Raw genomic sequence first — 72089 nt, forward strand, 5'->3', positions numbered from 1 at the left:
CACTCTCATTTCATCAGTCCATAAAACCTTTGAAAAGTTAGTCTTAAGATATATATTTGGCCCAGTCTTTAAGTTTCATCTAATATTTCTTGTTCAAAGGTGGTCATTTTTCAGCCTTCGTTACCTTGGCCATGTCCCTGAGTATCGCACACCTTGTGCTTTTTGTTACTCCAGTAATGTTGCAGCTCTGAAATATGGCAAAACTGGTGGCAAATGACATCTTGTCAGCTTCACGCTTGATTTTCCTCAATTCATGGGCAGTTATTTTGCGCCTTTTTTGTCCAACACGCTTCTTGCGACCCTGTTGGCTATTTGCCATGAAACGCTTGATTGTTCGGTGATCACACTACAAAAGTTTGGCAATTTCAAGACTGCTGCATCCCTCTGCAAGACATCTCACAATTTTGGACTTTTCAGAGCCCGTCAAATCTCTCTTCTGACAAATTTTGCAAAAGGAAAGGAAGTTGCCAAATAATTAAGCACACCTTATATAGGGTTTTGATGTCATTAAGGTACCTTCACAATGAACAACTTAACAACGATAACGATAGCGATCCGTGACGTTGCAGCGTCCTGGATAGCGATATCGTTGAGTTTGACACGCAGCAGCGATCAGGATCCTGCTGTGACATCGTTGGTCGGAGCTAGAAGGCCAGCACCTTATTTCGTCGCTGGATCACCCGCTGACATCACTGAATCGGTGTGTGTGACGCGGATTCAGCGATGTCTTCACTGGTAACCAGGGTAAACATCGGGTTACTAAGCGCAGGGCCGCGCCTAGTATCCCGATATTTACCCTGGTTACCATTGTAAATGTAAAAAAACCCAAACACTACATACTTACATTCCGGTGTCTGTCGGGTCCCCCGGCGTCCGCTTTCCTGCACTGTGTCAGTGCCGGCTGGCCATAAAGCAGAGCACAGTGGTGACATCACCGCTCTGCTTTAGGGCCGGCGCTTACACAGTGCAGGGAAGCGGACGCCGGGGGACGCGACAGACACTGGAATGTAAGTATGTAGTGTTTGTTTTTTTTTACATTTACACTGGTAACCAGGGTAAACATCGGGTTACTAAGCGTGGCCCTGCGCTTAGTAACCCGATGTTTACCCTGGTTACCCGGGGACTTCAGCATCGTTGGTCACTGGAGAGCTGTCTGTGTGACAGCTCTCCAGCGACCACACAACGATGAAACAGCGACGCTGCAGCGATCGGCATCGTTGTCTATATCGCTGCAGCGTCGCTTAATGTGACGGTACCTTTAGACAACACCCCTCCTCATTACAGAGATGCAAATCATCTGATTTACTTAATTGGTAGTTGGCTCTCAAGCCTGAACAGCTTGGAGTAGGACATGTATAAAAAATATAATGTGATCAAAATACAACTTGCCTAATAATTCTGCACACAGTGTACTGTTTTCTTACGTATTGACTGCAAGGCCTGTCCTGCTACCAAGTCATATGCACCCGAATAAGCCTTTGAACCTAGGTACTGGATGGCCACAGGAAAACCCACTTAACATTATTCATTTTGTACTCCCATACTGTGTTCTTATGCATTATTCGCAAGGCCTGCCCTGCTACCAAGTCATATGAACCCTAAGAAGCCTTTGAACCCAGGTACTGGATGGCCACAGGAAAACCCATAGTGTTTCCTTATGCATTGAATTCAAGGGCCGCCTTGACCCAAATTTGCACGCACCCAATTTTCCTTTGGAAGAAACATGGAGGAGGGCCTCATAAAAAAACCCTGTCCCATTACAAAGGAGTCGGTCTCCTAGACTAGTAATGCCCATACACTGTGCATGGGCTGACAAACATTTCCCCGTGGGGGTACATTTTTTAAAATTCTGTTGTGGTGATCTTAGACACCCTTGCCAAAAAACAGACTGGTTGTAGCAGCATTGAACACGTTCACCCTGGTGTTCTAGTGGTGGTGGATGATGAGATGTGGAGGAAGGACTCATTAAAAAAAGGCCCAATTTAAAGGAGCGGGTCTCCTAGACTTGTAATGCCCATACACTAAGTGCATGGGCTGACAAACATTTCCCCATGGGGGGTACATTTTTTAAACATTTTTTATGGGGATCATAGACACCCTTGCCAAAAAATAGACCAGCTGTAGCAGCATAGAACACGTTCACCCTGGTGTTCTACTGGCAGTGGATGATGAGATGTCGAGGAAGGCCTCATTAAAAAATAGCCCCAATTTACCTCCAAGGGTGATTTGCACATTAATGACCAGACCAATTTTTATAATTCTGACCACTGTCCTTTAAGAGGTGATAACTCTGGAACGCTTCAACGGATCCTTGTGATTCTGACAATATTTTCTCGAGACACATTGTACTTCATGATAGTGGTAAAATTTATTTGATATTACTTGCATTTATTTGTGAAAAAACAGAAATTTGGCGAAAATTTTGAAAATTTTGCAATTTTCCAACTTTGAATTTTTATGCCCTTAAATCACAGGGATATGTTACACAAAATACTTAATAAGTAACATTTCCCACATGTCTACTTTACAGCAGCACAATTTTGGAACCAAAATTTTTTTTTGTTATGGCGTTATAAGGGTTAAAATTTGACCAGCGATTTCTCATTTTTAGAACACCAGTTTTTTTAGGGACCACATCACATTTGAAGTCACTTTGAGGGGTCTATATGATAGATAACACCAAAAGTTACACCATTCTAAAAACTGCACCAATCAAGGTGCTCAAAACCACATTTAAGAAGTTTATTAACCCTTCAGGTGCTTCACAGGAATTTTTTGAAAAAAAAAATACTTCAGATCTAGTGATGAGCGAATATACTTGTTACTCGAGATTTCCCGAGCATGCTCGGGTGGCCTCTGAGTATTTGTAAATGCTAGGAGATTTAGTTTTCATTGCCGTAGCTGAATGATTTACAGCTACTAGCCAGCATAAGTACATGTGGGGGTGTCCTGGTTGCTAGGGAATCCCTGCATGTAATAAAGCTGGCTAACAGATGTAAGTCATTCAGCTGCGGTGAAGAAAACTAAATCTCTGAGCACTAAAAAATACTCGGAGGACACCCGAGCGTGCCCGGGAAATCTCGAGTAATGAGTATATTTGCTCATCAATATTCAGATCCAATTTGTTTTATTTTACCAAGGGTAATAGGAGAAATTGCATTTGCAGAGCCCCTAATGTAGCTAAACAGTAGAAACCCATCACAAGTGACCCCATATTGGAAACTAGACCCTAAAGGAACTTATCTAGATGTGATGTGAGAACTTTGAACTCCCAAGTGTTTCACTAAAGTTTATAACTCAGAGTCGTGAAAATAAAAAATCTTTTTTTTCCACAAAAATATTTTTTTTAACACCCTAGTTTTGTATTTTCCCAAGGGGAACAGGAGAAATTGGACCCCAAACGTTGTCAAATTTGTCCTGAGTATGCTGATACCCAAGATGGGGGCGAAAACTACTGTTTTGACACACGTAGGGGCTTGGAAGGGAAGAAGTGGCGTTTTGGAATGCAGACTTTGATGGAATGGTCTGCGGGCATCACGTTGCATTTGCAGAGCCCCTGATGTACCAAAACAGTAGAAACCCCCACAAGTGACTCCATATTTGCAACTAGACCCCACAAGGAACTTATTTACATGTGTTGTGAGAACTTTGAACCCCCAAGTGTTTCACTAAAGTTTATAACGCAGAGCCATGAAAATAAAAAATATATTTTTTCCGACAAAAATGATTTTTTTAGCCCCCAAATTTTTATTTTCCCAAGGGTAACAGGAGAAATTGGACCACAAAAGTTGTTGTCCAATTTGTCCTGAGTATGTTGATACCATATATGTGGGGGTAAACCACTGTTTGGGCACATGGCAGAGCTCGGAAGGGAAGAAGAACCATTTTACTTTTTCAGCGCAGAATTGGATGGAATTGAGACTGGATGTCATGTTGTGTTTGCAGAGCCCCTGATGTGCCTTAACAGTGGAAAACCCCCAATTCTAACTCCAACCCTAACCCCCACACACACCTAACCCTAATCCAACCCCTAACCACACCCATAACCCGAACACACCCTTAACCCTAATCCCAACCATAACCATAACCACACCCGTAACCTGAACACACACCTAACCCTAATCCCAACCCCAACACACCCCTAACTCCAACACACCCCTAACCCTAATCCCAACTCTAACCATAACCCTAAGTATATCCTTGACCCTGACACACCCCTAACCCAACCATAAATGTAATCCAAACCCTAACCCCAGCTCTAGCCCCAACCCTAAGCCTAACTTTAGCCTCAACCCTAACCCTAACTTTAGCCCCAACCCTAACCTTAACTTGATCCTCCACCCTATCCCTAACTTTACCCCAACCCTAACCCTAACTTTAGTGCCAACCCTAACTTTAGCCCCAATCCTAACCTTAACTTTAGCCTCCACCCTAACCCTAATGGGAAATGGAAACAAATAAAAACATTATTTTATTATTTTTCCCTAACTAAGGCAGTGATAAAGGTAGGTTTGATTTACTATTCGTAGCGGGTTTTTACAACTGGTTTATGTTTGGCACCTGTCACACACTAAGACTAAGGCTGGTTTCACACTTGCGTTTTTTGCCGCTGCGTTTTAGCGCTAAAAAACGCATGCGTTTTTTTTCTATACTTAACATTAAAAACGCATGCGTTTTTTTGCATGCGTTTTGCCGCGTTTTGACAACGCATGCGTTTTTTTATGCTTGCGTTTTGTTGCAGAAATGCAACCTTTAGTAATTTTTAGCGGCGTTTTTTTGCCGCAAAAAAACGCATGCGTTTTTTCGCGGCAAAAAAACGTATTGCTGTCTATGTAAACACATGCGTTTTTAAGCACATGCGTTTGTTTGCGTTAAAAACGCATGCGTTTTTATAGAAAAAAACAAGAATACACACTTATAAGCCACCCCCCACCATCAAGGTGATAAAGGGATCCAAACCCTAACCCTAACCCTAACCCTACCCCTAACCCTACCCCTAACCCTAGGTATCCTAACCCTACCCCTAACCCTAACCCTACCCCTAACCCTACCCCTAACCCTACCCCTAACCCTAGGTATCCTAACCTTACCCCTACCCCTAACCCTACCCCTAACCCTAACCCTACCCCTAACCCTAGGGATCCTACCCCTACCCCTACCCCTAACCCTAGCTATTTCTATTTATAGTGGGTTTTCTTGTTGATTTTGATGATTGGCAGCTGTCACACACTTCTCAGCATGCGTTTCAAAAACGCAAACGCAGGAAAAAATGCATGTAAATGCGGCAAAACGCTGCATTTTTTTCTGTATGCAAAAACACGCGTTTACATGCATTTTTTCACCACATGCGTTTTTTTTAAAACGCTGCGTTTTTAAACGCAAATGTGAAACCAGCCTAAAAGACGCTTTTTATTGCAAAAAATAATTTTTGCGTCACCACTTTTTATAATTTTTCCATATTGTGGTCCACAGAGTCATGTGAGGTCTTGTTTTTTTCCGGGACGAGTTGACGTTTTTATTGATACCATTTTCTGGCACATGACATTTTTTGATCGCTTTTTATTCCGATTTTTGTTAGGCAGAATGAACAAAAATCAGCAATTCATGAATTTCTTTTGGGGGGTGTTTATACCATTCCGCGTTTGGTAAAGTTGATAAACAGTTTTATTCTTAAGGTCAGTACGATTACAGTTTATATTATATATTTATTTATATCATTTTTTATGTTTTTACACTTATAAAAACACAGTAAAAACTATTTTATATAAAAAATAATTATTTTTGCATCGCTTTTTTCTGTTGATGATGCTGTGTGGCAGCTCATTTTTTGCGGGACAACATGACGTTTTCAGCGGTACCATGTTTATTTATATCCGCCTTTTTGATCGCGTTTTATTCTTCTTTTTGTTCGGTGGTATGATGATAAAGCATTGTTTTTTGCCTCTTTTTTTTACGATGTTCACTGAAGGGGTTAATTAGTGTCACAGTTTTATAGGTCGGGTCGTTACGGACGCGGCGATACTAAATATGTGTATATTTTTTTTATTTACCTAAAGGAATTTATTAATTGGAATAATATTGTTTTTGTTTATTTAGGAATTTCTTTTAAAATATTTTTACAGTGTACAGTAATATGTTTTTTAAAAACTTTTTTACATTGTCCCAGGGTGGGACATCACTATGTAGTGTCAGATCGCTGATCTGACACTTTGCAGAGCACGGTGTCAGATCAGTGATCTGACAGGCAGTGCAAGAGGCTTGCAGGCGCCTGTTCTCAGCAGGGAGGAGACAGGATGAGGCCCTCAGAAGAACGCAATCACATCGTATTGTTCTATGGGTCACAGGGAAGCATGCAGGGAGCACCCTCCCTGCGTGATGCTTCCCTATGCCACCAAAAAGCTGCGATCTTGTTTGATCGCAGTTTTCCGAGGGTTAAAGTGCTGGGAGCAGTCCGTGACCACTCCTGGTACATAGTGCCAGATGTCAGCTTTGATAATCAGCTGACACCTGGCTGCGATCGGCTGTGCTCCCCCCATGAGCGCGGCTGATTGCATATGATGTACTCTCCCGTCTATAGTCATACGGGCCCAGGTCACCTCGATGGGATAGTACATCTAATGTCTGAAAGGGGTTAAAGGAGCTGGCCTCCTAGACTCGTAATGCCCATACACTAAGTGCATGGGCTGACAAACATTTCCCCCTGGGGGAGTAAAATTTTTTTGGTTTCAAATTAGTAATGGGCATCAAAAAAACACAATTGCACAAAAATGTAGGGACTTTTGCATCATGGAATACATTCACCCTGATGTTATAGTAGTTGTGGATGATGAGGATGAGGATAAGGAGAGGATAACACCAAATAGACAAAATCAGGAAGCGCATACCGATGTGTGGTTGCGAAGAAGTGCATGAGAATACACCTCCCCGAAAAAGAATAGTGTATTTGAGGTTATGTTTTGCTGTTTTTCTGTGGTGTACAGAATTCTTGACAAATCCAGCCCTTATTCATTTTTATAAGAGTCAGCCTGTCAGCATTTTCAGTTGACAGGCGGATGCGCTTATCAGTTATAATTCTGCAAGCGGCACTAAAAGCCCACTGTGACAGAACTCTAGCAGCAGGGCAGGCCAGGACCTCCAAGGAATAGAGAGCCACTTCATGGCACATGTCCAGCTTGGATACCGAATAATTAAAAGGCACAGAGGAATCACGGAGGATGTTTTGTACAGTCAGCAAGGTACTCCCTCAGCATCTTCCCTAACATTGAACTTTGCCATTGTTTCCCTGCCTGTGCTGGATTGTACTTCTGTCTCTCTCACCTGTACTTCTTAGTTATTTTAATAATGCGAGGGTCATGGGAAACGCAGTGCAACATAAAGTCAGCCATCCGTGCCAGACTGCTAACAAGCAAGACTTCCGTGTCTTCACCAACAGGACGACTGACCATGCTGTCCTCCTCCTCCCTGTCCTCAGGCCATACACGCTGAACAGACGGTATGACAGCTGTGCTTGTAGTACCGTCTATAGTGCATGAAAGTAGCTCCTGTTCTTCCTCCTCCTGTTCCTCATTGTCTACCAATCTACATTGGGACAACATGAGGCTGGGCTGTGTGTAATCACCCTATATGGTTCCTTGCTCCATGTCCTCGTCTTTCACCTTCAATGCAGCCTCTTTAATTGTGAGCAGAGAGGTTTTCAGAATGCAGAGAAGCGGGATGGTGACGCTAATTATGGCGTCATCACTGCTCACCATCTTGGTGTAGTCCTTAAAGTTTTGGAGGATGGTACATTTGTCTGACATTCATGTCCACTCCTGAGGTCTTATGTGTGGAGTCTGAACTAAATAACGATGGCCTTGTTGATGCTGGTAATCAACAACTGCCCTCTTCTGCTCATAATTCCTTTCCGACATATGCAGTGTATAGTTCCAACGCATGGGGACATTACACACCAGTCGGTGAGCTGGAGGCTGCAAATGCTACTGAAGCACGGTAAGGGCGGCTGAAGCTGTAGCTGACTTTCTAAAACGGGCAGACAGGTGGCATATTTTCACTAGCAGATCTGGCAGCTCCGGCTAGCTTTTGAGAAAATGTTGAATAACGAGGTTAAGCACATGGGCTAGGCAAGCTACGTGTGTGAGCTCACCTTGCCTCAGAGCCGCCGCCAGGTTCTGGCCATTTTCACACATGACCATGCCTGGCTGTAGGTTCAGCAGTGTCAGCAAAAAATCTGACTGCTCTTTCAGCACTGTCCACAACTCTTCAGCATTCTGCAGTTTGTCACCTAAGCAGATTAGCCTCAGCACAGCCTGTTGCCGCTTGGCTAAGGCGGTGCTGCAGTGCTTCCAGCTTCTGACTGATGTGCTCATTTCAGAGATGGAGGCTGAAGAGGAGGAGGTGCAGTAGCTGTAGACTGTGGGGGCAACCCTGATTGATGTAGGGACCACAATCCTCGGCGTCGGGAGGATGTGCTCCATCCCAAGCTCCGACTGGGTCCCTGCTTCCACTATGTTAACCGAGTGTGCCGTCAGTGACCTGTACCATCCCTGACCACAAGCACTTGTCCACGTGTCTGTTGGTAGGTGGACTTTCCCAGTAACAGTATTGTTGAGGGCACAGGTATTGTTGTGGGACACGTGCTGGTGTGATGACGATACAGCACACTGGGAGAAATAGTGGCGACTGGGGACTGAGTGCCTTGGCACAGCCACCGCCATCAGGCTGCGGAAAGCTTCAGTCTCAATGAGCCAAAAAGGCAATATTTTGAGTGCAAGCAGGCGAGAAATGTGAGAATTTAGCACTGTGGCCTGTGGGGCATTGGCTGCGTATTTCCGCTTGCGCTCCAATGACTGGGATATAGACAATTGAAGGCTGCGCTGGGACAAGGACATGGATGGGCTTGACGATGGTGCTAGTTAACTATGGGCAACAAAAGGTGCAGGACATGAGGCATCTTCGCATGCACCGTGGACTGGGAATTGGCTTGTATGCAAATCAGTGGAAGAAGCAGTGGTGTCACCTGCAGACAGTGGTCCTGGAGCTTGGGGTTTGGCCCACAAAGTCGGGTGCTTTGCTGCCATGTGCCTGATCATGCTGGGGGGGGGTCAGGCTGGTAGTTTTGCTATTCCTGCTGATGCGGGCATGGCAGGTGCTGCAAATAGCCTGTTTTGGGTTATCGTCAGAGTCTTTAAAAAATAATCAGACTCGGGAAGATCTAACAGTTGGAATGGCAACTTCCCTCATGTTGGTGTTACGGATGCATGCCTTCTGTCTGCGCCCATCACACTGCTTCTTCCTGCTTGTGCTATGCCTCCTTCCCCATATGTGCTGCTGTCCTCGCTCTGCACGTCCTCCTGCCAGGTTGGGTCAGTTACTATGTCATCCACCACTTCGTCTTCCACATCTGCACCCTGCTCATCCTCCTGACTTTCTGGCAATTGTGTCTCATCATTGTCCACCTCTTGTGACACTTTCCCACCATCGCCTTTGTGTGACTGTGGCTGCTCAAATCTTTGGGCATCGCTACATGCGATCTCATCAGGCCCCACTTCTAGTTGACTGGCCAAGAGTCCAGAATCTTTAAAGGGAAAAGTGAACAGCTCTTCAGAGTGTCCAAGTGTGGGATCAGTTGTCTCAGGGCACTTGGCATGGTAGGAGGAATCAAAGGAACGAGAACAAAAGAACCGAAATCATGCCCAATAATTTGCTGAATAGTGATATTTATTAAGGATATGGAACAACATAGGGTAGGGGGAATACAATACCAAAAAGAGTGCACTATGCCAGGGGATGAACAAAAACTGATTACAATATACTGTCGTAACACATAAAAGTGAATTGATTAAAGTATTTCATTAAAGGCAAATTCATGTCACTTATTAATTATTCCCAAATATAAATAAATTAGTGCCACAGTTGAAATCAGAATCAATGAAAGAGTGGTATAACAGGTATATCTATTAGTGCATAGATAGGTAAAGTGTTGGTGCAATCATGCTAGGGGCCTAGGCAGCCAATTCATAAGCAAGCAATAATGAAGTACATACAGTTATGTGCTGCTGACTAATAATGAGTCACATATGAGGCCGCATGATAGTTACCTGTTGTTTGTATGGGAGCTTTTCCCTGGATGCGCCCTACCCCATGGTAGGAGGAAGGAGGATCAGGGTGAATAATATGCAGTCCAGACTCACGGCTACTAAGACTTGACCATGTGGAAGACGTGGTGGTTAGGGTTGAGCGAAACAGATCGGACAAATTAAAAAATCGCCGACTTTCGGCAAAGTCGGGTTTGATGAAACCCGACCCGATCCTAGTGTGGGATCGGCCATGAGGTCGTCGATCTTCGCGCCAAAGTCGCGTTTCATATGACGCATTCAGCGCCATTTTTCAGCCAATGAAGGAGGACGCAGAGTGTGGGCAGCGTGATGACATAGGTCTCGGTCCCCACCATCTTAGAGAAGGGCATGACAGTGATTGGCTTGCTTTCTGCGGCGTCACAGGGGGTATAAAGGGGCGTGCACGCCGACCTCCATCTTACTTCTGCCGATCTTAGCATAGGGAGAGGTTGCTGCAGCTTCATCAGAAGGGATATAGTTAGGGAGGGAAGATTAACCCCCAAACCGCTTGTGCTCTAGCGATTTCCACTGTTCAACACCACCTTTTTTTTGCAGGGACAGTGGATGGTATATTTTTGTGCATCAGCTCTGTAGCTTATTAGGCTGCCTTATAAGGCTCCCTGATAGCTGCATTGCTGTTTGCACGCTGCTGTGCAAACCAACTGCTTTTTTAAAAGCAAAAATCCTGTTGCTCCTTTCTGCACAGTTATCTTGTTTATTTGTCCACACTTTTGTGTGCAGCAGTCCTTTGTATTGCTGCCATTCTTGTCCTGAGATCATTATAGGGAGATTGAAATTGTACTGCAGTCCTTGTATTTTTTCATATATCTTCCAGCCACTTTCTGCCACTTACATTGTGTTGTGTTATACACTGGGCTGCCTGAGTTTTGGTGCAGTCTCCCCCCCAAAAAAAGGGAGATTCAAATTGTCACAAAGTGGATATAATAATAATAATAATAATTTTATTTATATAGCGCCAACATATTCCACAGCGCTTTACAAATTATAGAGGGGACTTGTACAGACAATAGACATTACAGCATAACAGAAATCACAGTTCAAAACAGATACCAGGAGTAATGATGGCCCTGCTCGCAAGCTTACAAACTATGAGGAAAAGGGGAGACACAAGAGGTGGATGGTAACAATTGCTTTAGTTATTTGGACCAGCCATAGTGTAAGGCTCAGGTGTTCATGTAAAGCTGCATGAACCAGTTAACAGCCTAAGTATGTAGCAGTACGTCAGTTCTGTTAGTTTGTTGTATATCAGCCAGCCACTTTCTGCCACTTACATTGTGTTGTGTTATACACTGGGCCTGAGTTTTGGTGCAGTTTCCCCCCAAAAAAAGGGAGATTCAAATTGTCACAAAGTGGATATACGTCAGTTCTGTTAGTTTGTCGTATATCAGCCAGCCACGTTCTGCCACTTACATTGTGTTGTGTTATACACTGGGCCTGAGTTTTGGTGCAGTCTCCCCCCAAAAAAGGGAGATTTAAATTTTAAACAAGTTTATATACACCTTCTACCTTGTTTTACAGTACCATACAACGGTTGTTATTTTGGTTAGATTTTCCCAAAAATGAGGAAGTCTGGTGGAAGAGGCCATGGGCGGTCGTTGCCAGCTGGTACTTATGGTGGTGTTGGTGGTGGAGCATCTGGTGGTAGTGGGAAAAGCAAAATAGCACCTAAGGCTGGAGGTGTTGAGCCAGCGTCATCGTCTGGCTACACAAGGCCTCAAAGGCTCCCTTATCTTGGAGTAGGAAAACTGCTTTTAAAGCCGGAGCAGCAGGAAAAAGTTTTGGCTTTCCTTGCTGACTCAGCCTCTAGCTCTTTCGCCTCCTCTTCAGAAAGTTCAAAATATAAAAGCAGCGAGTCATCAGTGGATGCTCCCGGTCAGGAACAGGATGTTTCCTTGTGTCCTTCACCCAAACCAAAAGTGAAGGATGCGTCAGGTGACACTACAGGTTACACCATGGAGCTCTTTACACATACCGTGCCTGTGTTAGATAGGGAAATTGTTAACTGCCCATTACAAGATGAATCAGACATGGAGTGCACTGATGCACAGCCACAGCTAGATTATTATGCTGTTCCATTGACTCAGATCACTACATTGCCCTCGCAGTGTACTCAGCCAGAATCTGACCCTGATGGGACTATGGTGCCCCTTCCCGAACGCTATAGCACCTTACACGGTGACACAGAGGAAGGTGCACATGACATTGAAGAGGAGGTGATAGATGACCCAGTTGTTGACCCAGATTGGCAGCCATTGGGGGAAGAGGATGCCGCTGCCAGTAGCTCAGAAGCAGAGGAGGATGATCCGCAGCAGCCATCTACATCGCAACAGCTGTCATCTGGCAGGCCCGTATCAGGCCAAAAACTTGTGTCAAAAACAAAAACAGTTTTAGGACAGCGTGGCCCTCTGGTGAAAGTAGCACAGCGTGCAATGCCTGAAAAGGTATTCCGTGGTAGGAAGAGTGTAGTGTGGCAATTTTTTAACCAAGAAACGAATGATCAGTCAAAAGTTATCTGTAAGAAATGCTCAAAGACCTTTAGCAGAGGGAAGAATCTCCAAAATTTAAATGCAATGTGCATGCGTAGACATTTACCAGCATGCAATTGCAATCCTGGACTAACTACCAAACGTCACGTACCGTTTTGCACCTGCTCAGAATGAAGGTAGTCAGCAACGCTACATTGCTTCCCTCACTGTAAGCCCACCGGTTAGGACACCACCAGCAGCAAATGTGGAGGTATCGTCGCAAGGCCAAAGCAGTCAGGGACTCACAAGGTTTTTTGTAGGAAACACTGTATGTGGGCCAACATCAAGAATACCATCACCAACCCTCTCTCAATCTGCCATGTCCACCACCACCACCGCTAGTTCCACCATATGCAGCTCTCCAGTCCAGCTCACCCTACAAGAGACTCTCAATAGGAAAAGAAAGTACTCATCCTCTCATCCGCGTACACAGGGTTTGAATGCCCACATTGCTAGACTAATCTCGTTAGAGATGATGCCCTACTGGTTGGTTGAAAGCGAAGCTTTCAAAGACCTGATGGCCTACGCAGTACCATCCTATGACCTACCCAGTCGGCACTTCTTTGCAAGAAAAGCCATCTCAGCCCTCCACCAGCATGTCAAAGACCGCATTGTCCATGCAATGAGGCAATCAGTCAGTGGAAAGGTGCACCTCACAACAGATGCATGGACCAGTAGGCATGGCCAGGGACGTTACGTGTCCATCATGGCGCACTGGGTTAATGTGGTGAATGCAGGGTCCACAGGGGACAGCCATAGTGGGACAGTTCTGCCTAGCCCACGGTCTAGGAAAGAGTTGGCTGTAGGCGTTGCCACTCCTCCTCCTCCTCCTCCTCCAGAAGCAAAAGCTCGTCCACAGAGCGCAGTCGAACGACCACTCCATCCACAGCTGCCAGTGTTGCACACAATGTGTCCCATTATCGAACAGCTAGTGGTAAGTGTCAGCAGGCTGTGTTACAAATGAAGTGTTTGGGCGACAACAGACACACCGCGGAAGTACTGGCCGAGTACTTGCAGCAAGAAACTCAGCCATGGCTGGGCAGTGTACATCTTGAGGCAGGCAAGGTAGTCAGTGATAACGGAAGGAATTTTATGGCTGCCATAGCCCTTTCAGAACTGAAACACATACCTTGCTTGGCTCACACCTTGAACCTGGTGGTGCAGTGCTTCCTGAAAAATTATCTAGGGTTACCAGCCCTGCTCCTGAAGGTGCGAAGACCTTGCTCGCACATCCGCCGGTCACCTGGACACTCCAGCCGTATGCTGAACCATCAGCGATCGCTGAATCTTCCCCAGCCTCTGACTAATAATCAACGTTGCAACAAGGTGGAACTCCACACTGCACATGCTTCAGAGGCTGTGCGAACAGAGGTGTGCTGTAATTTATTTGTGGGAGGATACACATACACGGGCAGGCACTTGGATGGCAGACATGGAGTTGTCTGGTGTGCAGTGGTCGAAGCTACAAGACCTCTGTCAAGTCCTTCAGTGTTTTGAGGAATGCACATGGCTGGTAAGTACAGACAACGCCATCATAAGCATGAGCATCCCACTAATGCGTCTGCTGATGCAAAGTTTGACGCACATTAAGGAGCAGGCGTCTGCAGCCGAGGAGGAGGGAAGCCTTGATGACAGTCAGCCATTGTCTGCTCAGGGAATTCTGCTGGACGAGGTGGCAGACGAAGAGGAGGAGGAGGATGATGGGGATGAATATTTATGGGAGGAGGATGCTTCTCAGGGGGAAATAGAAACTGGTGGCGTTGCAAAGTCAGGTACAGGGTTTTTGCGGGACACAAGTGATCTTGATTTGCAAGAAAGTGCTCCTCAACCCAGCACAAGCAGGGAATTGACACCTGGAACATTGGCCCACATGGCTGAGTATGCCTTGCGTATCCTAAAAAGGGCCCCCCGCATTATCAAAATGATGACCGATGACTAGTGTTGAGCGATACTGTCCGATACTTGAAAGTATCGGTATCGGAAAGTATCGGCCGATACCGGCAAAGTATCGGATCCAATCCGATACCGATACCCGATACCAATACAAGTCAATGGGACTCAAGTATCGGACGGTATTCCTGATGGTTCCCAGGGTCTGAAGGAGAGGAAACTCTCCTTCAGGCCCTGGGAACCATATTAATGTGTAAAAGAAAGAATTAAAATAAAAAATATTGCTATACTCACCTCTCCGACGCAGCCTGCACCTTACCGAGGGAAGCGGCAGCGTTCTTTGTTTAAAATTTGCGCGTTTACTTGGTTACGTGAAGTCCCGGCTTGTGATTGGTCGCGGCGGCCATGTTGCCGGGACGCGGACCAATCACAGCAAGCCGTGACGTAATTTCAGGTCCTGCAGGATTTTAAAATTACGTCCCGGCGTTGTGATTGGTTGCGCCGCAGTCACATGGGCGACGCAACCAATCACAAGCCGTGACGTCACGGGAGGCTGGACACGCGCGTATTTTAAAATGCGCGCTTGTCCAGCCTCCCGTGACGTCACGGCTTGTGATTGGTTGCATCGCGGTCAACCAATCACAAGCCGGGAGGCTGGACGCGCGCATTTTAAAATGCGCGCTTGTCCAGCCTCCCGTGACGTCCCGACTTGTGATTGGTTGCATCGCGGTCAACCAATCACAAGCCGGGAGGCTGGACGCGCGCATTTTAAAATGTGCGCGTGTCCAGCCTCCCGTGACGTCCCGGCTTGTGATTGGTTACGTCGCCCATGTGACCACGACGCGCCCAATCACAACGCCGGAACGTAATTTTAAAATCCTGCAAGGACCTGAAATTACGTCACGGCTTGCTGTGATTGGTCCGCGTCCCGGCAACATGGCCGCCGCGACCAATCACAAGCCGGGACTTCACGTAACCAAGTAAACGCGCAAATTTTAAACAAACAACGCTGCCGGTTCCCTCGCTGAGGTCCGGGCTGCGTCGGAGAGGTGAGTATAGCAATATTTTTTATTTTAATTCTCTCTTTTACACATTATTACATTAATGTTGTTTCGATACCCGATACCCGATACCACAAAAGTATCGGATCTCAGTATCGGAATTCCGATACAGCAAGTATTGGCCGATACCCGATACTTGCAGTATCGGAATGCTCAACACTACCGATGACGATTACTGGTTGGCCTGCCTCCTGGATCCACGATATAAAGGAAAATTACAAAATATCATGCCACATGAGAACCTTGAGCAAATATATGCTACCAAACAAGCAACTCTTGTAGACTGTTTGGTTCAGGCATTCCCAGCACACAGCGGCCGTGAAAGTTCTCACACGAGCCATAGGGGGCAACATGGCAGAGGTGTTAGAGGTGCATAAATCCAAAGTGGCGTTGGACAGAGGGGTTTTATGACCAGGTTGTGGAGTGATTTCGCAATGACCGCTGACACGACAGGTACTGCTGCATCGATTCAAAGTGACAGGAGACAGCATTTTTCCAGTATGGTTACGAACTACTTTTCCTCCCTAATCAATGTTCTCCCTCACAGGTCATTCCCCTTTGATTACTGGGCATCTAAAATAGACACCTGGTCTGAATTGGCAGAATATGCATTACAGGAGCTTGCATGCCCTGCTGCTAGTGTGCTATCCGAAAAAGTCTTCAGTGCTGCTGGTTCAATACTGACCGAAAAAAGGACACGTCTGGCTACACGAAATGTCGATGATCTAACCTTCATTAAAATGAACCAATCATGGATTTCAAATTATTTGGCCCCACCTTCCCCTGCTGACACGTAGCTTGCCTGAAAAATGTCTTGCTTTTGGCCTCCTCTTACTGACTGCTTCAATTCCTCCATTTGCAGCTGCTAAATGTCCACCATAGGCCATTTTTATACCTCCCTAAATGGGCTGACTCCCACCTGGTGCAAGCACTCGTGCGAGTGCCGTTTGCCTGGACAGGTGGGTGTGCCCACTCTTGGGCGACGGCACTGGCACAGGGTCCCTCATAGTACAATGAAATGTCTCTGACGGTGGTGGTGCACAACCAACGTCAGACACACCGTCGTAATATGAGGGGCCTTGTGCCAGTACCACCGCCCACGAGAGACGGTTCCCCCCAGCTCGAACAGTGCTCTACCACTTGCAATACTTACCTCTCCCTGCTCCACCACTGTGTAGTCTGTGCTGTTAAATCCTTCAATGGCACTGCCAATACAAATTTGTTGAAATGATAGATGATAGTTAAAATATACAGGGGCCCTGGCCTCCATTTAGACCAGTTAATACTTTGCGCCTACTACCACTGTCTGCTACTCAGCAGAGGAGCCCACCCCTTTACCTAGCTATGCCACCTGTTTATTTATGAAAAATTTTTTGGCAGACACTTAGCCTACTTTATTATTAGGGCCTACTAACTGTGTCTGTCGCTCATTACAGTTGTCCTTCGCTGAACAAAGCAATGCCGCCAGTTTAGTCCTGTTACCAATTTTGAACTGCATTTAGCCTACTTACTTATTTGTGCCTACAAACTGTGTCTGCTGCTCATTACAGTTGTCCTCCGCTGAACAAAGCAATGCCGCCTGTTTAGTCCTGTTACCAATTTTGAACTGCATTTAGCCTACTTTATTCTTTGGGCCTATATCTGTGTTTCCTCCTCATCCTGCCCATTGCCCAGCCACTGCTAGATGAGTCTGCTGGTACATTGACCCAGACTACTACATTCCCCTTGCACTCTACACAGCCAGAATCTGACCCTGCTGAAAGTGAGGTTCCCCTTCCCGCATACTATACCACCTTACACGGGAACAAAGAGGAAGGTGCAGATGAAAGTGCAGGTTCCTTCATCAGGTGGGGGGGCATACTCGTTGGCGACGTCACTGGCACAGGGCCCCTCATAGTACGCAAAAGTGTATCTGCCGGTGGGAGGCGCCACCCGCCATCAAACACACTGCCGTACTATAAGGGGCCCTGTGCCAGTGCCAATGCCAACGAGTGGGCCCCCCTGCTTGCTCAGGATCACAGCACTTGCAAAGTTGAAATACTTACCTCTCCCTGCTCCACCGCCGTGACGTATTCCGTGTTTCCTGGGTCCACGAAAATCTTGAGCCAGCCATACCGCCCCACAACTTTAGCCAAATGACCCTCAGTTTTCAATGCCTAACTATTATTATAAAGTAAATTAAGATTGACAAGCTTCAGTAATAAGAATTGATGTTTTTGGCATTAAAATGGGCACTGTAGGTGTCTTCCTGTCCTCCACTCACTGCCGACTTTGATTCCCCATTGACTTGCATTGGGTTTCGTGTTTCAGTCGGCCCCTGACTTTACGCAATAATTAGCCGATTTCACCCGACCTGACTTTTGACAAAGTCGGGTTTCACGAAACCCGACTCGATCCTAAAAAGGTAAAAGTCGCTCAACTCTAGTGGTGGTGGTAATTGGAAGCATTATCCACTCTCCAACCAACAACCGTTTCACACTGCTCTGGCTTCAATAGTGGTGTGCTGTGGTCCCTTAGAAACTGGGACAGGAAGGTCGAGAGAGAAGATATGGGTCTAAGTTGTGTCCCACTTTCAGCTTGGCCACGGCCTCTTCCTCTGCATGCACCATCAGCATCAGGTCCACTTCCCCATCCCTTGCCCCTTGCCTTACCCAATTTAAATGGACTACTGAAATATTTTAAAAGTTCAATACAAATGGATTAATTTAGAGAAAACTTATATGTGATCAGTGTTCCGAAAAAAATCACACTTTTAATTCAATGGAATGTTGGTAATTTTTTTATTTTGTTTTCAACAAATTTTATTAATAACTTGGGTAAGACACACCAAAACCATTTCAAAGGAGCACTCAAATGCAACAATTTTTAAACCACAGATAGAGGAGGCATCTGAGAGAGAAACCACAATGTTCAATATGTGGCCTTTTTTTAGTATTTGAAAAGAAAATTACTGTCACGAAGTAGGTTAATACAACACCAAAAGTGGAATGTATGCCTATAAAGCAAGTATTTGGAGACCACAGATAGACCAGGTGTTAGACAGAGATAACATGCTGTTGTAATATGTGGCCTGGAGTTTTTTTAAAAAAATTTAACCACAAAATATTGTATAGACCTAGGGTAGCAGACAGACAAGAGATAGACCAGGCATCAGACTGAGATAACAGACTGTTTCAATATGTGGCCTGGAGTTTTTTAAATTTTTATTAACTCAAAATACTGTATAGACATAGGCTAGCAGACAGACAAAAAAGTGGAATGTATGCCTGAAAAGCAAGTGTTTGTAGACCACAGATAGACCAGGCGTAGAACGGAGATAACAGACTGTTTTAATATGTAGCCTGCAGTTTTTTTAAAAATTTTAATCACAAAATACTGTATAGACCAAGGGTAACAGACAGACAAGATATAGACCAGGCGTCAGACTGAGATAATAGACTGTTTCAATAGGTGGCCTGGAGTTTTTAAATTTTTATTAACTCAAAATACTGAATAGACATAGGCTAGCAGACAGACACAAAAGTGGAATGTATGACTGAAAAGCTAGTATTTGGAGACCACAGATAGAGTGGGCATCTGACTGAGATAACAGACTGTTTCAATATGTGACCTGGAGTTTTTTTTTACAGTTTTTTAACCACAAAATACTGTATACTGTACTCCTTATCTTTATTGTTAAGCTTTGATCTTGATTCACCACAAAATGACTGCTGCATTCCCTGCCTCTGCTTTTATACAAGTTATGATAGCCTAATTACTCCCTATGCTAAACTATGTGATAGCTGCAAGGCCATTTTAGGCGATTTGCACAAATTAAATCTGATTGTTCGAATCTACTGGCTTCAACTAATTACTAAAAATTTGCTTTGAGTTGAATTGCTCATCTTTACCAGGAATGCATTCTAAGTATATTAAACCTGCTTTTTAACACCTTATGACTAGAGATGAGCGGTGTTCGAGTCGAACTGTTTGCCAATTTCAAATTCAAGCTGTTTTGGGCAGTGTTCGAGTCGTTCAACGAACCGAAACAATTTGCTTAAAATTCGGCTGTTCGAGTCTCTGTTCGATAACTGTCCATTCACCAAAAGCCCAGCTTGTTTTGCACATTAAAACTGTTTATCATTGTTAATGGACTGTTTCAGTGTATAGCGGGCGGGGCGGGGCGGGGGATAGATCTGTGCTGAAATAACGCCGATCTCCTTTTTTTTTTTCTTTCCCACATTTACAGAGGGGCGGTGCAGTCTCTCAGCCTATCAGCAGTGCGCACACACACAGCAATGTGCATGTGATGCACACAAGCAAGGGCATGTGTCATTGGCTGTGTATGTCACATGTCCTTGCCCTATAAGAACCAGCCATTTGCCCAGTCGCCCCCATTTCCTCACTGCTGCAGCTTAGGCTAGGTTCACATTGTGTTAGGGCAATCCGTTAAGCGCATAGCGCTAGCGGATTGCGCTAACGCAATGTTTCTCTAGGGTCCGCGTTCGCCATCCCCGCTAGCACAGATCCACGATCTGCACTAGCGAGGAACGGACCTCGGGCGCACCTCGGATGCTGCAAGCAGCGTCCGAGGTCCGTCACAAAAGAACGGCACATCGCTAGCGCGTGCCGAAAATGTCATGCGCTAGCGATACGCTACAGGGAAAAATCACATTGCTGTCAATGGGTGCGCTAACGGACCCATTGCATGGCGTTAATTGCGACAATTTCGCCGTGCAAAGCAGTCCGTTAGCGTTAACCCATTAACGCAATGTGAACCTAGCCTTAGCGTTAGACGGCACTGCTGCTGCTGTGGGCGCTATACAGTCAAAGAGTCTTTTTTTGCCAGCAAATTTTCTGAGAGATAGGTTTAGGGAGTCGGGAGTTGGGACTAGTTGTAATGTCAGCCCTTTTCAGGGTAGGTTACAGCAGTTCATAGCACTGTTTGCCAGGCAAGTCTGAGCCAGTGCAGTGCAAGTGTTAGCCACAGCATTTTGTGTAATCTAGCTCAGCCAATCCTTTTGGGCTAGTAGCATTGTCTGATAGTCATCTGAGTAGCCTGCCTGTGAAGCTAGCTACACCGCCTGTGTATCTCAATTTTTACTGCATCTAACCCAGGAAATCATTTTGGGGTTTTGGGCTTAGTAGCACTGTCTGAACGTCAGCAGAGTAGCCCGCCTGTGAAACAAACTATACCGCCTGTGTATCTCAATTTTTACTGCATCTAATCCAGTTAATAGTTTTGGGGTTTTGGGCTTATTAGCAGTGTTTGCACATCAGCAGAGTAGCCCGCCTGTGAAACAAACTATTGCGCCTCTGTATCTCAATTTTTACTGCATCTAATCCAGTTAATAGTTTTGGGCCTAGGAGTAGTGTCTGCACGTCAGCAGAGTAGCCCGCCTGTGAAACAAACTATACCGCCTGTGTATCTCAATTTTTACTGCATCTAATCCAGTTAATAGTTTTGGGGTTTTGGGCTTAGTAGCAGTGTTTGCACGTCAGCAGAGTAGCCCGCCTGTGAAACTAACTACACCGCCTGTGTATCTCTATTTTCACTGCATCTAAACCAGTTAAATGTTTGGGCCTAGGAGCAGTGTCTGCACGTCAGCAGAGTAGCTCGCCTGTGAAACAAACTGTACCACATGTGTATCTCAATTTTTACTGCATCTAATCCAGTTAATAGTTTTTTTTTTTTTTGGCTTAGTAGCAGTGTTTGCACGTCAGCAGAGTAGCCCGCCTGTGAAACTAACTACACCGCCTGTGTATCTCTATTTTCACTGCATCTAATCCAGTCAACAGTTTGGGGCCTAGTACCACAGTTTGGCCACTCAGTTCTGCTCGGTTTTCATCCATCGGTTGTTGTGCCAACAACTACAGATACAGAGTTGCCAATTAGTTAAGCACTAAAATGAGTGGCAAAAGGCCTGCTGCTGGTGGAATGGGGAATAGGTGTGTTGGAAAGGGGAAAAAAGGTTGTGTCCATGGGGTAGGTGGTAAAGCAACAGTAACATCTGCAGAAGAAAGACCATCTTCCAGCCGAAGTAAGACGTCTACTTCTTTTCGTGGACAATCTGATATGATCCCTTTCTGACGACCATTGCTACAAGCATCGCCAAAAATTCCAGATGAGGCACAAAAACAGCAGGTGCTTGAACGGATATCAAGTGCTCATTCAAGTGGGCTCTCCTCCATGTCAACTTCAACATCACAACTACTCCAGTCCTCAGAGTTGTCACCCCAATCGCACTTGCTTACTCACAGCTCCCAAGTCTCCAGCTGCCCATCTGAGCATGGGGTAACACACATGGTTGAGTCTGTAGAGCTGTTTACGCATACTATAGCCTGGGAATCAGAGGTCTGCTCCAGAGCTTCTGTGAATCCAGACGAGGAAATGATCTGCACTGATGCCCAGAATCTTTGTGAGTCGGATCCAGGCCCAGATGAAGAAGGTTCTGAGCATAATGTAGACCCTTGTTCCCAAACTGTAACTCCTGTTGGTGGAGACAATGAGGAAGATGATGATGAGACTGAGATACCTGATTGGAACGAAAACTTGACTTTTCGGTCGGGGCAGGAAGAGGTTGGCTCTGAGGATGACGGGTGTGAGAACACACAGGATGATGATGATGAGGTTGTAGACCCCACTTACTGTCAACCCCCAGTCCGCCAGTCCATGAGTTCAGCAGAGGAGGTGGAGGAGGATGCTAGTGACGAGTCTGATGACGAGATAACGGTGCGCCTTCCTGGACAGAGACGGAGTACTGGAAGCACGTCATCAACTGCATCCTCAACCCCAACTGTGCCTCAGACCAGAAGTCATGGTGGCTCTTCAGGTCGCACGGGCTCTAAGCCTTGCATAGCCCGGGCATTTTTTGACATCGCAAAAGATGACCCAACTCATGTTGTCTGTAAGATTTGCCAACAAAATCTCAGTAGAGGCCAAAAAATCACAAGCTTGAGTACTTCATGCATGAACAGTCACATGGATATGAGGCATAAGTTGCAGTGGGAAGCTCACTGTGGTACAATGCGGCCTAGTGGGCCAGGTCAACCACCGTCTGCCCCATCAAGTGCATCCGCGTCCTCTTCATCCTCTGTGACTGTGGGGACAGCAGTCGCACTTGGTTTTGAATGCAGACCTTCCACCTCTTTACTCGCAATGATTGGCAGGTCGTCAGGACATTTGCAAGTGGAAACACCTGCTGGTGTTGAGCGCTCTCCGACATCGACACCACATTTTGATCAAGGCAACATAACATCTCCACCTGCACCTTCCTCACAGACCAGCAGTTTGCCTGGGACACCCTACTCAACTCCATCTAAGCACGGCAGCCAGCCCTCAGTCCCTCAGATGTGGACAAGTAAAAGACCATTTCCTCCTAGCCATGACAAAGCTAAGAGGTTGAATTTCTCCATCTGCAAGCTGTTGGCTACAGAAATGCTGCCTTTCTGCCTGGTAGACACAGAGGATTTTTGAGACCTTATGTCCGTCGCAGTGCCCCAGTACCAGATGCCCAGTCACCACTATTTCTCAAAGAAAGCTTTGCCTGCGCTACACCAGCATGTCTCACACAACATCACCGCTTCCTTGAGAAACTCTGTGTGTGACAGGGTGCATTTTACCACAGACACTTGGACGAGTAGACATGGACAGGGGCGTTACATGTCGGTTACTGGTCAATGGGTAACTACGGCGACATCAGAAGAAGGGGCTGCAGTCCAAGTCTTGCCATCCCCACGAGTTGCTCGTCGATCCTCTGCATCTAGAAGTTCCTCCACTGCTTCTGCCTCCTCAACCTCCTCTCGGTCCTCCACCTGCACGCAAAGCCTGTCTGTTAATGCCACCCGCGTTGTAACTGCGCTGAAGGAATCCTGCACACCTCCTCACTATGCTGTTACCAGGGCTCAATGGCATCAGGCAGTGTTTACATTGAAATGTCTGGGAAATGTGAGTCACACAGCTGAGGAGTTGTGGTCAGCTCTGGAGACCGAGTTCCATCAATGGTTGTCTCCACTCAACCTGCAGCCAGGGAAGGCTGTGTGCGACAATGCTGCAAACCTTGGTGCGGCCCTTCGCCGGGGCAATATCACACACGTGCCTTGTATGGCTCACGTTTTGAACCTGGTTGTCCAGCAATTTTTATCCCACTATCCCGGACTAGATGGGCTTCTGCAGAGGGCACGGTTGCTGTGTGCTCACTTCCGCCGTTTGCATCCCACAGCTCGATGACGTGCATCTCTACAGAAGTCGTTGCCAGTTCACCGGCTGAAATGCGATGTGCCCACACGGTGGAATTCAACTCTGCACATGTTGCAGCGACTGTGGCAGCACCGACGAGCCCTGGTGCAATACGTTATGACGTATAGCCTGGGCCAACGAGATCAAGAGGTGGGGCAAATCATGCTGCAGGAGTGGTATCAGATCAGGGACCTATGCACCCTTCTGCACAGTTTTGAAATAGCAACGAAGATGTTCAGTGCTGACAATGCCATTATCAGCATGACCATTCTGGTGATTTACATGCTGGAGCACACCTTACACAGTGTCCGGAGTCAGGTGGTGGAACAAGAGGAGGAGGAGGAGGAACAGGAGGAGTTGTATGCGGAAGGGATCATATCTCCAGTGTCAAGAAGGTTGGCAGCACCGAGGCGGCTGGCATTGGAGGCTGGGGGAGAGGGATTACCGAGGGCGCATGGTAGCAGCAAAACTGCTGAGGAAAGTGCAGGAGGTGAGGAAAAAGTGGAGGACGAACTGGCGCTGGGCATGGAAGACTCATCAGATGAGGGAGACCTTGATCAAATTTCTGTTGTGTGAGGTTGGGGGGAGAGGGTAGACGAAGGAAGCATGATTCTCAACTCACCACCACCAAGACAACAAGGACTTGGTCCTCCTGGATGCGCAAGACACATGAGTGCCTTCTTGCTGCACTACCTGCAACATGACCCTTGGATTGTCAGAATCCGAAGTAATGCCGACTACTGGGTTGCCACACTCTTAGATCCCCGGTACAAAAGCAAATTTGGCAAAATAATTCCTGCCATAGAAAGGGATTCACGCATGCAGGAGTATCAGCAGAGACTGTTACAGAATCTAACATCTGCTTTTCCACAAAACACCAGTGGTGCACGTAGTCAATCTCTGAGTTCTAACTTGCCAACTGTGGGACTATCGAGTCATCACTCTAACCGTAACAGTAACATCGTATCTGGTGGTAACAGCAATTTTTTCCAATCATTTCAAGATTTTTTTAGACCATCCTTTGCAAGGCCACAGGAGACAAGAAGTCTGACGCACAGCCAACGCCTAGAGAGGATGGTACAAGAGTATCTCCAAATTAACGTCGATGCCATAACTGTGGAACTGGACCCTTGCTCATTTTGGGCTTCCAATCTTGAAAAATGGCCAGAGCTCGCCACTCATGCCTTGGAGATCTTGTCGTGCCCCGCAGCCAGCGTTCTCTCTGAACGTGTGTTCAGCGCTGCTGGTGGTGTGCTGACACATAAGCGCACGCGGCTGTCCAGTGACAATGTAAACAGACAAACGTTCATCAAGATGAACAAATCCTGTATCCGCAAGGACTTTTCTACCCCTGTGTCATCTTGGGGAGACTAAAAGCTTGATGATTTTTGAAAATCACTTCACCAACCATTTTAAAAAACTCTGGCGAAATTGATGCCATTTAAGTGGTGTCTGTGGCCGAATTTTTTGAAAAAATGGAGACTCTTTTATTTATTCCCCTTGCTGAGTTTTACATGATGTTGCCATCGTCAATTCCAGGTGGGTGGGGTCATCTGCAGAGTTGTTTACTCATACTATGGCCTGGGATTCAGAGGTCTGCTCCAAAGCTTCAGTGTCTGCTAGTCAGCAGAGTAGCCCAGCCACCCACCGCCTGTTTACCTAAGTACTATTTTTAACGGCATCTGGCCCAGGAAATCGTTTTGGGCCTAGTAGAATTTGGTGCTACTCAGCAGCGTACCCCACCCATGAAGCAAGCTACACCGCCTGTTTACCTAAGTAATATTTTTAAACGGCATCTAGCCCAGGAAATCCTTTTGGGCCTAGTAGAATTTAGTTCTACTCAGAAGCGTACTCCACCCATGAAGCAAGCTACACCACCTGTTTACCTAAGTACCATTTTGTAACGGCATCTAGCCCTGGAAATCCTTTTGGGCCTAGTAGAATTTAGTGCTACTCAGCAGCGTACCCCACCCCTGAAGCAAGCTATACCGCCTGTTTACCTAACTACTATTTTGTAACGGCATCTGGCCCAGGAAATCATTTTGGGCCTGCTAGCAATTTCTGCTACTCAACAGCTCTCTCCTTCTCACAGGTGGACTACTGCATGTTTTCACACTGTGGCGAATCTTTTGGGCCCAGGCATAAGAAGTCGTCGAGGTAATGGATAATATGTGCCGCCTTACAAACGTCACGTCCATGACGACCCATTCGAGGAAGCAACTAAACGCCTCAAATAGTGAGCAGGATATGGAGCACCCCATGGGCAAACAGCGATCTATGTAGTATGCTCCTTCACAGAAGCAGCCCAATGGGAGGACACTATTCGGAGGCACAGGTAGTAACCGGAATGCCCCCTCAATGTCTGTTTTGGCCATTAGGGTGCCCCTTCCCAACTTCTTGACCTGCCTGATTGCCTCGTCAAAGGAGGTACAGTACATAGTACTGTACTTGGTTCCGCGTCGATGTTGTCGTTTACTGACCTGCCCCTTGGATATGACAAATGGTGGATTAGTCTGAATGTATTGGGTTCATTTTTTAGCACAACTCCCAACGGGGGTACCACCGCGTCTTCTAAGGAAAGTGTTCTGAATGGCCCCCCAGCCATTCTACCTAAAGATATTTATTTTTTAATATTTTTTGTCAAGACGTCTGGGTGTTGGTAGAGTGAGTTTAGATTTTTACTCCAGCCTTTCTTGATTTTAGAAGGGCATGACATGCCTATATCTGTGTCTCCTCGTCCTTTTACTCCTCCACCTCTTTTCTTTTCGCATGACTATATGTAGTTATGACTTTTCCATGTGTTTGTTGTGTCTTCTGAGCAGTTTGTCAGCTTTTGGACAACTTTTAAGGTGTTTTCTATGTGTTTTCCATGTGTTTGTATGTGTTTGTGTTTGCCTGCCATTGGTTTCAATGGGGTTCAAACGGTGTTCGACGAACAGTTCGTCGAACATTTCCCTGTTCGACTAACCGAACCCAAACACTAGGGAGGTGGCTCATCTCTACTTACGACTTTACATGTTAGTGTTATAATTGTGTTACAAGGACATTTCTTGCAAGAAGCTAGTTACGGTACTTTTAGTAGTAATTTTGGTTGTTCTTTAAACAGACGGACTTTTTAATATGCGGATTTGCCGGTGCCAGGTTGTCCTCTTTCATGCCAATGTTAATGTTAAGAGAGGTAGAATTTAAATGTATTGAAGTTTTTAAATGTCTCCTTGAGAAGTGCAATCATTGCAAGCTGGAACTGTGGCCCTTTATCAGGACATTAAACATTGATCAATTTCTGCACAGAATTCTTTTGACCTCCTTTTGTTAAACTTTCTCCAACGAGATTGCCAGACAGCATAGATGGTGCCCAGCCAGTGCTGCTTGACATGCTTCTCCGCAGCAGTAAGTCGCTAAGGAGTGTGGAAAAGCAAGACAGACACTAATGATTTCCTCAAGTCTGTGCCAGTATAACCTTGGTCCCCAGCTTCTTCCACCGGGGGAAGGAGAATGAGGGAAGCCTGTCACTTTCTCTCAGTCTCAGAAAAACACATTTTATTGATTAGACATCAAATGTGGATTTGTACAAGTGTGGTCACAGTAGCATAAATAACCCTTGTCCACATTCGCACATAAATTAGGGTAGTAATGTAGGGCAAGACAATGCTCAGTTATTACTGCCGTACTAATAACCGGTGAGAGGTGTTAAACATATTCAACAGACGCATCAAAGCTTTATATTGTATGGCATGAAAATTATCTAATAACGTTTTTTTCTTCATATTTCCATTTCAATGCCAAGCAATTTCCAAGATCTTTGTTTGCTGCCATTGGATGAAAACACTGTTTATATCCAGAAGCTAGCGTTACAGAACTCAGCTCATCCCTCATTTCATCTGAGAGGTAGAAAACTCTCCGCAAGCTAAAGAGAGACCAGCAGGGTAGATATTGGGGTCAAAGTTGTGACCAATCCCTCAAGCTAGAGGGACATGTAGGTCCATCTCACTACTACTGCATGGTTTAAGGTAGTTTGTGTCAGTGAGTTAATGTCTCCGTAAGTGATGGAGAACATGGGAGTTGTCTTTGTGAGAGGAAGGACGATGGGGAGTAGTATGTACGAGTCAATAGGGACCACAAGAGCATTTTATGAAAATTGGACCATGAATCACCACTTATGTAACAAATGGGGCATTCAGAGCACCTTTTTTTAGAGTTGAATAAAGGAGAGAAGACTATGTGAGAGTAAAGAGATCATGGAAGCAACCTTTGTAAAAGGGTGGCCATGGGAATCTGTATAACAGAGGACATGAGGAGTAGTCTGTGTAAAAGGGTGGCTCAGAAAGCAATCTGTGTAAGAGGTTGGAATAGAAAGCAGTTACTGAACCCAACCCAGTAAATAAAAGCTGATATTACTTTGTTTCATTGGTTGAAAAAAGACACAGGTCCATCAAGTTCAACTTTTCTTGACCAATTACATATTATCTAAATTATGCTATCTAGATTATTTATAACCCACAATGCCATTTGTTGTGAGAAAAGCATCCAGCCCTATTTTAAATGCTAATAACGCCATATACATACATCATTTAAATAGCAATATATAAAATATACAATTACTGAATATAACCCAGTATATCAAGGTCAATAATACCAATAATACAAACATAGGGAAAAAATATCAAACCATGATCATCATTACTAATTACCATTCTAATAGTAAACATAAACCTTTTTACTAAGGCTAATATTACCACCATACGGTTACCAAATAGTGGTAGATGCCTATTCCACACAGATGCCCTTCAGACCATGTAATTATATACAGTACAGATAAATCCAGTCACTCACAGGTGAGATTTTCCCTCTTTGGTGTCATACTTTTCTTCTCCATCTGGCCCCGACCGCCATAAAGACTTCTTCCCTGCACGTTTCATCTCTGTAGAATGTTGCGCACACTAATGTTTAGCTTTTTACTTTTCCAGCACCCTCCTCACCATTCCACCATCTATACAAACTACTTAGTGCTTTAATCATGCAAAGTGCCCCACACAGTAATAATGACCCCCCTGGTTCCCTACACTATAATAGTGATTCCTTTATGTTTTTCTCACAGTAATGTTGGCACTCAACAGTTGTAGTGCACTTTTTTTTGCCTCCACAGTAAGTGTCTTCAAACAGTAAAAGTTTTCCTTATGTACATCTATATGGTAAAAGTGTTTCCTTTCACATGATGATGATAATTTTTCTTGTTCCCCTTTACAGTAATAATAAGGCCCTTTTTGCCCCACAAAGCAAGTTTCCCCTTTTGAGCCCAACCATAAAATATTGTCCCTACATATTTATAGCCCTTACGTATGTCCCCACACGAGAATTACAGTATCCCCACACACCAATGACCCTATTTGCACCCCCTTATAAGTATATTAGTGCCTTTACAAAGTAATGTCTTTCATTTGTGTGCCCACAAAGGAGTAATAGCACCCTGATCCAGTAATGTCTCCCATTAGTACCCTCACACAAGAGTAATACACTCCTTTTAGAGTAGCTTCCATTTATGCCCCCCACAAAGTGTGTCCCCTTACTATGTCTCCCATTTGTGCTCCTACACAAGATTACTTATGCCGCCATACTGTAATGTCCTCATTTTGTTCACCCCTCACGCACAAACAATCTTACCCCCCTCTGTTCAATATCGATGATCAGTGGTGTTCTCTTCCACCTCACTCCTGTCCACTTCTTATAGCAGGCAGTACAATTAAGTTCCATCATTGTGATGCCCAACGTCTTTGGAGAGCACCCCTGATATCTTGCAGGCTGTGGGGCTAATGTAGCCAGTAGTCTGCCAAATTAAGAGACAATTAAGATGAAGAGACATTGGTTACTCGTCATGAGGACTAGTTTAAACCAGCAAATTTTGTGTTACAGTAACAGATTTCTCAATATCAATTTTATTTAATAAAATATCTAAAAACCTCTTACTTTAACATGCTAAATGAAAGAAATACTCTGGCAAGTATCCGAAATATATTATTTTATGTATGTATTTTATGTAAAGGAAATGAACAATGGCAATATATCTACTTTCCTGGCACAAGGCAAACATTGCATTAGAGACAAGAACATCTTTGATCTTTGGAGTTTAATTTCTAGGATTTCAATGGCCATTTTTCAGCTACAGTCATCAGTTTTACATCTTAAAACTCCCAAACATACAACAGTGGAGGTGCCTTGAAGTCATCTTTACTGGATGGATACTCGTCCGGATACAGAATGTTGAGTGTTATAGTGGATAATGTACACAGTATTCATCCTCAGCCTTCTCTAGTGGTGGCTACAGGCAGCCACATGATGTCTTTAAAAAGGGGTATGTTAGTATAGATAAATATTTAAACCCTATAAACTACATAGATGATGTACTCTCATGGACATAGTCTTATGTCTGGGGATGACCATTTACTTATTTTACTCACTTATAAAGTGCCATCATATTTCACAGCACTTTACAGATATTATTGGCACTGTCTCTATTGGGGCTCACAAAATAAATTCCCTATCAGTATATCTTTGAAGTGTGGGAGAAAACCAAGGAGCTGGGGCAGTTTTGCCTTGAGGAATGGCCAAATATCCCAGTGGCAAGATGTGGAAAGCTCATGAAGACTTATCCAAAGCAACTTGCAGCTGCAATTGCCGCAAAAGGAGGCTCTACAAAGTACTGACTTTAGCGGGGTGAATAGCTATGCATATTGGAGTCTCTCTAGTAGCCCCAGATGGATTTCAACCTACCTTAATACCCCTTTACTGCTAAAAGTTCTGACAAGAACCTGATCAGATATTGCTGCAGGAACCTATGTGCACTTTACTAGTAAGTGCAACTTTTGCTTGAGTAAAATTCAATAACTGGCATTTATTTTATAACTGTCCTGAAACACTAAGTTGTCTGGTTTGCATGAATCAGCAAGAACACAAGGATCTTTTTCGTCTGAGGGGGAAACACCAGAACATAGTAATTACACACAGGCTATGGAGAGATACAAGGACTGCTGCATAGGAAAAGTCTCATATCAAGTACGGGAAATATAACATTACATTATATGAGGCATAAGTATATTCTGGCTCCAATATTTAATAAATCTTTACACACTCATATTTCAAATTGTTGTGCTGACAGACATACATAATATCTAATCTCCAGCCAGCATTCCCCGAGAATGACATGCGCTGTGCAGAAAGTGTTAATAGTAGCGTGAGCCGCCATGTGGAAGAGCGGGTGTTTATCCTGTGCACTGAAGTGAAGTCAGGGTGCAGAGTGAACGCTGCCCCTGCTCAGTTTATATGGAAATGTCAAGATACATATTGCAGCTACAGACTGGAGCAATTAATGACCACTCATGGAAAATTCTTTCTCCTTCTCTGACAAGCCAGGGGCTCCCACTTCCCCGTCTTGCTAGATGTTTCTGGCAGTGAGTCTGCATGAAGGGCACTGACGATACTTCCTCCACCTTCACACATCCTCGCTGAGCGCTTGCTTGTCTCTGTGAATTAGGCTTACACTGCACAGGGGACGCGAGGGCCTTATTAGCCGGACCTGTTAAAAGAGCACAACCTGGAGTAGTCGCCTACCATATGCACAACTGCACTATGAGCTGAAAGATTAAAAGCCTTGGCAGTGGGAGAACAGCCAACATATAAAATATGGAAAGCGTTTGTGAACATCCTAATGTCTGCAGGACGGAGGCTTCACACAGACAGGAGCTCAGCCTGGAAACTACTTTCTGCATACAACTTTCTTCATGTTACGGGGAAAGGCGTGTGAAAGAATGAAAACACAGCACATCGAAAGCTGATGTTTGGCCTAGAATCATGTGGTCAGTGCAATTCTTCACGATTTTTTATCCTTGGGGATCATTCACACATATGAATTTTCCACATATGAGAAAAGCAGATCGATTATTCTAATCAGAATTTGATTAGAGTGTGGTCCAAGCGTCATTTGTTTTCCTCATATGTAGAGAACTAGACTTTCTACGCCTTCCCCATTCTGACAGTCCATGGAAACGTCATTCCAGTGTGGTCAAGGGTCCATTGACTTGTGTTGCTGATTTTGATTGTACTCTTGGATCAAAATTGAACATGTCTCCAAGATTTTCCACAGACCTCTCAGTCTCTGAAAAATCATGGACATGGGACTGGCCCCATAGACTATCACAAGTTCAAAACCCGAATAGCACTCATACGTGAAAATCTGATGTCTAAATGAGCCCTTAGCTAGAATAAATGATCCACTTACAGTATTGGTTAAAACAAAAAAAAATCATCAACGCAGAATATGCTTTGTGCCCCCTACCACTCCTTCTATACTTTTATGCCAGAAGAAATCAGATTGTCTTCTACCTATAAGTACTACACAAACGTATCAGAGATGATTTCCCATTATAACAAGGTAATAATTAGTGTAGATTATAAGCAACTGAACTTTCCTCATAGCTTCCAACTGTCTCAGACTTCAGCTCACTTCTCTTCTCTCCCAGTGACTTCTTCACTCTATAGCTCCTCCTCAAGGGAATGGAAACTTGTTGTGCAGCACCCGCCAGGGTCATGGGGTACTCGGAACCGGGCCGGTTCTTAAAGGGGACGTGTCATGGCAGCAGTATCCCGGTCCATGGCCCTGGGCGTCCAATAAAAGGGGAATTGAAATGGGAATAAAGTTTATGGGATATATTTTCATGACGCCACCTTTGGTATTCGGCAACTGTGAGATGTTAGCCGACGCTGCTTGAAGAGATCGCTGGGGCTGGTGGTGATGCAGCAGAGTTGGTACATCTTTCTACAGGTAGAGCTTTAGTGCCAGGGCACTTTGGTTGTAGAAGATGTTGATGATGATGGATTTGGTGGCTGTAGTGCAGGGTGAATGGCGCAGAAAATAAATGTGAGGACACAGTGTGGTGCAGTTTCCAATGCTTTACTCACAGTTCTTAGTTGCCCCAGCCAGGGTGCTGTGTCCTCCAGGTTTGTGGTCCAGCCAGCTCTCAAGCAATTTGGGTGCACTTTCCAGAACCCTCTTTCTTATGTTCCTTTCTCTGGCTGTCTTTCTGCGCTGGCTCTCGCCCTCCTGCCCTGTGACTGCCACACAGTGTCCAAAGCCAGCAGCCACGGATTCCACTGGGCGGTGAGTGTCAAGTCCTCTCTGTATCCTATACAGCTGCCTTTTCAGCGAATGTGTGCAGATGTGACTGTGCTTCTTGCCAATGCCACAGCCTCCGGTTAGCTAGCTGAGTTCTTAGTTTCTCCACTAGTTTGAGGGCCGGTCCCTCACTGTGACCAGGTCCCTCCATCTGACGATGGTCAGCGTGGGTAAGAGCCCCACGGGTGGACTTCTCACTACCCGTGCCTCTAGGACCCCTTCCTTCAGTTCTTTCTGTCGTTTCTCTTTCCTTCAGTTTCCTCACTTTCTGGGAACTCTTTTCTGCCTGTTTCAGTCTGTCTGCCAGGAGCTGCAGACCTCTACATCTGCTCAGCTCCACTTCTCTCACAATCTCTGCCTAAGCTGGTATCTCTACAAGCTCCTCCCCTACTCTACCTACCCCACCCACTCCTCCAACACCCTTTCCTATACAGCCTGGCCCTGACTGAATTGTCTGTGTTGGATACAGGTGTAGGGTTCTGTGCCGTGCCCCCTCCTTACTTGAGAGCATAATCCCACACCTCTAGGTGAGGTGCAGTACTCTGTGGCTACTGGACCCTCAGGGGCGCCACCGTTGTGCACACTTGCATTAATTACATAAACAATTCTCTTCTTTTTTTTCTGGTCTCTTTAGAACCTTTTACATTGCAGACTGCAACTAAATCTATGAGCCACAGACTGCAGTAATCAGAGTAGGAGAATTTGGTAATATTGAACTGATATTGAGCTGTAGTGCAGACTTTGACATCACACGCAAATTATACGGGTACATAACGGTACATTTGTACATAGCATTGTACTTCTATGTTTCTATGTTACAGGTGAAGAAAAATGCAGATTTTTTTTCTTCCTATAAAGTTACTAAAAATAATGAAAAACAATTCCAATGTAATTTTTAACCCATTTATGACCTTAGATGAATACATGCGTCCCGGTCACCTGGTATTTAACGACCTTGGAGGCTGTGCACATACCATCGCTGCTGGGTGTCAGCCGATTCTGACAGCTGACACCTGGCACTTTAACCTGCTAAATGATGCAACTGCAACATCTAGCGAGCAGGCAGAGGGAAGAAAACCCTTCTGCCTTTGGATCGTTGCCATGGTGACCCGATATTGCCATGACAACATCCTGGTCACCAGGCAATAGCAAATTAGTTAGATCATGCACAGTGCATGATCTAACTAATTTGTGTCTGCAGCACTGACAGGTTATAAGGTATAGGTCCTGCATTGCTATGCCTTATAACTGCGATCAGACTGCAGAAAGTGAAAGTGAAAGTCCCATAGTGGGACAAAGTAAAAAACAAAAAAAGTACACATATTTGGGATCGCAACACACTAGTGATGAGCGAATGTACTTGTTACTCGAGATTTCCCTAGCATGCTCCGGTGACCTCCGAGTATTTTTTTAGTGCTCGGAGATTTAGTTTTCATCGGCGCAGCTGAATGATTTACATCTGTTAGCCAGCATAAGTACATGTGGGGGTTGCCTGGTTGCTAGGGAATCCCCACATGTACTTATGCTGGCTAACAGATGTAAATCATACAGCTGAGGTGATGAAAACTAAATCTTCGAGCACTAAAAAATACTCGGAGGTCACCCGAGCGTGCTCGAGAAATCTCGAGTAACGAGTATATTCGCTCATCACTACAACATACTCAAGTCTGTGATCTGTTAACAGAAATATAGGGGGCTTCCATGTTAGTGGTAGTATAAAGGCTCTGGAATAGCAAAATGTCCCTCGCCCCCAAAAGAAATTCAACAAATTCTGTGCTCCCAAATCAAAATGCCCCACCCCCTTCCGAGCCCCAGTGTGCTCAAATCGCAGTTAGTGTCCACATGTTTGGCATTTCAATTGCAATATGAGCCCATCTCATTTATGGGTGCATGAGTTGGGCACAATATACGGGCACTACAATGTACTGGTCACTACAACATACCGGTTACTATAACAGCAGTTTGCAATTGTCACTCAGCAACATCCCCTGCTGCTTGCTTCTGGAAAACACACTTGGAGTCAAAATCATCATGACACCTGTAGATAAGTTCCCAAAGGGTTGTAATTTGCATAATGAGGTCACTTGAAGGGGGATTCTGCTTTTCTAGCACTTAGGTATATGGAGTCCTCAAAATATTATTGACAATTCTGCACTCCAGGGTGCCTCCTGTATAACAGTACTGCTTAGCCATTTGGCAAATAGCGCTACGTCCCTCTCGAGTCTCACCGTATGGCTAAGCAGTACTGTACAGTCACATATGGGGTATTTCTATATTCAGCAGAAATTGTGGGACTAAAGTTGGTGCCGTTTTTACCCATTTACCATTGTGAAAATGTAAAATCTGGGGCTAATACAAAATTTGGGTGCTAAAAATGTAACTATTGTTTTCTTCATTGCCCAATGGTATAACATTTTGTGATGTCAATATGATCACTGCACCCTAGATGAATTTATTGAGAGGTGTAGTTTGTAAAATGGGGTCTCTTATGAGGGGGTTCTGCTGTTCTGGCACCTCAGAGGCTCTACCAATTTGACATGGCACTCTCAAACCAGTGCAACAAAATGTGAACTCCAATATATCGCTTCTTCCCTTCTGAGCTTGGCACTGTGCCTCAAAAGTAGTTATCGACCATATATGGGGTATTGGCGTGCTCGGGAGAAATTGCACAACAAATTTTGGGATCCATTTTTTTGTTACCCTTGCAAAAATAAAAAATTTGCGATCTCAAGTAACATTTTTGTGACCAAAAGTTAAATGTTTAAATGTTCATTTTTTCCTTCCACGTTCTAACAATTTCTGTGAAGCACCTGAAGGGGTAATAAACTTCTTGAATGAGGTTTTGATCACCTTTAGGGGTGCAGTTTTTAGAATGGTGTCTTTTTTGGGTATTTTCTGTCATATATGCCCCTCAAAGTCACTTTAAATGTGAGGTGGTGCCTAAAAAAAGGTTTTGTAAATTTTGCTGGAAAAATGAGAAATCGATAGTCAAATTTTAACTCTCATAACTTCCTAACAAAAAAAAAGTTTCAAAAATTGTGCTGATGTAAAGTAGCCATGTGGGAAATGTTATTTATTAAATATTTTGTGTGATGTAACTCTTTGCTTTAAGGGAATAAATAAAAAAAAATCCTGAAAATTGCTAAATTTTCAAAGTTTTCACCAAATTTCAGGGTTTTTTTTTTTTTTCAAATAGATGCAAGTGATATTGAAAATGTTTTTCCACTGTCATAAAGTACAATATGCAATGAAAAAAACATTTTCAGAATCAATGGAATTTGTAGAAGCATCCCAGAGTTATTACCTCATAGAATAAAAGTAGTCAGAATTGTAAAATTTGGCCTGGTCATGAAGGTGAAAACAGCCTTTTGGGGATGAAAGGACTAATGAGCTTTTTAAAAACTGCATATCACAAATCATCAAATAACAGACATTTTGGGTGTCCTTGTAATCGTAGCAACCCGCACACACATTAATCATATTATTTGCAGTGATTAATAAATGGCGTAAAAAAACCATAACACAACTCTGGAGGGTTCAACCATAACTCCCAAGCAGCATGCCCGCTGTCTTGGGGTCATATTCGACTCTGAACTTTCCTTTACTCCCTATATCCGATCACTCACTCGCTCTTGTCACCTGCATCTTAAAAACATCTCCAGAATCCGACCTTTTCTCACCTTTGAAACTGCTAAGACTCTTACTGTCGCTCTTATTCATTCTCGTCTGGACTACTGCAACTCTCTTCTGATCGGTCTCCCTCTTACCAAACTTTCTCCTCTCCAAACCATCTTGAATGCGGCAGCCAGGGCCATATTTCTGTCCAAACGCTTCACCGATGCCTCCATCTTGTGCCAGTCATTACACTGGCTACCCATTCGCTACAGGGTCCAGTATAAACTCATCTCTCTCACCCACAAAGCTCTCCACAGTTCTGCACCGCCTTATATCTCCTCTCTCATCTCTGTCTATCGCCCTACACGTGCACTCCGTTCTACAAATGACCTAAGGCTAACATCCCCCGTAATCTGAACCTCGCACCTCCGTCTCCAAGACTTCTCTCGTGCTGCGCCAGCTCTCTGGAATGCACTTCCCCAGACGATCAGACTGATACCTAGCCCCGACCTATTCAAGTGAGCTTTAAAAACCCATCTCTTCAAACAAGCCTTCCACATCAACTACTCAGTAAACTAACTTTGCCCTGTTCCCTCCTTCCAAATATTACTCTGAATCTGCACCCTACTCTGCATCTGTCTCCACACCCTCCATGCTCATGATAACTGCACTTGATACTTGACTCTTGCACTTAAACACACGGGCTGACGACCGGATCATGCAGCTTTATATGAAAATCACTATTTATTATAATTGCCAGACCTGAAATAACAAGCACTTTTCACCTATTGTGTCCCCCCATTTCCTTGTAGATTGTAAGCTTGCGAGCAGGGACCTCACTCCTAATGTCACTGTTTAAACTGTCTTAACTTGTATTGAATTTGTCTGTATATGTCCCCGCTTAATTGTAAAGTGCTGTGGAATATGTTGGCGCTATATAAATAAAGATTATTATTATTTATTATTATAATTGATTTTTTGATCTTCATTAAACCCATAAAAAAGTGTTAAAAATGTAACTTTGAGGCAATGTTTACATGTAGCATGAATTATGCGTTTTTTCTCCTACTTGTTTTCTGCAGGTGTCTACACGACACAACACAATAACAATCTTCACTCTTTATCGCATGTTTGCAGTTTTCTTTATGCCTTTTCCTCCTTATTTGAAGCTTTTTTGGTGCAGATGTGAAGCCGCGTTTTTAATGTGATTTTTGTAGTGCAGAAAAGCTTGGATGCCTTAGCAGATGTCATGGCTAGGGTTGAGCGAAACGGGTCGGCAATTTTCAGAAGTCGCCGACTTTTGGCAAAGTCGGGTTTCATGAAACCCGACCCGACCCCTGTGTGGGGTCGGCCATGAAGTCGGCGATCTTCTGAATCTGGAATCGGAATTCCGATACCGATTCCCGATATGTTTAAGATATTGGGAATTGGTATCGGAATTCAGATTTAAGTGTAAAATAAAGAATTAAAATAAAAAATATCGCTATACTTACCCTCTGACGGGCCCTGGTACTAACCGGGAACCTTCCTTCCTTAGAATCAGCCTTCCAGGACCTTGCGGTGACGTCGCGGTGACGTCGCGGCTTGTGATTGGTCGCGCGGCCGCCCATGTGACCGCTCGCGTGACCAATCACAAGCCGCGACGTCACCGAAGGTCCTGGAAGGGCTGATTCTTAGGAAGGAAGGCTGCCGGAATGAAGCTGAGGGTGAGTATATTCCTATTAGGTATATACTCACCCTCGGACACGCCCTGCTTCTTTCCGGCAGCCTTCCTTCCTAAGAATCAGCCCTTCCAGGACCTTCAGTGACGTCACGGTGACGTCGTGGCTTCTGATTGGTCGCGCGAGCGGTCACATGGGCGGCCGAGCGACCAATCACAAGCCGCGACGTCACCGCGACATCACCGCAAGGTCCTGGAAGGCTGATTCTAAGGAAGGAAGGTTCCCGGTTAGTACCAGGGCCCGTCAGAGGGTAAGTATAGCGATATTTTTTATTTTAATTCTTTATTTTACACTTTAATATGGATTCCCAGGGCCTGAAGGAGAGTTTCCGCTCCTTCAGACCCTGGGAACCATTGGAAACCCAATGCACTGCATTGGGTTTCGAGTTTCGGCCGACCCCGACCCCGACTTTTTTATAGGATCGGCCGATTTCACTCGACCCGACTTTTGAAAAAGTCGGGTTTCGTGAAACCCGACCCGATCCTATAAAAGTAAAGGTCGCTCAACCCTAGTCATGGCAGATAAGCAAACACAAATTGCTTGGGAGCTAAGTAACTCAGTTCTACTTGCGTGCATTTTTGTTTTAATTTTTTTCCCATTCATTTAAATTGGTGAAAAATACAGCAAAAACGCTGAAAGAGTGGACATGCTACCGTTTTGAAAAAAAAAATGCTTTAATGGTTCAACTGCACGTGAAGAAATAAGGATGTGCATCAGATTTCAAAAGTCTCATTCACTTTGCCGATATTGTAAAATGGTGCCATTTTTCAAATTGAAAAACAAACGGAAAAAAAACGCTACAAAAATTCAATTTGTGAAAAAGCCCTTGGTGCGCTCAGTGTGTAGCAGCAGTTATTTGTGTACGTGTGTGTGTATGTGTATGTATACATATATATGTATACATGTATACTGATGTGATGCTCCCTCACCTTTTAGAATAGAGGTTCTTGAACAGTTATCATGTCTTCGTGTCTATACGATTCTGTCTCAACTGCTGCAAGAGTCAGATCATGCAAACAAAAGTATAAAAGAGTGTTATAGTATATCAGTCAATCATTAAACATAATTGTGACTTGATTCTTGATAAAAATAGGTTCTGCAGTAATTGTTGGATACATTATGCACTTTTATATTTCAAAAAGATACAAGTAACCTGAGTTTCTGAGTTCAGAGACCCATATTATTGACAATTACCATATATCCTCGAGTATAAGCCGAGATTTTCAGCCCCAAAAAATGGGCTGAAAGTGCCCCTCTTGGCTTATACTCGAGTCACGGTCGGTGGGTGAGGGGGAGCGACGACTGTCAAATACTCACCTGCTCCCGGAGCTCCTGATGCGGTCTCTGCATGTCCCACGGTCTCCGGCGCGGCAGCTTCTTCCCCTGTTCAGCGGTCACTGGTAACGCTCATTAAAGTAATGAATATGGACTCCACTCCCATAGGGGTGGAGCCGCATATTCATTACTGCAATGAGCGGGCCATAAAGAACTGCATGGAGCATTATATGGGGCATCTATGGGGCCATAAAGAACTGCATGGAGCATTATATGGGGAATCTCTGGGGCCATAAAGAACTGCATGGAACATTATATGGGGCCATAAAGAACTGCATGGAGCATTATATGGGGTATCTATGGGGCCATAAAGAACTGCATGGAGCATTATATGGGTCATCTATGGGGCCATAAAGAACTGCATGGAGCATTATATGGGGCATCTATGGGGCCATAAAGAACTGCATGGAGCATTATATGGGGCATATTCGTATATGGAGCATCTAATGGGGCCATAAAGAACTGTATGGAGCATTATATGGGGCTCCTGGTTCAATATGGATATTCAAAAACACTTAACCTACTGATGTCTCAATTAATTTTACTTTTATTGGTATCTATTTTTATTTTGACATTTACCAGTAGCTGCTGCATTTTCCACCCTAGGCTTATACTCGAGTCAATACGTTTTCCCTGTTTTTTGTTGCAAAATTAGGGGGGGTCGGCTTATACTCGGGTCGGCTTATACTCAAGTATATACGGTATATGGTGAAGGATCTCCCAGTTTACTTGTGATTAGTGATGAGCGAAAATACTCGTTACTCGGGATTTCCCGGGCATGCTCGGTTGTCCTCCGAGTATTTTTTAGTCGAAGATTTAGTTTTTATCACCGCAGCTGAATGATTTACATCTGTTAGCCAGCTTGATTACATGTGGGGATTCCCTAGCAACTAGGCAACCCCCACATGTACTTATGCTGGCTAACAGATGTAAATCATTTAGCTGCAGTGCTGAAAACTAAATCTCCGAGCACTAAAAAATACTCGGAGGTCACCCGAGCGTGCTCCGGAAATCTCGAGTAACGAGTATATTCGCTCATCACTACCTGTAATATTATTATTATATTATAATTTATATTTTTGGCATAGATGAGACTAAATCTGGGCAGCTGTCATGGGGGTACTGGGTAGACTACAGCTGATTACCCGGGCCCCTGCAATATCCCTCAAACTAGGGAAACCCTGTCTGTCCCTCTCCCAGAGTTTACACTGAAGGTGTGCATGTCTGGGCCGCCAGGCCTGACCCTGAGTCCTGTTTCAGTACTAAGCTGAAACCTCCACCCGCCACCCAGTGATAAGACCTCTCACCAACCCCTACAGAAAGCACAGACAGGGAAAACTAAAAAAACGCACCACGCCGCAGACACACAGGAAAACTCTATAATGTGCACAGTGGATAATACACCACCAGATACGATATTTCCTCTCCTAGACCACCACTCCAGACCAAGATGACCAGGCACAAGACACAAGCTATAATCGGCGACGCCCAGAGCCCAGCAAAACTATTTAAAGGCAATGGGCCTGACTAAGCCTCCAACCCGAGTACCAGCCAGATTAACCCCGGACAATCTGGATCAATCTAGCCAGCGCCACTGAGCATATAGTGGACGAATGAGGAATTACCGCTGTCTGTCGGACACCCTAGTGTGAACAGCGTCCGACATGACAGCAGCTTGTGTTCACATTTTCTGTGGAATACTCAGGAATTCTTTGTCACTTTTATCAGTGCTTCTAATAAATTAATACAAATGAATTATCTCTAGACACTGTCACCTTGTTGTACATGAAAAAAAAAAAAAACGGAGAAACTAATTTTTACAGTGATTCCCTCAACGACAATCATGCTTTCCTTTTTCATTTAACCACGAAAGGTGATTTCTTGGTTTCTAATATTGTCTGGCCTAGTAAGAAGTCTGTCTGCTCATATGAACATCTTTATTAAGACCTTCCTGTCCTTTTTCATCTCTAGCTCTGCTGAGACGTAGCCCTTCATCTTCTTCAATTAGCTGCAAACCTTATTATCTCTCCAGCCACGTCTCTGGCTTGGGTGAATGAGATAACTATTACTTCTTAGTGCCACTGGCATATTGCTCCTAGTACAGGAGCCTCATCAAGCAGGTAACGAAGCATTTTCAACAAGCTCCTTGGAGGAACGAGGCGGCAGATGAATGCCTCAATTGGGTTTAATATCATCTGACCTTACTATGCAAAACTAACCGGTGCAGGAACGTAACTAAATGAGACTGACAGAACCATCGTAGTACACGTCTGCTGTGATATATCATTGTTATTTTAAACTCAGTAACACCATGGTGGGCAACAGAGCAAAGCTGGTAACAAGCAATGCTCCATGCACACAGCTGCTCCCAAACTTATACACTGTACAGGCTGCTCTACTGCTCATTCAATAGCCATAGCTGCTTACTTACATTGTACATCTTTATCATACCTTGTACAGAGGTGGTCAGTACCGGCCATCACAAATCTGCAGTTCCAACTGGAATAGTCATTTTCCATCTCCAGAGTCACTGGGTAAGTCTTTCTTTTCTGTAGAATGTAAACTCTTATGATCAATGAGATCTTCTCTCTCCTGTAGAGTGTGAGCTCTTACGGTCAGTGGCCGGAATATAATAACTGCGGTTGCAGAGGTCACGACCGCGACCGGGCCCATGCGGGTATGGGGTCAACATACAGAAATAGAAACCTCAACTGTATGTGCGTCCTCGGACACACATCCAATTGAAGTATATAGTAGTGCACAGACACGTCAGGTTCGTGCAAAGCATTACACATTGCCTGCTAATCAGAGGCCAGCAGCTGATGTCGGTGGACGTGTGACTGGGGGTGCATTGCAATGACGTCATGCTCTCCCACCACTTGCATGTTGAACTCAGCTACCGGCTTCAGAAGAGAGCACATCGTGGCAGGGGAGCGGAGGGAAGGCGAGCATAATGGTTTACTTTTTTCTATGTTTTAAAGATCAGCGACAGCATGGGGCCCAGGATAAGGGACATATGCTAGAATAAGAGGCATATTACTAGGATGGGGCCCAGGATATGGAACATATTACCAGGATAGGGCCTAGGATTGGGGACATATACCAGGACAAGGACATGTAACCAGGATGGAGCCCAGGATGAGGGACATATTACCAGGATGGGACCCAAGATAAGGGACACAAACCAGGATAACGTACATATTGCCAGGATGGGGGATATACAGTGGTTGGATGCGCAGACGAGGGAAAGAGAACGCTATATAAATGCCCTTTGAGTTGAATTCTAATATTGAGAATGGTTTGCTTTTGTGGCCAAAAAGTTGAAATGTTTTGATGCTTTACGAAATCTCATCTACACACTGGAGGAAATGAAGGTGGAAAATCAGTGGCATTTCTACAACGAAATCTTCAATTGCAAAATCTGCAGCAGAAAAGTCCAGTGTGGACATACCCTCATTACAGCTGCAGCTGTTACCTTGTAAATTAAAAAAAATAATGTATATTATTCTTCACACATACTCTGCATATTCCAGAAATTAAATGGGATTTGTCATTTTTCTTTCATTATTTCCAAATCAGCTGGCGCTTCTAGATACTCCAGTCATTATTAGGATGATTACCTCCCCAGACACACAGATTACCATGTACACAGCACAGTTGTGCACTGATATCATTACCATACATTAGAGGAACACTATTGTAAATGTGTCAGTGGTTTCCTATGGATATTGACACAGAATGATTTATTATCAAACGTCTACAAAATCAACACGGTCGATATTTTTTTTTAGATGTGTTTTGTGATCCTGCTCACATTAACTAAAACAGCATGTGCCGCGCATTGCATGAGACTGTTGTAATGTGCTGAGCTCAACATCAGAGGCCTCACTGTTCAAAGGCAATAAACATGTTCTATAAGTTAGAATTCCGACTAACTCATCATTAAGCCTGGTATAAATTTTCTCCAAAGTGGAAACAAATACTGGGAATAATGCAAGCGCGTCACATAGCTGAGCCTCCGATGTGTTTCTTAGAGCCATGTAAGCTTTAATGGAACATTTACGCCAAATATGAGGCTGTTACACCTAAATGCTGAAGAAATGACACCAGCACTAGTTAAAATAGATAAATAAAGACATCCTGCGAGACCTGTGAGATTTTCACGTTTTTCGCATACTAGCATCATTAGTGAAGGTAATGTGAGAACTGTTACGAGTTCTCCAGTTCACACTTTTATAGGACACAAATAAACCATCGCAAAACTGGGTCAACTACCTGAAATCCTGTGTGAAATCACAAAGGGGTATTGAGTCGTATTGGGCGTAATTACCAGTGCGTGCTTTGGTTAACATATTGATATGATAATAACAGATGGTGTAAGGAATAGAGCTGGCTGGTGATGTTCAGGTTTCTCTACGTGGAAATAAAGTGAAATTCCTTTAGTCCAGCAATACTAAGATTAAAAAGGTGTCATTTCAAGAAACAAAAAAAGGTTGTAAGCCAGCTCACCATTGATGAACGCAGGTGCACGGAACTTGGCTTTGAGAAAGATCTTCGGATCGAAACGCGTTGCCGTTTGCTCCTCATGTTGGGAGATGTATACCGGAGGGAGCACAGTCATTTGTCTCATTTTAATATTGGACTTAATTAAACTTTTTGCATTTTACGGAGCTGGAACTCAACTTTTTTTGTTCTTTTGATTTCAAGAAACATCCTGGATTATCAGATGGACGAAGCAAAATACAGGGTGGGCCATGAAAATCAGACCCGTGTTTCCCTTGTGTGGTTTGTACGGGATAATGGTTATCAGGGCTCATTCATCATTGCTCATGCGGAAATCACAGGAAAACATATGGTGAGCAAAGGGTTGTGGCCTTAAAGGTGAAGAAAGGGGAGATGTTTTAGATTCCTCAGCCCATTTTAGCAAATGCCAAACTGATGGATTAGATTAAATCACTGAAATGAAAACGATGTTTCAAGATTGCTCTAATTAAAAGGGTAATACCGTGATTTTCACCATAAGTATTTAGCTACAGTCCAATCCCAATAACATGATATTTTTAACATTTACTATGTATGTCCATCATTGTAAAATGTTCCTGTTAGTGCCATTAGAACAGCTCTTACTCATGGACTGCACATGTCTTAAAGGAGTTGTCTAGCACTTTATATTGATGACCTCCCTTCAGGATAGCTCATCAATATTAGATCATTTTGGGAGTAAGACCCGGCACTCCCTCTGATCAGCTCCTCTGGGTGCCAGTGGTGGCTGGAAGTGATCAGTTGATCAGTAGGGGTGCCAGATGTCGCACCTACACCAATCTGATGTTGATGACCTGTTTTAAAGGTAGGTCATCAATATAAAGTACTGGAAAACCCATTTCAGGTGTCCTGTGGTATCTGGCCCAAGATATTTGCAGAAGTTGCAAGGAAAATCGGACAGTTGTCTTGTTTTGTCCTTCTCATGTCCATTGGTGGCATTTTCAGCAGTAGATATGCGTCATTATGGGCAGCCTGGCATGTCTGCAGCTGCACAGTGCGATACACACCAAGATGCACTATGTGTTGTGACTCCTCTGTTACCACGATTGTGTTGCCTTTTAGCATAAAGAAGTAGCATAAAGAAGTAATTGACTCTGATTCTGGTGCTGTCAGTTTCCCCTGTCTTCTCACCGCTCCAGAATCAGTGTCATTACTTTATGATGCCCTTTATCCTTTCCTTGCTAAAGTAGCTCTTCTGTTAGGGCTAGCAATGCTTATCAATAAACATTAGATGCCCATGACTTTGATGTCCATTCCCCGACTGTCCTTCCTTGGACTTCTTTTGATATGCACTAATCACAGCATCCCAAGAATACCCCATGAGACCTACTGGTTTGAAGATACTCTGGTCCAGATGTCTAACCCTTGTCAGAGTCACCCACATCCTTGCTCTCGCTCATTTTTTTCTGCTTTCAACACATCAACTTCAAAAGGTTACCTATTAGATCTCCCCTCTTTGACGAGTGCCATTGTAATGAAATAATCAGTGTTTTTCACTTGACCTAATTCAATGTTATGGATGACCAGTGTTTACGCATGCTACACTGAAGGTTCTTTTTCACCTGGTTATTACATTCACAGGACATTAATATTTCAATATACCTACACGTGTTTGTACTGTGATGGCTATGACCAATGCCATGCTCAGCTGTTACATCTACATTTTTATTGTGCACTCGATCGGTTGGTTATGTTGTATAACTTTCTTGAAAATAACATCCATTTACTAAATGAATGCTTCTTTTATGCATTTAAATGCATCACAGACGTCTCTAGAGCAGGATCTGTCACGGCACTTTTAGGAAATAATGAAGGAATATGGGTGTTCAGAGATACAATGAAGCACTAATAGCTGACTTTCTGGAACACTGGAATGGATATAATAAGACGGCAGCTATTTTGCCATCGCAGATTCAGCATAATAGAAAGTTCAGGGGTTTATAGTTGCTAAAAAGCTAAGTTTAGAAGATGAGGGACAAGATGGAGGATGCTTCATTTTATCCATTTACCTTACTCTATTTCTATAGCTCGTTAAGGAATAATTTAATGAAATAATGTGCTATTTGTCGATTTTTCTTCCTTGTGATAAGTGATCATAAATCACTGAGATACGGGACATCCTTTCACCCCATTCTTAGGACATGTACTGCCATTATCTTCTATTTCTCTGGCAGCAGATATAGTAGTTGACCCAAATTTCGGTGCTTATAATGCAGTATGGTATCTGTCATGTCTCCCCTGCATGTGGACGATAGACTATGCTTGTTCTCTGGGACAGATTTTGGATAAAGCTATAACAATAAATGCTACAAGCATGATCCATTTGTAAACTGCATGATCCATAGGGAATGAGAGGATTTTAAAACACTACTCCAGTATTTTTTCTCAAGGCTGGAGTGGCGCTATAAATATATACCCCCTGCTCCCAGTTATATACTTACCCTGCAGGGTCTTCATCGTTTTTCGGTGCCTGATCCTGAAACTCCATCTTGTGAGCCCAGCTTCTGACTGGTCGTAAGTCAGTAGATACAACACAAGAGCTCAATGCACATCCATGAGAGCCAGAATAAGACCAGAAAGAGGCTCCATAAAGGTGTATTGAAAACTGACCTTCGTGCAGCTACATGAAACACTAGAGCTTCCGGAAGGTCACTTTTTGTTGGAGACTGACCAGAGCAACACTGAAAAATCAGGAAGGCGGCAGCAGGTGAGTGTGAGACAGGCGCAGGTGACTAACATTTAAAGCACCACCCTAGAAGTGCACTAAAAACCTCTAACTAAAGCTACAAGACTCCTCTTATACCCTGTTGTATCATAAGGCTGCTCTTTTGTATGTTATAAATATTCACAGAAAAAAACAGACATGTACATTTTTGTGGCAAATTCAAATTCATTAATGTCAATGGGACCATGAAAAAAACGGACAGGACATAATTGCCAACCGCGTGTCATTCTGGTGCTTTCCAATTTACACTGTTTAACCCCTTTACCACCCAAGCCTGTTTTCACCTTCATGACGAGGCCTAATTTTAGAATTCTGACCAGTGTCACTTTATGTGGTAATAACTCTGGAACACTTCAACAGATGCCACTGATTCTCAGACTGTTTTTTTAAGACATATTGTACTTCATGAGAGTGATAATTTTTTTTCAATAGGAATTGCGTTTGTGAAAAAAATGGAAATTTGGAGAAAATTTTGAAAATGTTGCAGTTTTCAAGCTTTTAATTTCTATGCCCTTACACTTGAGAGTTATGTCAAACAAAATAGTTAATAAATAAAATTTTCCACACGCCTACTTTACATCAGCATAAATTTTGAAACCTATTTTCTTTGTTAGGAAGTTAGAACAGCTAAAAATTGACCAGTAATTTCTAATTTTTCCAACAAAATTAACAAAACTATTTTTTTTAGGGACCACTTCACATATAAAGTGACTTTGAAGGGCCTATATGACAGAAAATACCCCAAATTCACTGAATTCTAAAATACACACCCCTCAAGGTGCTAAAAATCACATTCAAGAAGTTAATTACTCCTTCAAGTGTTGATACTCCGTATGTGGGGAAAAACTACTATTTGGGTGCACTGGAGGGCCCAGAAGGAGCATCATTTGACTTTTTGAACTCCATAACCTGCTTCATTTCTCTTGTGTTTTCATGCATATCTTTGAGAGGTCACTCCAACCCTTCCCTCTTTTTATGACCTTTGTTTCTCCATGAGCATTTGGCCTGGCCATTCACACCCAACCTCTGTTAGGACTGGCGGAACCCACCAAATAATAAATAGAGAGGATATGAGGTGCGTTCGCAGTCTGGGGTCCACTGTGCAGAAAGGATACCTGCTGCTCGGCAATGGCAAACTAGATGGCGGTATAATGTGAATACACACATGGGTTAGCTTCACCCGGTATGAAGGAAGCGAACCCTGTTGCATCACAGGGTCGCGATACTGCACAGAGAGAGCAAGTAAAGAGTCACAGAACTCTGTCCCAAGACACGGGGAAAGAGTTCCTCTAGACCGCTTACACATTAGCAAGTTTACACTAGCACATGGCAGAGCAGCCAATCAAACCTTTTATAGCAGTAGCGCTCCAGGACCTTCCTGATGGTCCAATAGGAGCCGCAACAGGACCTGAGCATGTGACCCCCGACATTCAATGGAAGGTCATCCCGTGGGCATGCTCAGTATGGGAAAAGCAGGACTTAGTCCCAGAAAGGCCTGCTCGCTGCTTATCAGTGCTGGCTACAAAGGCAGAGCCTGGAAAGGCAGCAGTAACCATTCGCACAGTATCAGCTTGAGCCAGACACTGGGACCGACGTCTCCGCTGAGCAGGTTCCAATGCGGCTGGAGGAGTATGGGAGATCGCAGCGGACATGGTTCGAGATTCCCCCTGTGCAGTGGCGGGAACTCGACCCCTATCAACCCCTCACTCACAACTGATTGTCCTTAGTCGCAGATATATTCTGAGCCATGTGTCTGCCGTAGACATAGTCTGCCCCAGCCATCTTTTAAATTCCATCTTTCAAATTACAGATTTCTAATTACACTACTCTGAATTAGACTAGAATTGGACTGGAATTGGCTGTAAGGTAAAGGAATAAGAAACCACTACAATGTTTCAGTTTTTCTTTGCGCTTTCTCACCTATACTCTATTTTCCCTACCTCCTGTAATCCCTCCAACTAGTAATTAACTAGTAATTTCCCCCTCCAACCTCCCCAGCTATCTCACCTCCTCCTCACAGCTGTTCCTCCACATAGAATTCTTTTTCTCCAGACTCACACAGCCACATCATGTTGTATCCTGCTTCCACCTTCTAACCCTCTGTCTACTACTCCTCATTACTGGTGACATATCCCCAAATCCTGCCCCTTCTCAACACATCCCCACTCTCATTTCTAACCCCCTGCCACGATCCTCTACACGTTTTCCCAACCATGATAACCTCATACCCATTCATCCAGCCCCCACTCCCCCGGTCCCCTTACCCGGAGCACTATGGAGCGCACGCTCTGTCTGCAGCAAACTGCCATTTATCCATAACCTCTTTATTACCAACAAACTGTTCTTCCTTGGCATCACTGAAACCTGGCTCACTCCCACTGACTCAGCGTCTCCAGCTGCACTCTCCTATGGCGTATTCCACCTCTCTCACATCCCTTGCCCCAGCAACAAACATGGTGGAGGAATTGGCCTACTCCTGTCTGACACCTGCTCCTTTACCCCAATTCTGCTACCAACCTCCACTACTCTTCCCTCATTTGAGGTGCACTCCGTTCGCATCTACTCCCCTTCCAACCTCCAGCTGGCTGTCATCTACCGCCCCCCAGAACTAGCCATCTCCACCTTTCTCGACCAATTCACCACCTGGCTACTTCACTTCCTCTCTGCTGACATCCCCACTATCATCATGGGTGACTTCAACATTCCCATTGACCCTTCCACCCCAGCTGCCTCTAAACTTCTATTGCTCGCTGCCTCCTTTGGCCTCATTCAATGGTCCTCTGCGTCCACTCACAAAGATGGCCACACGCTGGACCTTATCTTTACCCGCCTCTGGTCCCTTACTAATCTCACTAACTCACCCTGTCTGACCACAACCTACTGACATTCTCTTCCCTCTCCTCTCCTAATGCGCAACCCCCACTCCACAAATTCACTCACCCTCGCAGAAATCTCAAGCACCTCAATTTACAAACTCTCTCTGAGATCCTTTTCCCTCTTACAGACATAGGTTCCCTTCACGACACAGATGCTGCTGCCACTTTTTATAACAACACAATAACAGCTATACTTGACTTGGCTGCCCCCTCACACATAGCAAAACTCGTACAATCAACAGGCAGCCCTGGATGACCAGCCTGACCAAAGAACTGAGACGGACTTCCAGGGTGGCTTAGAGGACATGGAAGCGATCCCACTCTACTGAACACTTCGTTGCATACAAGCAGTCCCTCGCCGGCTTCAAGTCCACACTCACTGCCTCAAAACAAACTTACTTCTCATCTCTCATATCCTCCCTGTCTCACAGCTCTAAACAGCTTTTCAACACTTTCAATTCTCTACTCTATCCCCAGCACCTCCCCCTCCTCTCATTTCTGCTGAAGACTTTGCCTCTTTCTTTAAGTTCAAGATTGAAACAATCAGGGAAAGCTTTGGCCGCAGCCCAGGGCCGTATTTAGTGCTGCCTCCCCCGTTGGTGTGTATGACTAATGCAAACACTGTCGGCAGTGACTTAGGCTACTTTTACATCAGCGATTTTTACCATTCGCTGCAGAACCGGCATTTTTTCCACATTTGCCGCATAAATGATCACTTCCAGCAACAATGCGTTCAGCCTCATTCATTCCCTATGGGACTTGCTGACATGTGCGGCTCTTGCGTCTTGCCGCGATCTGGCAAATGCGGTACTTGCAGCAATGAGAAAAAACCGCATTTCCTGCACCTTTGACCTTTAGAATAAAGCTCCCTTCCCCACCGTCCACAGCACAGAGCGCCTCTGGCTTTACGGCACTTGGTCCAACCACATACTCTTACTCAGAGGGGATGGGCTTTTTACCTGCTGATCTGACATCAGGCGTGTGCAGGACGAGTGCCAGGATAAGAATCCCATGCTGGCCAGATATCACACATACTTCATATTAAAGCCAGCTATCTCCTGGGCATCAGCCTCGGCAATGGTCCTGCCTTGCATGTAGCAGGCACAGTGCCAGTTTAGAGATGCTGCACATCCACTTTAATTTGAATGGGGTCATAAAGTAATAGTGTCACATCAGAACTTCCACCAACAGCTGATCTAACAGTGGTGAGACCCAGTAAAATGCAATGATCGCCAGTACGGTCAATATGCTGAAAGTAAGTCTACAGTCATAATTACGAAAAAGTTGTGACCAAAGTCTAAAGAAAAGACTCCTGCCAAGAAGCATGGGTGCCATCCCTCATCACCAATCAGATCGCAGGGCTTCTCAGATCTGCAGATATTTCTGTAACTAGATACAGTACTATATTTGGTTGCTAGGTGCACCAGGGATGGTTGCTATGGGCAACAGTGGTCACTTCTCTTCAGACCGACTTTAGGTCGTGTGCAGATATGGCCATAAGTCCTCTGTGCCAGACACCATCACAGTAACAGTGCCACTGCCTATAGGTCGCATGGCGAGACCTGTGAGAGGAGCAGCAGCCTACCTATGCCACCCTGCCCTTAGCAGCCATGTCTTCTCACCACTCTCAGGGCTCTGCCAGCCTCACCTGCTGCTCTGCCACTCAGCTTCACGAACTGAACCAGCGGTTCCCCTCCACCGGCTTCGGCCGCCATGATGAGCCGTGCACCACTAAACCTCCCCCACCTGGAAACACAGGCCGTGCACAAAGTGACCGCTTATCAGCTGCACACGGGGGAAGTGTTATCCCTGCTACATCCACCCCGGTGACAACAGTGCCATTGTACCTGTGTGGAAAAGTCACGGGGACATACATCTCCACTGCGGAGACTGGGCGAGCCGACTCAGGACAAAAAAACAAAAAACCTTGCTCAGGTGCTGCCCCTCCCCGCATCCTGACACCCTAGGTGTCATGCTCGCGCCCAGACTGGTTGGCGCGGGCGTGCGGGGGAGTGGCCCCACTGGACCACAGACCAAACTTCCCTGGAAGGGGCGTAACTAAGTAGCTTCCTAGGTGTTCGCTGGAGCCTCTGATGGTGAGGTCAGACTTGTGCAATAGGAAGCTACCAGGTACCACTCCAGGGTGGAGTCTGGTTGTGGCTGCTGATCCCACCGGGGAACGGAACATAGACAAGCAAGCGGGCACGGCTGGCACATAGGCAGGCAGACGGGTACAACAGGAACACTGTCAGGCAGGCGGGCACGGCTGGCTCTCTGGTAGGCAGGTGGGCACGGCTGGCTCTCTGGCACGACTGGTGGACAAGACTGGTACACTGGAAGAACCGGTAGGGACCGGTCTGCAGGCAGGTATGTAGAACGGGTAAGAACCTGTTCAGACACGAGGACCTAGGAATAAGTAGATAAAGACCGCAAGAGCGGATGCAGAGCGAAAGCACAGGAGCTAGAGCCCAGAACAGAAATGCAGGAGGCGGAGCCAAGAGCTGGAGGCGGAGCCAAGTGGAACCGCAAGGAGCGGAGCCAGGTAGAACCGCAAGGAGCGGAGCCAGGTAGAACCGCAAGGAGCGGAGCCAGGTAGAACCGCAAGGAGCGGAGCCAGGTAGAACCGCAAGGAGCGGAGAGGAGCTGCGGGAGGGGTCTCTGCAGCAAAGCTGAGCAGAGCCACAAAGAATGTGGAGAGAAGCTGCAGCAAGGGATAACTGCAACAGCAGAAGATAAGCTGAGTAGAAAGGAGCAGAAACGCAGAAGTGAGGAGCAGAGGTAAAGTCACAAAGGTTCAGAGCAGGCAGAGCTGCAAGAGTGCGGAGTGTAAGCAGACTGAGAATACAAGGAAAGACAACAGGGAAGGAAGCCAAAGACTAGGAGACCGAGGTAAGACTAAGTGCAGACAAGGCAATGGAACAAGACACAAGGACAAAGACACTGGGACCAGGATATTCTGCCTCATGGTGGGCGGACAACAAGACCAAGGAAATAACACAGAGAATCCTCCAGAGAGGGAGGATCTCAGAGCAAGGCCAGGCAAACTCAGAAGCAAGACACTAACTGAGCTAACACATTGCACAGGCCCAGAACACTGGGTGAAGCTGCACTATATACTGGAGGCCTCTTGGTAATTGGTCAGGAACAGATTGGACAGATGCACCTGATTGCTATAAGAACCAGAGAGTTCAGGCGCCGCCCCTCTATACACAGAACCATGAAGCATGCAGAGAGCAGAGACACAGAACATGGAGCTGGCAAGAAACAGAAACCACATCATGACCTGGAGCAGTGGGTAAGATAGTGTGAGAGATGCGAGGCCATGACGTGATGCCAGCAGAGTTGTTACAGTACCCCCCCCTTTACGGCCCCTCTTCTTCAAGCCCGCCAGAATAACTTGTAGAAGAAGGATGGGAGCACACATAGTCCAGGCCAACATGACTTCTTCAGGGTAGAAGGCGGCAGGAGTCACCAGGTATCTCAGAAAACAAAGTCTCTTTGTGCTCTGCAGGGTTAGCTTCATCAGAAATCTCGGATAGGAAAGTCTCATTGTACCCAATAGGGTTAGCTTTCTCAAAGGACTGGACCATTTCCTCAGGGTAGACAAGAAGCAGGGACTTGGAAGATACCGATTTGTTATCTTCACCAGCCGGCCACATGGAAGCTGAAGGAATACTGACAGGATACACCTTCTGCCCGATATCCAGAGACAAACTTTCAGATAGCAGAGATGTTCTAGAGTACTGAACACAGGAAAAGTCACTAGAGATGAATGTGGAGAGCATCAGCTCCACCGGGTCAGAGAAGAATTGAGGTGAACAAACTTCTGTTTTGAAATCTTCACCAGCCGGCCACAAGGACGCAGAAGGTATAAACATAGGAACCATCTTCTGCCCGTTATCCAGCCTGAAATCAGCCATAAGAAGGGCATACAATGTCGCTGCGGTTGTGAGGAACACCTGGATGGCCTCTGTCCAGGGGATCTTAAGCTCCAAAACCTTGGGCCAGTTGGAGAGGCTGCCCCTGGCGAGAGTACTTCCTCTCCATCTAAGTTAATGACTGTTTCTCTGCCTTCTGGGAGCTTTGGTGTGTCTAAGCCGCCTGTCATACGGAGTCGGTGTATGGTCTCCGTTCTTCAGCTCCAGAACCCAGTGTGGGCGTTACCTGATAATGGCCGAACCCTGCTAAAGAGCAGTCTAGTCCTGCAAGGACAACTACAGCTCCAAGTTGGAGCCTTATACACGAAGAAGTTTGTTTTCCATATGCTGTCTGTTATGCCCATGGGTCATTCTAAGCCAAGGACTCTACCACCCGCTCTGGTCAAGAGTTGCAGTAAGGTGCTTCGTTTGAACTTACCCAGTCTTGAGAAGTGTCTGGTTCCCATGCGTCAAAGACACTCAGCAGTGACATCTTCTGCTGGTCTGCTAGTCGTCGAGTCAAGCTGTGCTGACGTCACCGAAGATGGGGAAACGGTGACTATCTCTCCACACATCTCCAACGACTTTACCTGTATTCCATTCCTAGGAACATCCTAGGACGATTTCTTCTGGATAACGGGCAGAAGATGGTTCCTATGTTTATACCTTCTGCGTCCTTGTGGCCGGCTGGTGAAGATTTCAAAACAGAAGTTTGTTCACCTCAATTCTTCTCTGACCCGGTGGAGCTGATGCTCTCCACATTCATCTCTAGTGACTTTTCCTGTGTTCAGTACTCTAGAACATCTCTGCTATCTGAAAGTTTGTCTCTGGATATCGGGCAGAAGGTGTATCCTGTCAGTATTCCTTCAGCTTCCATGTGGCCGGCTGGTGAAGATAACAAATCGGTATCTTCCAAGTCCCTGCTTCTTGTCTACCCTGAGGAAATGGTCCAGTCCTTTGAGAAAGCTAACCCTATTGGGTACAATGAGACTTTCCTATCCGAGATTTCTGATGAAGCTAACCCTGCAGAGCACAAAGAGACTTTGTTTTCTGAGATACCTGGTGACTCTCCTGCCGCCTTCTACCCTGAAGAAGTCATGTTGGCCTGGACTATGTGTGCTCCCATCCTTCTTCTACAAGTTATTCTGGCGGGCTTGAAGAAGAGGGGCCGTAAAGGGGGGGTACTGTAACAACTCTGCTGGCATCACGTCATGGCCTCGCATCTCTCACACTATCTTACCCACTGCTCCAGGTCATGATGTGGTTTCTGTTTCTTGCCAGCTCCATGTTCTGTGTCTCTGCTCTCTGCATGCTTCATGGTTCTGTGTATAGAGGGGCGGCGCCTGAACTCTCTGGTTCTTATAGCAATCAGGTGCATCTGTCCAATCTGTTCCTGACCAATTACCAAGAGGCCTCCAGTATATAGTGCAGCTTCACCCAGTGTTCTGGGCCTGTGCAATGTGTTAGCTCAGTTAGTGTCTTGCTTCTGAGTTTACCTGGCCTTGCTCTGAGTTACTCCCTCTCTGGAGGATTCTCTGTGTTATTTCCTTGGTCTTGTTGTCCGCCCACCAGGAGGCAGAATATCCTGGTCCCAGTGTCTTTGTCCTTGTGTCTTGTTCCATTGCCTTGTCTGCACTTAGTCTTACCTCGGTCTCCTAGTCTTTGGCTTCCTTCCCTGTTGTCTTTCCTTGTATTCTCAGTCTGCTTACACTCCGCACTCTTGCAGCTCTGCCTGCTCTGAACCTTTGTGACTTTACCTCTGCTCCTCACTTCTGCGTTTCTGCTCCTTTCTACTCAGCTTATCTTCTGCTGTTGCAGTTATCCCTTGCTGCAGCTTCTCTCCACATTCTTTGTGGCTCTACTCAGCTTTGCTGCAGAGACCCCTCCCGCAGCTCCTCTCCGCTCCTTGCGGTTCTACCTGGCTCCGCTCCTTGCGGTTCTACCTGGCTCCGCTCCTTGCGGTTCTACCTGGCTCCGCTCCTTGCGGTTCTACCTGGCTCCGCTCCTTGCGGTTCCACTTGGCTCCGCCTCCATCTCTTGGCTCCGCCTCCTGCATTTCTGTTCTTGGCTCCGCCTCCTGCATTTCTGTTCTGGGCTCTAGCTCCTGTGCTTTCGCTCTGCATCCGCTCTTGCGGTCTTTATCTACTTATTCCTAGGTCCTCGTGTCTGAACAGGTTCTTACCCGTTCTACATACCTGCCTGCAGACCGGTCCCTACCGGTTCTTCCAGTGTACCAGTCTTGTCCACCAGTCATGCCAGAGAGCCAGCCGTGCCCACCTGCCTACCAGAGAGCCAGCCGTGCCCGCCTGCCTGACAGTGTTCCTGTTGTACCCGTCTGCCTGCCTATGTGCCAGCCGTGCCCGCTTGCTTGTCTATGTTCCGTTCCCCGGTGGGATCAGCAGCCACAACCAGACTCCACCCTGGAGTGGTACCTGGTAGCTTCCTATTGCACAAGTCTGACCTCACCATCAGAGGCTCCAGCGAACACCTAGGAAGCTACTTAGTTACGCCCCTTCCAGGGAAGTTTGGTCTGTGGTCCAGTGGGGCCACTCCCCCGCACGCCCGCGCCAACCAGTCTGGGCGCGAGCATGACACTAGGCATGTGCCCTCAAGTGCCTAGTGGCAAATACGGCCCTGCCGCAGCCCCCAATGCCCCTCTTAGCTGCTCAACCCTGTTCCTCCAAAGCCAGCTTTTCCACCATGACAGAAGATCAGCTCTCCTCCCTTCTGTCAAGATTGTATCTCACCACTTGCACGCTTGACCCGCTCCCATCCCACCTCATCCCTAACCTTGCCACAGTCTTCATCCCAACCCTAACACACCTCTTCAACCTCTCACTTACAACTGGTGTCTTACCCTCATCCTTCACGCATGCCAAGATAACACCCATCTTCAAAAAGCCCTTCCTCAACCCATCCTCTGTGTCTAGCTATCGCCCAATATCTCTTCTCCCTTATGCCTCAAAACTATTGGAACAGTATGTCCATCTTGAACTGTCATCCTACCTCTCCTCCTGTTCCCCCTTTGACCGGTTACATTCTGCTTCCGACCGCATCACTCAAATGAAACTGCCCTAACTAAAGTCACCAATGACCTACTGGCCGCCAAGAGCAAGCGACACTACTCTGTCGTCCTTCTCCTGGACCTATCTTCTGCCTTCGACACTGTCAACCATTCTCTCCTGCTACAGATTCTCTCATCTATTGGCATCACAGACTTGGCCCTATCCTGGATCTTGTCATATCTAACAGACACCACATTCAGTGTCTCTCTCTCCCTCACCACCTCCTCACCTTGCCCCCTGTCTGTCGGTGTTCCCCAAGGCTCAGTCTTAGGGCCCCTGCTCTTTTCCATCTACACCCTCGGCTGGGATAGCTCATAGAATCCAAAGGTTGGCAGTATCATCTCTATGCCGATGACATGCAGATCTACCTATCTGGACCTGACCTCACATCCTTACTGACCAAAATCCCACAATGTCTGTCTGCTATTTCAGCTTTCTTTTCTGCTTGCTTTCTAAAACTGAACATGGACAAAACAGAATTCTTCATCTTTCCACCATCTCACTCTACCCCTCCATGAGACCTATCCATCAATGTCAATGTCTGCTCACTTTCCCCAGTCCCGCATGCTCAGTGCCTTGGGGTGATTTTTACTCTGCCCTCTCTTTCAAGCCTCATATCCAAGCCCTTGCCTCCTCCTGCTGACTCAAGCTCAAAAATATTTCCCGGATCTGTGCATTCCTTGACCATGAAACCACAAAAACGCTAGTGCACGCCCTTATCATCTCCCGCCTCGATTACTACAACCTCCTACTCTCTGGCCTCCCCTCTAGCACTCTGGCACCACTCCAATCCATCCTACAGTCTGCTGCCCGACTAATCCACCTGTCTCCCCATTATTCCCCAGCCTCTCCTCTCATCCAAGGCCTTCACTGGCTTCCTATTGTCCTGAGGCTCCAGTTCAAAATCATAACTATGGCATACAAAGCCATCCACAACCTGTCTCCTTAATATATCTGCGACATGGTCTCCCAGTACTTACCCACACTGCAACCTTTGTTCCTATCAAGATCTCTTTCTCTACTCCCCTCTTATCTCTTCTTCTCACAACCTCATACAAGATTTCTCCAGTGCTTCCCCCATACTCTGGAACTCTCTACCCCAACACATCAGACTCTTGCCTACCACGGAAACCTTCAAAAAGAACCTGGAGATCCACCTCTTCCGACAAGCCTACAACCTGCAGTGATCCTTAGTCTGCTGAACCGCTGCACGACCAGCTCTACGCTCTCCTAGTCTATCCTCATCCATCCCCTGTAGACTGTGAGCCCTCGTGGGCAGGGTCCTCTCTATTTCTGTACTTGTGTGTGCCTTGTATTGCTCATGTTTATTGTGCTTGTCTATATTTGCCTCTTTCACATGTAAAGTGCCATGGAATAAATTGCGCTACATAAATGTATAATAATAATAATAATAAACAATTATAATAATATCTGCTGAGTACACCGATTCTCCATATGTGTGGGAAAACTACTTTTGAGGCACTGTGCAAAGTTCAGAAGGGAAGAAGTGCCATATTGGAGTTCAGAGTTTGCTGGAATATCTTAAGGGGGCCATGTCACATTGGCAGAGCTCCTGAGGTGCCAGAACAGAAGAAACTCCTATAAGTAATGTCATTTTACAAACTACACCACCCAATAAGTTCATCTAGGGGTGCAGTGCCAGTGATCATATTGATATCAGATGTGCCTCACAGAATTTTATAACATTGGACAGTGAAGAAAGAATTACATTTTTACCACTAAAATGTTTTAGCCCAAAGTTTTTAATTTCTCTAAGGGCTACTAGGAAAAAATGGACCTCAGTTTGTTGTAAAAAAAAAATTCCTGTGTGTGCCAATACCCTACATGCAACTGGAAAATATTTTTCAGACACAAACCAAAGCTCAGAAAATTCATCTTATAGTGCAGATTTTACTATTATGGTTTGAGGTGCCATGACCAACTGGGAGAGCCCCAGAGGAACCAGAACAGCAGAACCTCCCCCCCAGAAGTGATCTCATTTTACAAATTACACCTCTCAATGAATTGATATATGGGTGCAGTGAACATATTGACACCAAGGGTGTGTCACAGAATTTTATACCATTGTACAGTAAAGAAAAAATTAAATTTTTACCACCAAAATTTTGTTTTAGCCACACACTTTTCATTTTCACACTGTGAAATGGGTAAAAATTGCATCAAAATTTCACAATTTCTGCTGAATGTAGAAATAGGTGAGACTTAAGAGGGACGGAGCCCTATTTTCCTCCCGGAATGCAGGTTTTCCTAGAATAGTATGCGGACTCCATAAACAGAGCCCCTAAGGCTACTTTCATGCTAGCGTTGTCTCCGCCGCACAACGGGGGCAGCGGATGCATTTTTCCAGCACATCCGCTGCCCCATTGTGAGGTGTGGGGAGGTGGGGGTGGAGTTCCGGCCGCGCATGCGCGGTCGGAAAAGACGTTTACGACGGAGCAAAAAACGTTGCAAGCAACGTTTTTTGCTCCCGATGGTCCGCCACTGCACGACGCATCCGTCGCACGACGGGTGCGACGTGTGGCAATCCGTCACAATGCGTCGCTTAATGTTAATCAATGGTGAAAAAACGCATCCTGCAAACACTTTTGCAGGATGCGTTTTTTCGGCAAAACGACGCATTGTGACGGAATGCAGTTAACGCTAGTGTGAAAGTAGCCTAAGATTCTCCAATTCAATGCTATGGATGCGTGCAAAAAAAGAAATCAGATCCAATAGTGATCAACTGTATAGCATCCAACTTTTATGGAAACTTTGCCATTGTGACCCTCTTACCGCAAGTGATATTATAAGAAATGGAACCTGTCACCATGAAAATGCAGTCCAATCTGCAAGCAACATGTAATAGAGCGGAGGCAGCTAAGCAGATTGCTATATAATTTTATGAGAAAAGATTCAGTATAAACTATGATTTAATAATTTGAACCTCTGCCGTTTCTGGAATCTTCGGTCCAATGGTCGATCCTATCAGAGACTGACAGCTTTCTTTATATAAGAGTGCATACAGGGACTGCTGTCAGTCACTGATAGGACCGCCCACTGGACCATCAGTGACTGACAGATTCCTTTGTGTAGCTGTGCATACAGCTGTCAGTCACTGATAGGACCACCCACTGGACAGAAAATCCCAGAAACAGCAGATTTGCAAATGACTGAAACACAGGTTGGACTGAAACTTTAGTCCCATGCTCTATAACATGGTGCCTGCCTCCTGGACTACATTTCTATGGTGACAGGACATGGTGACATGGTTCCTTTTAACGTCCTGGGAAGGGGTCTACATATGATTAGACTGTTCGGAAGCTGAGCTCCCACCACCTGTGGTATATACCAGAAATATTACATAGTGGGCATCTGTCTCTAACAGTCACAGCTGGCGCCAAGTTCACGTGTTGAATCTTAGTCTTTGACGGCAGCACTTAAATGGAATGTGCTCACGCACACTGGCTTTCATCGGCCCCCCACAATCACGCTGTGGGTTACTGTGACATTGAGTCAATGGGTTACTATGAAATCTGGGGGACTGCTGTAGATCCACATCACAGTCATTTTGGTCATCCTGTAAAACTCAGACATAGGCTGAGCTCCTAAGCAAAAAATTGTGAAAAAAAATGATGAAATATTAATATACATGGTTTAAAATAAATTTTATTCTAGGACTGTAATGCCAAATATGTGCAGTGCCCCAGAGTCCTGGTCGTTGCAGTACTGATGCTCCGCCGCTAAGGGGGGCTATGGTACGTCTGATGGCACTGAAGGAGTTCACCTGACCAGGTATCACAGACACCAATACACTTCACAGTCTGGCCTCCAGGGGGAGCTAAGGGTGCTATGTATTAGGCCACTCCTCACAATCTGGTAAAACTGGGGGTTAGATAGGACGTTAGAGAGAAGCTGACTGGGTTGGAACCAGGCAACATCCTGTGGCAGAGGGTGTTGCAGGGGAAGATTCAGGGGGGTCCCTGTCAGGGGTGGGATCCTGACAGAGGCCTAGCGAACAGAAAGAACATTACGGGACCGTTCCTGCACTTCATCGTGGTGGTACCCCAAGAAAGGACAAGAAGTGAGGTTTATTGTGCTGAGTGAGAAACGAGATCAACGCAACAAGGAGAAACACCAGTAGGAGTCATGCTGTAAGACGAGGCAACATCCTACTGAGGCGCGCAGCCGGTGGCCGGAAACGCTGAGGAAGTATTGAGCTCCAGGCCTTACTTCAAACCTACGGCAGGACAGTCAGTTCTAGGAGGGCTGTCTCACCCAAAATCACCTAAGCAGACACAGGGGGCAACATTTGGAGAGGGGCAACTCTAGGGTCCCGGAAGACCTCTGAGCCTACCCGTCATACAGGTGCGTCCTAGCCATATCATCTGGGGAGACGAAGAAGAACATCATAATCGAGTTGTGAGGGAACTTCAGAAACAGACACAACAGTTGTGATGACTATCCCATAAGCACAGCAGGGAAGGACTACAACACACAAGCGCTAGAAGGTAGGCACAGATTTCCACCTGCAAAGGGAACTCTGGAGGTGCCATCGGACCGGCCGGACTCAGGTAGCCTGGTTAACCGTGTTCCGGACTGAGGATCCTGAAGCCTTCAGTAAAGAGGTAAAGAGACTGCAACCTGGTGTCCTCGTTATTTACCGCGACCTACACCACACCACAACATCATCTCATTCTCAACTTTCACTGGACGCCCCTCAGCAGGGTCACGGACCGGGCCTAGCCACTGTGACAACCCCAGGACTGGGATGCAGAGGCCCGGTACCGGGTACCCCTCGGCCCTGCGGCAGTGGGGGCGCTACATATGTATAGTTTTTTTTGTTCTATCTTTTTATTTTTCAAATAAAATGTGTAATAAAAATGCGTTTGTAACAATCTAAGAGACATTACTTTTTTATTTTTCTGCTCACATGATTGTATAAGACTTTGATTTTTACAGAACTAAGTTGTAGTTTTTGGTGGGATTATTTTGAAGTAGAAATTATTCATTGCCTCATCTATGATTTTGTTTGTTTGTGCTGGAATGCAAAAATCCAGCAAATCCATATATGCTTTTATGGCATACACCACACAGAATAAATAAAAAAATTCTATTATATTCATCGCACCAAATATGAAATAAGTTATAGTAAAGTATTAACCCCTTCACCCCCAGAGCTTTTTTCGGTTTTGCATTTTCGTTTTTCGCTCCCCTCCTTCCCAGAGTTATAACTTTTTTATTTTTCCGTCAATATGGCCATGTAAGGGCATATTTTTTTGCGGGATGAGTTGTACTTTTAAACGACACCATTGGTTTTACCATGTCATGTACTGGAAAATGGGGAAAAAATTCCAAGTGTGATGAAATTGAAAAAAAAAGTGCAATCCTACACTTGTTTCTTGTTTGGCTTTTTTGCTAGGTTCACTAAATGATAACACTGACCTGCAATTATGATTCTCCAGGCCATTACGAGCTCATAGACACCAAACATGTCTAGGTTCCTTTTTATCTAAGAGGTGAAAAAAAATTCCAAACTTTGCTAAAAAAAAAAAAAAAAATGCGTAATTTTTCGATACCCGTAGCGTCTCCATTTTTTGTGATCTCAGGTTAGGTTGCATGCCAAGCTGACATTTTTAATGATACTATTTTGGTGCAGATAAGATCTTTTGATTGCCTGTTATTGCATTTTAATGTAATACCTTACACTATGGCTGGTCCGAACAACGAAAGCAATTGTTACCATCCACCTCTCGTGTCTCCCCTTTTTCCTATAGATTGTAAGCTTGCGAGCAGGGCCTCATTCCTCTTGGTATCTATTTTGAACTGTGTTTTTGTTATGCTGTAATGTCTATGTACAAGTCCCCTCTATAAGTTGTAAAGCGCTGCAGAATATGTTGACGCTATATAAATAAAATTATTATTATTATTATTGTTATTATTAATGTCGCAGCGGCCAAAAAAAACCCATAATTCTGGCCTTTGGACTTTTTTTATCGCTACGCCATTTAGCAGTCAGGTTAGGCTACGTTCACACTAGCGTTGTGCGCCGTTGCGTCGGCGACGCAACGCACAACGCACGCAAAAACGCGTCAAAACGCACGCAAAAACGCTGCGTTTTGCGACGCATGCGTCGGTTTTTGCCGAAAATCGGACGCAAGAAAAATGCAACTTGTTGCGTTTTCTTGGTCCGACGCTTGCGGCAAAAAAGACGCATGTGTCGCACAACGCAACAAAAAAAACGCATGCGTCCCCCATGTTAAGTATAGGGGCGCATGACGCATGCGTCGCCGCTGCGTCGCCGACGCAAACCCGACACACATTAGCTTAACGCTAATGTGAACGTAGCCTAATCCTTTTTTTATTGATAGATCGAGCGATTCTAAACGCAGCAAATATGTGTAAATTAGATTTTTTTTTTGTTATATTTTGAATGGGGGCAAAAGGGGGGTGATTTGAACTTTTATTTTATTTTTTTATATTTTTAAAAACTTTTGCCATGCTTCAATAGCCTCTATGGGAGGCTAGAAGCTGGCATAGACCTGATCTGTTCTGCTACATAGTAGACTAGAAACTGCCACAACTAGATTGGCTCAGCTACATACAGGCGATGATCAGTTTGCCTCTATGTAGCTGAATTGCTGACTTGCTATGAGCACCGACCACTGGGTGGCGCTCACAGCAATCCAGTACTGACAAACATAGATGCCTCAAGGAGACCTCTGATTGTCTTGCAGATGAAACGATGACCCCCAATCGTGTGATGGGGGTCACCAGTGCACATATTTCTGGCCAGGTGGCTGGAAGCGCGACTTAAATGCCCCTGTCATAGTTTGACAGCGGCATTTAACTAGTTAATAGCCTTGGGTGGATCGCGATTTCACCCGCAGCTATTACAGGCACATGTCAGCTCTTCAAAACAGCTGATATGTCCCAGAAAAGATGTGGGCTCAGCGCTGGAGCCCACATCAAAGGGAGGGATACCGACATTGGCAAATGTATCACACCTAATTTTAGTTTTTAGCCCCTTCATGATGGAGCCTTTTTCATTTTTGCATTTCTTTTTTTCGCTCACCTTCTTCCCAGAGCCATAACTTTTTTATTTTTCATCAATATGGCCATGTGAGGGCTTGTTTTTTGCAGGACAAGTTTTACTTTTGAAAGACACCATTGGTTTTACCAAAAATTGGAAAAAAAATTCCAACTGCAGTGAAATTGCAAAAAACAAAAAAGTGCAATTCAACAAATTTTCTTGGATTTCTTTTTCCATGTTAACCAAATGCTAAAACTGACCAGCCATTATGATTTTTCAGGTCATTATGAGTTCACAGACACCAAACATGTCTAGGTTCTTTATTTAAGTGGTAAAAAAGCCGGGTGAGGGATTAATTTTGCATGCTGAGCTTTTTCGGTTTTGCGTTTTCGTTTTTCGCTCCCCTCCTTCCCAAAGCCATAACTTTTTTTATTTTTTCATCAATATGACCATGTGAGGGCTTATTTTTTGTGGGACGAGCTGTACTTTTGAACAACATTATTTTTTTTTGCATGTCATGTACTAGAAAACAGGAAAAAAATTTAAAGTGCGGTGAAATTGCAAAAAAAAAGTGCAATCCCACAATAGTTTTTTGATTGGCTTTTTTGCTAGGTTCACTAAATGCTAAAACTGTCCTGCCATTATGATTCTCCAGGTCATTACGAGTTATAGACACCAAACATATCTAGGTTTTTTTTTATCTAAGTGGTAAAAACATTCCAAACTTTGCTAAAATAATAAATAAATCGCGCAATTTTCCAATACTTGTACGGTCTCCATTAATAGTGATCTGGAGTTGATGAAGGGCTTATTTTTTGCGTGCTGAGCTGGCGTTTTTAATGATACCATTTCGGTGCAGATACAATCTTTTGATCGCCCTTTACTGCATTTTATTGCAATGTCGCGGCGACCAAAAAACGTAATTCTGGAATTTCAAATTTTTTTCTCACTACGCCATTTAGCGATCAGGTTAATCTTTTTTTTATTGATAGATCGGGTGATTCTGAACGCGGTGATACCAAACGTGTAAATTGGATTTTTTTTATTGTTTTATTTTGAATGGGGCGAAAGGGGGGTGATTTAACCCCTTAATCCCATATGACGTACTATCCCGTCGAGGTGGGGTGGGCCTTAATTCCCATCGACGGGATAGTACGTCATACTGTTTAATGCGACATCGCGACTTAAGTCGCGGTGATCGCATTAAATTTCCGGCGCCATCTTACCTGGATGAAGATGGCGCCGACATCCCCGGGCCTGGCTCCGCCCCCCAGGCCTCTGGATCACTGTGATTGGCTGTTCAATTCTGAACAGCCAATCACAGCGTTCCTCATTGTTTCAGCCAATCGGAGCAGCTGAAACAATGAGGTCGCAGGCTAGGATCGAGTACCGATGTACTCGATCCTAGGGCCGGTGCCTTGCAACGCCAGGCACCGGCAAAACCCCCCGGATTGGCGCGATCGACGATCGTATCGATGGCGCCAATCGCAGGGCACAGCGGCTGTATTACCGCTGCTGTGCCCTGCTGTACTGGCCTGGATCGGTGCTGCAATAGCACCGATCGTAGGCCAGAGCCTAGTGCAGGCCCAGCAGGGCCTGCAGGAGCTGATTGGCGCGATCGACGATCGCGCCAATCACAGGGCACAGCGGCGGTATTACCGCGCTGTGCCCAGCTGTACCGTACGCCCTGCTCCCTGCTGTCCCCTGCTGTAGCGGCCTGGATCGGTGCTGCAATGGTACCGATCACAGGCCAGTGACTAGTGCAGGCCCAGTAGGACCTGCAGGAGCTTATTGGCGCGATCGACGATCGCGCCAATCACAGGGCACAGCGGCGGTCACGTTGTGACCGCTGTGTGCCCTGCTGTTGACCTGGCAGTGACCTGCCTAGGATTGGAGGGATCCTAGGCAGTTGCCATGGTCACCAAGCCCTGCAGGGATTGGTGGGATCGATGTTATCATTCGATCCCACCAATGACAGCTCACAGCAGCGGTGTGACCGCTCTGTGACCTGTCTGTCACCTGCAGGTGACCTGTGTGACCGCTCTGCAGGGGTCCTCACTCTAGCTGAGGGACTCCTGATGAGCGGTCACACAGCCAGATCCTGTCTTGCTGGGCCTTGTGGTGCTACAGAAGCCTGTAACACCACAATCCCCTGCGATACAAAAAAAGCGAAAGAAAGAAGAAAGAAAACCAAAGAAAGAAGAGAGACTACAAAAGGTAAGTGCTAACAGCCCCTACCCAGTCTCACTTCACCCCCCATCCACCCATCCCCCCTTCCCCCCTCCATCCACCCATCGCCCCTTCCCCTCTTCCCCCCTCCCCCCTCTTTTTTACCCCCTCCGTCTCTCTTTGCGCCGCCTCAGTGCGCACGTTTAGCAGCCGCCGAGCGTTGATTGGTGACGCAGTTCACCGATCAACACTCATGCTTGCTTTTTTTTCAGCAGCCCCCTTTGCCCAATTCCGTACACCCATCCCGCAGCCGCCAAACTTTGATAAGTGACGCAGTTCACTTATCAGAGCTTGTGCCTGCCATTTTCCTTTTTTTTTCACCACACCTGTGCGCACACCCAGCAGCCGCCGAACTTTGATAAGTGACGCGGTTCACTTATCAAAGCTCCCGTGCCTGCCGTTTTCTTTTTTTTTTTTTTTACACATCCCCGTGCGCTCACCCAGCCTCCACATCTGACCCGTGCTTTCCTTTTCTTTTCTTTTTTCCCACATCTCCGTGCGCTCACTCCGCTGCGTCTAACCCGTGCTTTCCTTTTTTTTCCCCACATCTCCGTGCGCTCACCCCGCCGCGTCTAACCCGTGCTTTCCTTTTCTTTTTTTTCCCCACATCTCCGTGCGCTCACCCCGCCGCGTCTAACTCGTGCTTTCCTTTTCTTTTTTGTTCCCCACATCTCCGTGCGCTCACTCCGCTGCGTCTAACCCGTGCTTTCCTTTTCTTTTTTTTTTCTCACATCCCTGTGCACGCACCCAGCAGCCGCTGAACTTTGATAAGTGACGCGGTTCATTTATCAGAGCTCTCGTGCCTGCGTTTTTTTTTTTCACATCCCCGTTCGCACACCCAGCAGCCACTGAACTTTGATAAGTGACGCGGTTCATTTATCAGAGCTCTCGTGCCTGCGTTTTTTTTTTCACATCCCCGTTCACACACCCAGCAGCAACTGAACTTTGGTAAGTGACGCGGTTCATTTATCAGAGCTCTCGTGCCTGCGGGTTTTTGTTTTTTTCACATCCCCGTTCACACACTTAGCAGCCACTGAACTTTGATAAGTGACGCGGTTCATTTATCAGAGCTCTCGTGCCTGCGTTTTTTTTTTCACATCCCCGTTCACACACCCAGCAGCCGCCAAACTTTGATAAGTGATACGGTTCACTTATCAGAGCTAGGGCCTGCTGTTTTATACTTTTCTTTCACAGGTATTTTTTTTTCCTTTAGCTTTTTCTTTTCAGAGTAGTTTGCACCAAGCACTATCCCCCACACTTACACATAGTTACCAATAAAGTACACCCAAGCACCACACTTACAAAAAAAATGTCCAGCTCAGCCCGTTCGTCCCAACAGCGCTATTCAGCGGAGGAGGCATATTCTTTCCTTGCCTCCGACACTGATAGCAAGGGAGAGGATCCCACTTTTCTTTATTTTTCTGATTCTTCCTCATCCTCTTCCCACTCCTCATCTTCCTCCTCCGGCACTGCAGAACCGCCATGCAGACGAAGCAGGACAGAAGATGAGGCTAGGCCCATCGTTGATGAAGATGAAGATGAAGCGCCCACCATTGCTGAAGACGAAGCAGCGCACCCCACTGTGGACCCCATATGGACCTCGCCACCCAAAAATTACGAGCCACTGATTCCTGATTTTGTGGCAGAATCAGGAATCAAGTTTGACACCACCGGCCTCACAGAACTAGACTTTTTCAAAGTCTTTTTCTCTGAGGCTTTCGTCAACCTCATGGTGGAGCAAACTAATCTGTATGCTCGGCAATTTTTGGACCAAAACTTGGGTTCATCATATTCTAACTGGTCTCCTGTAGACGCAGTTGAAATGATGCAGTTTTGGGGCCTGGTCCTCCACATGGGGATCCTGAAGAAGCCTGAACTTCGGCAATATTGGAGTGTGGATATTTTATATAACACTCCAGTATTCAGAATGGTCATGACCCGGTCGCGTTTTGAGGCCATCCATAAGTTCCTGCATTACAACGATAATGCACGGTGTCCCGCACGAGATGACCCCAACTTTGACCGTCTGTTCAAAGTTCGGCCGGTCATCGAACACTTCAACAAAAAGTTTGCAGAAGTGTACGTGCCTCAAAGGGACATCTGCGTGGATGAGTCCTTAATTCATTTTAAGGGGCGGCTTAGATTCCGTCAATACCTGCCCAGTAAGAGAGCCAGGTACGGAATCAAACTCTACAAGCTGTGTGAGAGTACCTCAGGGTACACCCACAGCTTTAGAGTCTACGAAGGGAAGGACAGCAGGATTGAACTGCCTGAGTGTCCTTCTATCCTGGGAGTGAGTGGGAAAATTGTGTGGGATTTGGTGCACCCACTGCTGGATAAAGGTTATCACCTCTATACCGATAACTTTTATTCCAGCATCCCACTCTACAAATCTCTCTCTTTGCGCGAGGTACCGCAGCCTGCGGTACTGTCCGCAAAAATCAGAGAGGCCTCCCGAAGACACTACTTGGGCAGATTCTCAGAAAAGGCGAGAGCAAAGCCCAATGTAGCGACCACCTGCTGGTTGTCAAGTACAAGGACAAAAGGGATGTCCTTCTGTTGACCACCATACACGGTGATGGCAGCTCCCTCAGCACTGTACGGGGTACCTCTGCACAGGTCTTCAAACCGGACTGTGTACTTGGGTACAACAAAAACATGGGGGGCGTTGATATCTCCGATCAACTCCTCCAACCGTACAGTGCTTTGAGAAAGGCCAGGGTGTGGTACAAAAAACTCTCCGTGCACATCGTACAAATGGCAATGCTCAATGCTTTCCTGCTGTCACGATGTGCACGCAACACCGATACGTCGTACCTTCATTTCCAGGAGGTAGTGGTTAAGGCCCTGATGTTTGGCACGAGGGAAGGAGCGGGCCCCAGTACTTCTGGAACTGAAGGTGCACGTATCGTACCAGGCCAGCATTTTCCTGGGGTGGTCCCGCCAACTGAAAAAAAAGGTAAGCCGCAAAAAAGGTGCCGAGTGTGCTACAAAAGAGGAATTCGAAGGGACACCATCTATCAATGCGACACCAGCCCCGACAAACCTGGCCTGTGTATGAAGGATTGCTTTAAATTGTACCACACCTCCATTCACTACTAATTTACTTTACAGGAAATAGAATAATTCCAAAGTTGGCACATCTACGTAAGTTCTCTGGGGGTCTACTTTCCAAAAAGTGTCACTTGTGGGGTTTTTTCCTGTTTAGGCACATCAGGGGCTCTGCAAATGGAACATGACGCCCGCAGACGATTCCATCAAAGTCTGCATTCAAAAACGTCAGTACTTCTCTTTCGAGCCCCAACGTGTGCCCAAACAGTTTTTTCCCACATGTGGGGTACCAGCGTACTCAGGGCAAATTGGACAACAACTTTTGTGGTCCAATTTCTCCTGTTACCCTTGGGAAATTAAAAAATTGGGGACTAAAAATCATTTTTGTGGGCAAAAAATAGGATTTTTTATTTTCACGCCCGGGCGTTATAAACTTTAGTGAAACACTTGGGGGTTCAAAGTTCTCACCACACATCTAGACAAGTTCCTTAGGGGGTCTAGTTTCCAAATTGGGGTCACTTGTGGGGGGTTTCCACTGTTTAGGCACATCAGGGGCTCGTCAAACGGAACGTGACGGCCGCAGACGAATCCATCAAAGCCAGCATTCCAAAACGTCACTACTTCCCTTCCGAGCCCTGACGTGTGCCCAAACAGTAGTTTTCTCCCACAAATGGGGTACCAGCCTACTCAGGACAAATTGGACAACAACTTTTGTGGTCCAATTTCCCCTGTTACCCTTGGGAAATTAAAAAATTGGGGACTAAAAGATCATTTTTGTGGGAAAAAAATAGGATTTTTTATTTTCACGCCCGGGCGTTATAAACTTTAGTGAAACACTTGGGGGTTCAAAGTTCTCACCACACATCTAAACAAGTTCCTTAGGGGGTCTAGTTTCCAAATTGGGGTCACTTGTGGGGGGTTTCCACTGTTTAGGCACATCAGGGGCTCACCAAACGCGACATGGCGTCCAATCTCAATTCCAGCTAATTTTAGCTTGAAAAAGTCTTATGGCGCTCCTTCCCTTCTGAGCCCTGCCATGCGCCTAAACAGTGGTTCCCACCCACATATGGGGTATTGGCGTACTCAGGACAAATTGGACTACAACTTTTGTGGTCCAGTTTCTTCAGTTACTCTTGTGAAAATAAAAAATTGGGGACAAAACCATCATGTTTGTGGAAAAAATAGGATTTTTTATTTTCACGCATGGGCGGTATAAACTTCTGTGAAGCACTTGGGGGATAAAAGTGCTCACCACACATCTAGATAAGTTCCTTAGGGGGTTTAGTTTCCGAAATGGGGTCACTTGTGGGGGGTTTCCACTGTTTAGGCACATCAGGGGCTCACCAAATACGACATGGCGTCCGTTCTCAATTCCAGCTAATTTTAGCTTGAAAAAGTCTTATGGCGCTCCTTCCCTTCTGAGCCCTGCCATGCGCCCAAACAGTAGATCCCCCCACATATGGGGTATTGTCGTACTCAGGACAAATTGGACTACAACTTTTGTGGTCCAATTTCTTCAGTTACCCTTGTGAAAATAAAAAATTGGGGACTAAACGATCATGTTTGTGGAAAAAATATGTTTTCATGACTAAAAAGTTAAATTTTCATTTTTTCCTTCAACATTGCTTTAGCTCTCATGAAGCACCAGAAGGGTTAATAAACTTCTTGAATGTGGTTTTGATCAGCTTGAGGGGTGCAGTTTTTAGAATGGTGTCACTTTTGGGTATTTTTTGCTATATAGACCCCTAAATGTGACTTCAAATGTGAAGTGGTCCCTAAAAAAAATGGTTTTGTAAATTTTGTTGTAAAAATGAGAAATTGCTGGTCAATTTTAACCCTTATAACTCCCTAACAAAAAAAAGATTTGTTTCCAAAATTGTGCTGATGTAAAGTAGACATGTGGGAAATGTTACTTATTAAGTATTTTGTGACATATCTCTGTGATTTAAGAGCATAAAAATTAAAAGTTGGAAAATTGCAAAATTTTCAAAATATTCGCCAAATTTCCATTTTGTTCACAAATAAACGCAGGTAATATCAAAGAAATTTTACCACTATCATGAAGTACAATATGTCACGAGAAAAAAATGTCAGAATCGCCAAGATCCGTTGAAGCGTTCCAGAGTTATAACCTCATAAAGGGACAGTGATCAGAATTGTAAAAATTGGCCCGGTCATTAACGTGCAAACCACCCTCGGGGCTTAAGGGGTTAAACTTTTATTTATTTATTTTTTTCATATTTTTTAAAACTTTTTTTTAAACTTTTGCCATGCTTCAATAGCCTCCATGGGAGGCTAGAAGCTGGTATAGCCTAATCGGCTGTGCTACATAGAAGCGATGCTCAGATTGCTCCTATGTAGTAGAATTGCTGCATTGCTATGAGCGCCGAACACAGGGTGGCGCTCACAGCAATCTGGCATCAACAACCATGGAGGTCTCAAGGAGGCCTCTGGTTGTTATGCCGATGCATCGCTGATCCCCAATCACGTGATGGGGGTCAGCAAGGCGATCATTTCCGAAGCGCTAGTTAAATGCCACTGTCAGTGTTTGACAGCGGCATTTAACTAGTTAACAGCGGCATGTGGATCACCTGCCTCTATTGCGGGCACATGTCAGCTGTACAAAACAGCTGACATGTCCCAGCTTTCATACAGAATCTCCACCGGAGCCCACATCAAAGCAGGGGATCTGACCTTGGACGTACTCTTCTGTCCGAGGTCAGAACGGGGTTAATGATACCATTTTGGTGTGGATACGATCTTTTGATTGCCCATTATTCCATTTTAATGTAATGTTGCGGTGACCAAAAAAAGTAATTCTGGTGTTTTGACTTTTTTTCTCGTTACGCCGTTTAGCAATCAAGTTAATATTTTTTTTATATTGATAGATCGGGCAACTCTGAAAGCGGCGATACCAAATATGTGTATGTTTGATTATTTTTGGTTTTATTTTGAATGGGGCAATAGGGGAGTGATTTGAACTTATA

The sequence above is a fragment of the Ranitomeya variabilis genome, chromosome 2, assembly GCF_051348905.1.
Source record: "Ranitomeya variabilis isolate aRanVar5 chromosome 2, aRanVar5.hap1, whole genome shotgun sequence".
In the NCBI taxonomy this organism is placed as follows: Eukaryota; Metazoa; Chordata; class Amphibia; order Anura; family Dendrobatidae; genus Ranitomeya; species Ranitomeya variabilis.